Genomic DNA, 72,089 nt, shown 5'->3' with positions numbered 1-72,089 from the left:
CTCGGGTTCAGATTCATCCTAACAGATTCGCATCCAAGACCCCGAGGGACACATACCGGGAATCAAGATTTAACAAGGAATGGTATCAACCATATGCCGATCGAAGAAACAGCAGCCCGAGCCATAACACTCCTCGAAGTGATCAGAGAAACGATCGAGGACAAAGTTCCTGGGGACTCATGAGCAAGAGCGGGTTCGATAAACATACCGACCCCATAGAGGCTCCTCGATTATCAAAGTATAACTTCAGCATAGATGCATCGGGGATTGTCTCAGCTATTGGGAGAATCAAGTACACCAAGTGGCCCAGACCTATACAGATCGATCCTTCTCAAAGAAACTCGAACTTGATGTGCAAGTATCATGGCACACATGGTCATCGAACAGAAGATTGCAGACAGTTAAGGGAAGAAGTGGATCATTTGTTTAACGAGGGCCACCTTCGAGAATTCCTAAGTGATCGGGCTAAGAATCACTTTAGGGAGAGAGATGCAAGGAAAAATGAACAAGAAGAACCACAACATGTAATCCACATGATCATTGGCGGAGTTGATGTCCCTCAACGACCTGTATTCAAATGCACCAAAGTATCAATCACCAGAGAAAAATGGACTCGGACCTATGTGCCCGAGGACGTCTTATCGTTCTTTGATGAGGAAACAGAAGGCATATCTCAGCCTCACAAATACGCACTAGTAATCTCTATCATTTTAAATAAAATCCAAGTTAAATGTGTTTTAGTGGATCCAGGTAGCTCTACAAACATAATCAGATCGAGGGTCGTGGAACAACTCGGCCTACAAGATCAAATTGTACCTGCACCTCGGGTCCTGAATGGCTTCAACATGGCAAGCGAAACAACAAAGGGAGAGATTGTCTTGCCAGTAAACATAGCTGGGACCATACAAGACACTAGATTCCATGTAATTGAAGGTGACATGAGGTATAACGCACTCCTTGGGAGACCATGTATACACAACATGAGGGCAGTGCCTTCAACTCTTCACCAGATAATGAAATTCTCAACAGAAGAAGGAGCGAAAACGGTCTATGGAGAGCAACATGCTGCAAAAGAGATGTTTGCAATCGAGGAAGTGGTGCCGATAGTAGAGCCTTTGACCTCGGAGAAATCGAGCACCAAGGGTAAGCAGACAACCAAATAGCGATCACCACCTCCAGCCTCGATGGAGTCGGAACAACAGGTAATCGAAGACGAAGACGAGGATTGCCTTACTCTTCGAACCTTTGTCGTTCTCGAAGAACCTGATGCAACCAAATCAACTATCAAGGAGCTGGAACATGTCATTTTGATTGAATACATGCCCGAGAGAAAGTTATACCTGGGAACAGGATTGACCCCCGAACTCAGGAAAAAACTCATTTAATTTCTTATTGATAATATAGATTGCTTTGCTTGGTCCCATTTAGATATGACGGGAATTCCGCCGGAAATCACCACGCATCAGCTAAGCACCAATCCCAGGTTCAAACTAATGAAGCAAAAAAGGAGGCCTCAACCCGAGGTAAAGCATGCTTTCATAAAAGACGAGGTAACCAAACTTCTTAAAATAGGATCTATTCGGGAGGTAAAGTACCCCGAGTGGTTAGCCAACGTAGTTATAATTCCTAAAAAGGAAACAAACTTAGAATGTGCCTAGATTATAAGGACTTGAATAAAGCATGTCCAAAATATTCTTTCCCCTTGCCAAACATTGATCGTATGATCGATGCCACGGCTGGCCACGAGACCCTAACTTTTCTCGATGCCTACTCCGGGTACAATCAGATTTAGATGAACCCGGAGGACCAGGAAAAGGCTTCGTTTATTACTAAATTCGGAACTTATTGCTACAACGTAATGCCCTTTAGGCTAAATAATGCATGAGCTACATACCAACGGCCCCAGGTAAAACTGAATTTATTTTGTTTATGGCTGATTATTTTTCAAAGTGGGTGGAAGCGCAAGCCTTTGAGAAGATCCGAGAAAAAGAAGTTATTGACTTTATCTGGGACCACATCATATGCCGATTCAGGATACCTGTCGAGATTGTATGTGATAATGGAAAGTAATTCATTGGCAGCAAGGTAACGGAGTTCCTCGAAGCATATGAACTAAATAGGATTTTATCAACACCGTACCACCCGACTAGAAATGGACAGGCCGAGTCAACAAACAAAACTATCATTCAAAACATGAAGGAAAGGTTAGACGATGCAAAGGGAAAATGGAGAGAAGTTTCACCTAGGGTCCCTTGGACATATCGGACAACATCGAAGTCTAGCATGGGGGCCACCCCGTTTTCTCTAGTATATGGTTCCGAAACCCTCATCCCCGTTGAGGTCGGAGAATCCAGCGCCAGGCTTTGACATGCATTGGAGGAGTCAAATCACGAAACCATGAATGTTAGCCTCAAGTTATTAGATGAAAAGCGAGAAGCATCACTTGTTCGGATGACCGCGCAGAAGTAAAGGATCGAAAGATACTACAATATAAGGGCCAACCTTCGACAGTTTGGAATCGGGGACTTAGTTCTACGAAAGGTCACCCTCAATACTCGAGACCCTAATGAAGGGAAACTAGGCTGAATTGGGAAGCTCTGTACCGAGTCCTCAGAGTTGTCGGTAAAGGATCTAAAAAACTTAGCACAATGGAAGGTGAAACGATACTACTGCTAAGGTATGACTTTATCCTTTGTCCATTTGAGTTCAAAACTAACTTATTAGAGATTTTCGCTCAAAGCTATCGAAGGTAAGCGATCTCGAAGACACCTTTTTTACACGAAGGCCTTAAGTTTTAAAGCATGTGTTGCACTCTTTTTCCCTTAGATCGGATTTTGTCCCAAATGGATTTTATCGGCAAGGTTTTTAATGAGGCAACAATTATGTGCTATCTAAGGAGAACTCAACAATATCCAAAGATTCTTTTAAATCAACCTCGAATACTGGGGGGAATCACCCTCGGAGGTTATATTTTCAAGAAAAAATACTTCACGCCTAATAGGGCCTCGATAGGAAAACTTTGTAATGGGCCAAACGATCAGATGAGCTGTGTCCACACAAAATAGTCGAGTCCTGACGGAAAAACATGTACACATGTATCAATTATTTGAAGAATCATTCTATTTATATCAAAAACACTTTGTGTCTCAAAGAAGTCTACTATTATACGAGCTCTACACTTAAAATCCTACGGGAAACTGCTCAAGAGCCAAAGCATAAAAGCACCCCCGAATACTCGGGGACTGTCATCGACAGTCAATGCATCCGAGTCACCAAAAACTCGGACTCATAAAACTTCAAAGAGGCATCCCCCAAAACAAAGGCCAAGGCTAATATACTCGGGGACTAACTTTTCAAATAAGTTTGAAAAGTTATCGGGAAACAAGTCCAAGTGACATACCCGAAGGCTACGGTCATATTAAAGACTATGGTCGTGTAAAAGGCTACGACCAAAATAATGCATCTCGGAGACGTCTGACTTTCGCCATAAATTAAAGGCCTTCAAACACTTTAAATTAATCGGTTAAATTAGGCTACCCTTAGCAAAAGCAAAATATAAAGGGCTTTCGATAAATTCAGCCCTCGAATAATTTAAAGGCTTTGATAAATATCAGCCTTCCAAAAAACCTCAAGAGGTATTCGATTATGTTTACACAAACTAATTACTAATAAGGTTTTGATACGTCAAACTTTCGACAAACCCAAATGGATACAGAAAACCACATGCTAAGACATGCAAAAAATTTACTAAGTCTTTTAGCTGAAAAGAGGAAAAAATTATATAGCCATTCTAGAGGCCGAATTGGCCCAACTTAAAGAGCCTAAGGGCCGAACTAAAAGAGCTTAAGGGCCAAACTACAAGAGCCTGAGGGCCAATACATATAGATTTCGAGACCCTGTTCTCACTCAACTCGGACTCAAGAGTCACGATATCCCGAGCTTACATCAAATCGATTTAAACTTAGCTCGAGGATTATTATATCTATCGATAAAGACCTAAGGGTCCAGTATGTTCTAAGTTCAAACCAATACTCAAACCAATTATTTGGGTTGTACAATTGAATTATCCATAAATAAAGACAAAATGGGATTCATCACAAGCCAAGGTTGAAACAAAGAGTTCCTTTGTATTTCCAAAAGATATTTATATACACCCACGAGGGGTCCTTACACAAAAACATGAAAACAAAATAAGGAAACCTAAAACTACTTCGAGGTCACATCTTTAGCAGATGCATCTTCAGGAGCCGCATCTTCGAGAGCCTAACCATCAGGGACTTCGTCTTCGTCCCCTCCACTCTCAGAGCCACTGGCTGAATCATCCTCATCAAAAAGCAGAGTGGCAGCCTTTTCTTCCAAAATCTTCACTCTTTCAATATCGGTTGAGAGATCGAAGTCGTGAGCATGTACCTCCCCGAGGGTTACCCTCCGGGACTGTCGCTTAGCGTGGTCGAGTGCACTTGATAACTTAACTTCAGCCACAAAAGAGATCTCCTTTGCACGAGCATTAGCTGCTTCAGTGTCGGCTCGATACAAAGATATAATTGCCTCAACATCAGATTTGGCCTTGGCCAGCTCAACAACGGACTCAACTTTAAGCTCTTTAATTTTGCGGCCTTGAGCCAGGTTCTCCTCCTTAACACTTTGAAGCTGTCGTTCGAGTGAAGCCAGCTACTCCCGAAGAGTTTCTTTCTCGGAGGCAAGAATGTCCATGCCTTGCCTCCACCCTAGGGTGTCGGCCTCCTTCATCTTGAGCTCTTCACGAAGTTGCTCCACCAGCTCCCTCTTTTGTTGAAACTGCAAAGTGGAAGTGTTAGAAGCCTGATCGGGCAGGCCCATAACAAAGCTTCAGAGGGAATATTACCTTTTCAGTAAGCTTGTTTCGTTGCTGGCAAGCCTTTGCCAATTCGGCTCGAAGACCGCTGATTTCCTCCTCTTTCTTGACATAAATAGTTTTAAGACTGTCCATCTTTTTCGAGATTTTCTTAAGCTCAGCCTCACATCGAGCAAGATTAGATCGAGACTTGGAAAATGCCCTGTTATGGAGCACCACAACCTTCATAAAAAGGGGGAAAGTTAGACTAAAAATAGCAAAAACAAAGCGTAGGTGTAATCCAAAAAGACAAAAAACTCACTTGTTTGAAGAGCCGATGAGCCTCATAAAAGATAAAAGAATCATCTGGGTCGGGGCCATATTCAATCCCTGCGAGGCATTCTCGAAAAATGTCATGCCCTTCGTGGCTCGCCCCCACTTCAGAAGATCTCATGTTCTGAGCATCTCGAATTTTCCCCTTGGAGAACTCGGGACCAGGCGGAGAGTCATCCACAATGATTACCCCAAGTGATCCACTCGGGGCATTCTCTTCTATTTGAAAGGGATCGGGATCGGGCCCCTCACCCTCGCCCTCGCCCTCCAAATGGCCTCCAAGGTGAGGTGCATTTTTACTGCCCGATGGCTCGGGGACTTTGCTTGAAATCCCCTCGGAGATCTCTTCGGCTCTAGAATGAACCGCATTAGCCACCACTGGTTCGACAGACTTTGAAGCACTAGTATTTCCTCTTTTACGAGCTACCAACAGGCAGTTGTCATCTTCTTCTTCCTCTTGATCCCGAAGGTGTTGGACCATTTCCGGAGATAGGGCCACTGTATCGGCCTTGGACTTTCGAACCGCACTTTTCTTGGGTTTCGAGGGATTTGCAAGCGACCCCCTTTTTCTTTTCTTTTCTTTAGGAGGCTTTAGGATCTCTTCTTCACCAGCCGTGGCCGGCCGCATAATAACGGCGTCTCCAAGACCTGCACAAAAACGAAGTAAGTATTCCACCAAAGAAATACAAGTGAACAAACAAGAAAACTCAACATGATTTTTAGCCTCTCATCGGCCCTTGGCCAAATCTCGCCATCAACGCTCCGAATACGAGGAAGCGGAAGCTAGTTTTCGGACCCAACCTTTAAGGTCCGGGATCGCACCAGGAAACCAAGCAGTAGCTGCGCCATCGGAAAGGTGTTAGATCAAGGGAAAAGTTAAAGCCGAGAAAAGGACGAGAAAGCAATGTATAAACTTACTATGTACTTACGTTTCATTTTCCACTATTTGGGGAATGACATCTAATCAACAGGAATCAGGTCGGAGGTCCTGACTCGGACAAACCGGCTCATCCACCCTCAGTCTTTATCCTCATCAATACTAGAGAAGAGAGATTTCAAGGATCGGTATTGCAGTTTTATCAAGCCACTGCAATAAAGTAGAGGACTATACAGTCAGATTAAATGGTTGAGGGTATAACACATCCCCTCGACCTGACTCGAAAAGAACCTGATCAAATGAACGATTCGCCAAAATGAAGGGTAGATTTGAACTAGCGTTACTTGATATACACGCTTAAGTACCCCACTTTATATGTAGTGATATCCTCCTCGGGGGAAGGGATCACTACTTCTTTATTCTCCCACTTGTCGTCCTTCTTTACTTGTACGAGCTCGTCCTTAGTTATCAAACAGACATATTGAGACATGGCTCGCATCAGCCTGGTGTCGATACAGGTTTCTCGATCTTAAAATCGGATATTATTTCACATGGTGGGGGAATGCACTCCTCAATACAAGGGGGCACTACCGCTTTACTCTTGGTCGGTCGAGAAGATGAAGAAGCTTTTTCTTGGGGAACCGATTTAGAGGTCTTAGCCATTATAATGCATAAATCAAAGAAAATAGAGAATGTTGGTAATAAAGTAAGAGCTAATAGAAGAAAGGGGAGAATTCAGGGAACTTGAAAGAGCTAATAGGACTTTGAGAACAATATGAGAATAAAGTTTGCATGATTGTGAAGTTGATCTATTTATAGAGGCCATTTAAGCGTACTGAGGAAACCAAAAAGCCAACCAACAGTCACCTCCAATTATTGACTTTAGGAATCGCACGAAAAACAACCTTTCAGTCACTTCAGCCACTGACATCACGAGATTGGCATCAGGATCAAGGCATCGAAGATTAACTCGCTTCTTATCGACCTATTTCGAGTTTGAGCAAGCGCTCAGTTGACTACTAAGCCCAAGGGCTACCCGAGTTTGAGAAAATTCTCACTCGGGGACTATAAAAAAGTCTAATGGACAGCTTTATTTCGAGTTCGAGCAAGTGCTCACTCGACTATTAAGCCCAAGGGCTACCCGATTTTGAGAAAATTCTCACTCGGGTATTGTTTACGAAGTCTAAGGGCTAACTTTATTTCAAATTCGAAACCTTGCTCTCACTCAACTCGGACTCAGGAATCCCGATGTCCCGAGCTCGCATCAAATCAATTTAAGCTTAGCTCGAGGATTAACAAAAACCTTAAGGGGTATTATATTGATCGATTAAAAACCTAAGGGTTCATTATGTTCTAAGTCTGGTACTCGGACTAATCACTAAAGTTATGCAATCAAATTTTTCACAAATAAAGACGGAATGGAATTCAACACGAGCCAAAAATGAGACAAAGAGATCCTTTTATATTTCTAAGAGATGGTTACAAAATATATTTACAACATCCTTACACAAGAACAAAAAAGCAAAAAAACAAAAGCCAAAAACCTAATCTAATTTTAGAGCCACGTCCTCGAGAGCGGCATCTTCGGGAACCTCCTTCCCGGGAACCCCATTTTGATCCTTGGAAATGTTTGTATGTTTGAAGAAGTTTAGGGCAGAAAACCCTCGATAAATGTAACTATATTCCAGCAGTGGGTGTTGAGCATTCTGTTAAAATTTTAGGCCATAGTCCGTTAAAAAAGAGCGGCAAAAGAATAAGACCAAAAGGGAAGACAAGAAGATGTAGCTTCACCTTCTATCACAAGAAAAACCAAAAAAGGGTTGCAAGATGCATGAGCAACGATCCAAGAATATTCATTCTTGGGACGTTGTACCGGTGTAGGATGCAAAAGTTAGTAGATGATAGTGTCACCTCACTCCATGGAATGCAAAAGGAATGAAGTGCCACACCAGGTTGAAGTTAAAAAAGATGAGCAACAGGGTGAAGTTCATATATTTTCTGATGTGGGAAGGATTCTGCGCCCTTCTCTCGTTGTTTCGAATCGAAGCTTTTAAAAGGGGAGCCTTGGCGTAACTGGTAAAGTTGTTGCCATGGTCGCAGGTTCGAACCATGGAAATAGATGATTAGAGAAAGAAATAAAGAAGGGAATGAATCGAAGTAAATGAAGATGAAATGAGTACAACTCTTTGTTCAACAGAGTAGCCTCATATTTATAGAAAGGCGACGACGGTTCGGCGGTGCTAGTGGTCGACCAGTGCTGGCGCGCATTTGATGTTTTGGGAAAGCGTGCTGACATAATATTTCCGATCACTTCAAGCACTTACGTCACGGGCATGACGTCATCATAAGAGGCTCGGGAAAATTGAGGTTCAAATTGTTTCTTATCACCTTATTCTAAGAAATGCGGGGACTATCTGTATACGGTCAAAATCATATGCCCCCGATTTATAGGCTCGAGGTTTCGTCCTAGGCCCGAGTCCAGGCGAGGTCGAGTTCGAAACTGGTGGACGAGACTCGAGCTCGAAGACAGAGTGCAATGCCTGGAGATAGGAATTCGAGGAATACCGAGGCCGAGTGTGCTCGACCCCGAAATAGTACCTTTATGGGTTTGTAACAGAATGAACTAGATTCCTGCCACGTCCCCAAGTTCATGGCGCAAATCTCGGAATAAGATTGTATGATTCTGTACTAGGCGGTTAGACAGCTGTACCAAGAATATTCCTTACTGTAAATAGAAATATACCTTACTTAGGGATTCCCCTATTATACAAAGGGGACCCCAATCATTTGTAACATCATCTTATCATTGAGCAAAGAATATACTCTCTACCTTTTCGCCTACTGTTCATCAGCATTGTCGTTTAGCTCTACTGTTCTTACTTTGCTTTTATTACTTAATTATTCTTATTATCCTAAGCCTACCTCGAAGTCACTGCAGCTGAGTAACATTGGTTTGATTCACTTGTCTATTTCATTTCTACTTCTTATTTCTTGATTATTAATTGGTATTGAACTAAATCACATATTTTTAAAACCACAAATCAAATTTAATTGTTACTCGTACTTTCGAGGTAAACACTCACTAATTCCGAATACCAGTTAGTTATTAAAAAGAAAGAAAAAAACATTTTAAGGAATCTACAAATAAACAAAATTTAAATCTTTCTCTTCATGATGGAAATTTGGTATATGCTTTGTTGGCCGTTTCTTGGCCTCCAACTTGGACCAAGAAAATAAATACGACTAGTGTAGTACGTTGGTTGACAGATTGACGAGTTTAATTTGATGACAGTAGAAAACACGTTAAAGAAAAAGGATCATGATTTTAGAAAGAACCACAAAGTATATTAATACCAAAGTTGACTTGGAAAAAAGCCAAACACGATTCGGTCTTCCTAACCCACTAATCAAAGGAAAAAGCCAAAACACTAACTAATATGCTTTCAAATCATAAACAGTATAACATAGTGCCTAGGGTACTATACCTTTTTATTTTTATATTATAATCGTAGTGTTAATTTTACGAAATATTTATTATTTTTTATCAATCATCAATATAAATATCAGATAAATCTGTCTATCATGACTTAGACAAATAAAAAGTGTTATACATTTTCTTTGGGCTAGCATCTTAAAAAGTTATAAAAATTATTTTAAATTCAGGTTAGAACAATATTTGGTTGAAGTTTGGAAAATAAGTATCAGTAGTTAAAGTTGAAAACTAGTATTTGTTAATTGAGTTGTACTTGCATATGTATTTCATTGAGAGAAAAAGGTGAAAAATCTAAGAGCAAAATTCATTATATTTCTTGAAATACTCTTCAAACAAGTTTTTAAAATTTTTACTTGTGTTTTAACTTCAAAGATGTCTAATAAGAGAACGTGTACAGGTTACAATAACAAATTATTTGTGCAGTTTATGATATACTGCAACATTTGTCTTCAAATAATTTCTTAAAATATATCTCTAAATTATTTTTCCTTATTTTTTACATAAAAAGGGGGAACAGACAGGTGGCTATAATTCTTTGTCTCTTTAGAGATAATTGACATAAGAAAAGCTAATGATTGGTCCTTCTTGGTAGCACATTAGCAAACTTTGTTTTTACTATCACCAATTATAATCTTACTCATTTCTTCTACTGACATTATAATGATCCTTCCCTCTTAAATCCATATAATTTTATTAGATAAATTAGAAAATATATTGTGTATAAATCATACTCTAGTTTGTTTAAATAAATGTCACCTAGATTAAATCAACTTTTTGGTTAATTTGAGATTTGAATAATATAATTAGACAAATGTAACTTTTGCAATAATAGCAAATATGAATAAAAAGTAAATTTCTATTTAACATTATGGAACAGCAAAAAAATTATAAACTACTCTTTCTGTCTTATTATTTTCTAACTTATGTCAACCTCATTTAAAAAATTTGAGAAATTCAATTTCTGAGTTATGTTTGAATCTTTGTAATCTTCTTTAGACAGTCAAAGTAACATAGTTTTACTGTAATTAGAATGAAAAGAGTTCAGATGGAACCAAATAAATATTGAAAATATATTTAAAGTCGACTCGCTCCAAATTGAGTCTTGATTATTTTTATTTTTTGCATTTAAGTATTTTGCACTCGAAATTCACTTGTTCAGTTAATTAAAATTCGCATCGAGAAAATATTAAGGTGATAAAGCATTTCATTTCTAAAATTCCTTATGCTCAAAAAGTAAACTCGAGATTTTAATTTAAGGAACGACATTCACCTGTTATTAAAATAATATTTCAAAACATCATCAAAAAAGATGGGGATGAATAGGATCCGTTTATTCCTACTCAAAGTTCTCAGACTCGAACACTAAAAATGGAGAATCTTTTTGGTTTTGGGGGTTGTGGGGTGGGGGTGGGGGGATATAAGTTAGAGTTTTTTTTCCTTTTCCAAATGTATAGTTTTAGCTGACAATTGCACATAATTTTTATGAGAATCTCAAAACTATGCAAAATATATATTTGAAATGGGCTCTATATGCATCTCGACGTTAGATGAAATCGAATTTCAAAATATATTTTAAATTGCATTTTTGAAATACAACAGAAATGGTCCCAAAATAAAATTTGCAAAAAGAAAAGCACAGAAATAATTTGTATTTCTATCATATTAACTATTCCCCGTTTCAATTTATTTGAACTTGTATGAGTGATATTTGTGTGGTTATAAAAAATTTTCATTAAAAATAGAATTAAAAATTCAAGTTAAATTATTTTCAAATTTAAAAAGGGGAGTGACAAAAAAAATAGGTTCGACTTATGAATCGCATCGATTGCGAAGTTATAAATTGGATTTGACAAATTGTTTTATGTGTGACTATTTTGCAATTTATAAACGCAAAGAAAGCTAAGTGGAGAGAAGAAAAGATTCCCTACCGCACCCGCCCCACCCCCGCTCCACCCACCCACCCAGCTTTTCCCCCTTTCGCTGTCATTCCCAAAACCGATCTTTTACTCCCCTCTCTCCTCATTTCTTCCAGTCTTCCTTTCCCTTTTTCTTCTTCATCTGGGTCTACTCCCTACAAATTATCTCACCTCAAAATCTAATATTTCAGCTTTTGTGTAGAAAGAACCATGGCAACTGTTATTGAAACCCAGAGTTTGGGCTTTTTGGTAATTGTACTTGCTCTAGCTGTTAGTGTTAGGGGAAATTCAGAAGGGGATGCTTTGTACGCCCTCCGTCGGAGCTTATCCGACCCGGATAACGTGCTCCAGAGCTGGGATCCGAATCTTGTAAACCCTTGTACTTGGTTTCATGTTACTTGCAACGGCGATAACCACGTCACTCGTGTGTATGTCTCAAAATTTCTTCTTTTTTTTTTTTTTTTTTAATTACTGCTTTTGTGTGTGCTATTATTTAATTAGTCGATTTGTATGTTTGTGTTTGCCGAGGGACTGATCTAAGCGTCACTGGGTTCAGAAAGGATGCAGCCTAATATATAATTTACAATACATATTTGTGTGTGTATGTATATATTGGAACACACAATTTTTTTCTTTTGAGAAAGACACAAATTTTGAAAAAAGATTTTTTTGGCATATATGTAGACATAGTCTAAATTTGGTTTAATTTGCTCATAGAGGCTGGATTTGCTACTTACTATTTTACTCTGGTTAGAGATTTGTATGACCTTTTAGTTTAGTGATAAGCCTGGGATTTAAAGTACGATAATCATTAATTATTTTGTTAGATAAATTATTATTCGAGTGAAATAGGTCCAATTGGAGTGGAATTTATATAGAGGGTTCATATAGCCATCTCAATTAGTTTTGAGATTGAGGTGGTGGTGGTTGTTGGTTAGTTTCTTTGTAGGTTTGAAGTTTGTTAAAAATTTAAGCTTTCACTTGACTTAATAGCTAACAAGTCTTTGTTTTGAAATTAGTAGCAAAGTGATTCCTTTTCCACGGTGAAAAGGGTATCGGTATTTACACTAGTTTCACTTACGCGAAGTTCTTATCTTGATGTGTATCTATGATCTATATGCTAAAGATGGAGAAGTGTGATTTGTTAATGATCTTTGTCCTTCTTGTGTTTCTTATCTTTTGTGGATGTAAACCTTTGGTAGAGTTTAGGAGATTTTTTTGTTTTGAAGTGTGTAAAATCCTTCTTCTTTATTTTGTAATCTATGCATCTTCTGGATGCTTTTGTTATTAATACCTCTTCATTAAAAAAATGTGTAAAATCCTTGTGCTTTAAAGGTAGTTGATTGGTGGCAGTGGTTCTATAAAGGTGCCTTACTAAAGTTTTGAGAAATCTTGGATCAAGCAGGGCCATTTTCTGACATAACTTTTTTTTTGTCAAATGATCATTTTATTGGCTAAACTTTGGAATGTTTATGATATATTATACTTATAAAATGTTTATGATAGGTTGTATGTCTTAGAGCCGTGGAAACAGCCTCATGTAGAAATGCAAGATAAGGCTGCGTACAATAGACCCTTGTGGTTTGGCCCTTCCCCGGACCCTGCGCATAGCGGGAGCTTAGTGCACCGGGCTGCCCTTTTGTATGTCTTAGAGTTGCATTTCCGGTTTATTAGTTGATTATGGAACACCTATATGTTACTGGATGGATTTGTATGTTGATAGGACTCCTTATCTATAACAGAAGACTTATAAATACGAATAAGACAAAAACCTAGTTTATTGAGATGCAAGAGGAAAACTTTCTTATATCTTCTTAAACATGATGGCTTGGTCGAGAGAGAAATTAGTTTCAGATTCATACATGGGAAAACTTGAGATGCTCAGCCTGACGTTCCTTGTGTACAAAGATTCATGTCAATTTGCAAACCTGAAGTAGTTATATTTATACCGAGTAACTGTAGTGTCAAAGAAAAAATTCCTTTCTAATTAGGTATGACTTGTGAGATGCTAAATTTTCGTGCAATCAACTGGTCTTTCCTTAAGGTTAAATTACACGTCTCCTAGTTATCCTCCGCAGGTTAATGGGAGAAACTTCCCTTTATTCCTCACTCCCTTTTCTCTTAAATGTTTGCCTGAAAAAAGTGGAGAAATTCAAAAGAGGAGTGGTTTGCTTTATTTTTGCCCCGTAGTCATTACAAATCTGAAGTATCTCAGGGTGGTAACATTTCTGCAGGGACCTTGGCAACTCAAAGCTATCTGGTCATTTGGTACCTGAACTTGGAAAGCTCGAACATCTACAGTATTTGTGAGTAACTATTTTAAATCTTGAATTGACTTGCCATTTCCGTCAGTGACTCTATTGGTTTTCAAGGAATCATATACATGATGTAATTGTTTTGCTGCTTCAGGGAGCTTTACAAAAATAATATTCAGGGAACCATCCCTAAAGAGCTTGGTAACTTGAAGAGCCTTATCAGTCTGGATCTGTACAACAATAATATTTCAGGGACAATCCCTCCTTCACTGGGAAAGTTGAAAAATCTTGTTTTCCTGTAAGTTCTCCTTTGTGATGTTTCCTTATTGTGTTCCAGTCATATGTACTTTTTACATATGTGTGTGTGTGTGTGTGGATGGGTGGGGGGGGGGGTAACTACCAGTTACTTGGGCTACTCGCAGAGTTCCGTTTTCTTTTATGACCAATATTCAGTTTCAGTTTGACCTTAAATGAGTTTGTAAAGTCTTGAGTGAAAGCTCCCCTATCCCCTTGTTGCATATAACCAAGCACTTATGCTTGTACTGAATCTGTTGTTGGACAATCCTTTTCTGTTGACTGAAAAGTTTCTTATCTAACTTATCAGGCGTCTGAATGATAACCAGCTAACTGGACCAATCCCAAGAGAACTTTCTAGTGTTTCTAGCCTGAAAGTTGTGTAAGTGCATACTTCTTTGCTTGTGTTATTATCGTTATTCTTATTCGAAATTGTTTTTAAACTATTTGCACTTCTTCTTCCAGGGATGTCTCAAATAACAATTTGTGTGGAACAATTCCTACTTCTGGTCCATTTGAGCATATTCCACTGAACAAGTAAGATTTCTTTGTATATTCTACGAGTATTGTTACAATACTGAACTGTAGGAACAAATATGGTGCAAATAGTAATCATGTCTCTGTATACTTTATGCCATCAAGTATACCTTTCGAAAAGACTATTTTCTTGATTTCTCTTCATCTTAAGTTGAATTTGGGCTTCAGGTTAGGGACTTATTGAAGCATTAGGTGAATGACTTTGGAAAGAATAACTTCAGATCTATTCTTTTTGTCAAATAAGAAAACTTACTTTGGGAAGGATTTGGATATGCGACCTTCTATCGTAGAACAGTTCATTGATTTCTCGAAAGGCCTTAAAATAACACCTAATTATAGGATGTAATGCCATAGCTCTTTGCTGGCATACATAAGTAATTAATCATCATTACTTATCAAAAAAATTGAAGAGTATGATATATTAACCAAAGGAGTTCCAATTGTTTCAATTAGCATTAAGGTTGGCATCAATTCAAGTTATACACAAAGATACCTATGACTCCATTTCCTTCAAGCCCAATTGTACTTCTATTTTGTTTTTTAGACATGCATATTAGACTGCAGCTCAAACCAATTGAGGTGCTTCATGGTTCTTTTTTGCTTTTTGTTTATTCCGTTAGTTCTTTAATTGTCTGATTTTCTCTGTAAACCACTGATTCAAGGCCTAGTTGAATTATGAATGTTCTCACTAATATTTACATGATTCAGAATTTTAAAGTTTGAAATGTAAGGACTACTGTATTGTCCTTTTGGATGCATAAAACTGGATTTTGTTGCCTTGTTCTGTTACAATTCTGCAAGATTTGATGGATTTCCATTCACTACAACAAATTTTGAGTAATTGCGTTTTTCACTATGGCCATGCACTATTTTCATGCAGTTTCTAAGGATGTTAGGTTTGAGATCTTCTTGTGTGAGTTACGGACAACTTTTGCGATGCCCAAAGAACTTGTCCACTTATCACATAATCTCCTAAACCTATATCCAGAAAATGCAATTAACAGCATAATAATTTTTCGTTGACCTTGTGAACTATAGAAATTAGAATTTTTTTTATAGGTAATCTTATTAATAAGCAGTACCGAGCTATAGAAATTAGAATTCCAAATCCTTTCAACATTTCTTTTTGAATAAAAAATTGCAGCATTTTGCAATCTACAGTTCCAAAAGCCAGCGTAAATGATATGGAACACTGTCTGCTCATTGACTAATAGAATATTGCTTATTGGAGTATCGCCCTAATTGTAGCTACCAGTCCTTTACATATGAACTGTTTTTGGTGGACTGAGAGCTCTTACTTAGTAGATGCTTGCAGATTAAATGCAAAATGAATTACGGTTATCTGTATCTGAAACCTAGGACACTGAGTCTGAACCCTAGGCATGTTGTTAGCTGTCGTTTGACCAATAAAGTCTTGTCATGGTATAACAATATAATGCTGCAGACGGAATAATCTTTTCAGAAAGCAATTGTCCTTCCAATTTAGTAAAAGAGACTACTTGTTTACTGGTTGTACCCATGTGTTGTATTTGGGGCCTTACCCATGTAGCTTTTGCGTTATAGTTTTATACCATGTTATTCTTCTTGATGTCTTAATTTAGGGGTCATCTCCTACTGCTTCCTCTATAAGATAGTTTACTAGTTGATTGTCTCTAATGAGTTTCCTGAACTCCTAATTTGCAGCTTTGAGCACAATCCTCGACTTGAAGGTCCGGAGTTGTTGGGACTCGCTAGCTATGACACCAATTGCTCTTAGGAAAGTTGATGAATAGGCTGAGAAGAACAGCCGCTTTTTGTGGAAGTTCACATAAATCCCTTCCCTGAATGTTGGTTATGATTGTACTTACTATGTGTCCAAGTTGTAATTGTAAGGAAAGATATGATGTATGTAGGATATTAGTAAGTTAATGAATGTGTGTAAAACGGTCAATATACTGCTACCAAGTGCTAATGTATTTTATATTTCAATGTTCAGTGGGTTTAGAAAGATCTTTTCCTTACTATACACTTCTGGGAGTTGTTTGGTTTCCGAAGTCATGCATGGATCATTGTATAAAGGTTATATACAAAGATTAAATGATCACAAGATTTAGTGCGTTATTTTTTTGTCGGATGTTTAGTCCATCGTATTCGGATTCGATATACGTGTTTAATATAGAAGTAAGAGATAAAAAAACTCAGGGAAAGGCTTTAGCATTTGAAAAGAAGAGAGATAACGGTTTGAACTTAGTGGAGTGCTACAGTTTTATCTTTTTATTATTTGAAGCTAGACTATGAAATGCTGAATCCAACAAGTTCTAACCTTTTTTTTATGACCGAGAAATTCATCTGGGGCCGATCCTTTGGACCAACCGCAGCCTTTGAAACTTGGTGGATAATGGGCCCGTCCCTCTACCTTTCTCCACTTAAATACCAAGCTTCCACCATTTGCCACTTGAGCTGGGCTTGGGGGCTCCAACAAGTTCTAACCTTAATCCTTCAATATATTCAATTTGCAAATCCATCAATCGAAATCTCTGCTATTGTTCCATTTGATCCTATCCTGTATATTTTAAACAAGAAGGCTTAGAGCTCGTTTGGATTAGCTGATTGTAAATAGCTGATAAGCTTAGTGTTGAAAAGCATCTCTGCTAAAATTAATTTTTTAAATAAACATTTAAGTGTTTGAATAGACGTGCTGAAACTGATGATGATAATAATAATAATAATAATAATAATAATAATAATAATAATAATAATAATAATTAGTTGATGTGTTTGGTAGAAAAGTGCTAATAAGTTGTTCTTTTGTTAAAATGATTAAAATATCCTTAAAAAATTTATAAAAGATTATAAATTAAAAAATTTCTTGGTAAAGAAAAGGATGAACAACGAATATGGAATGAAAATAAAGTTAAAAAATTTATTTAGGGAAAAGTATTTTGTGAATTAAAAATATTATTAAGGATAAATTAGTAAAACCCTTGGTCAAATTAAAAGTGCTTATAAACTGAAAAGCCATAAGTTGGGGGTGACCAACTTGTGACTTATGGCTGATTTTAGCATATAAGCACTTGGGTTATAACTTATAAGCACTTTGGATATTTACCATACGCGTAGACAAGCCAAAATGTGCTTATAAGCCAGTTTGACCAACTTATAAGCTTCACCAAACATCTATCTTAAAAGAACTAAAGCGAGGAAAACAGCAAAACGAAGCAACAAAGAAAAGAAATGAATCTTGCCATTACTTTCACCAAAACATACAAACAGAAACTGTTTCATTACGGAATCCATATACAAGTTAACAAAACCTTTTCTCCCACCAATCTCCAAAACTGCTGAAAAGATTCAAAAAAGAAAAGAATGCTTCAAGAAATCAAACCAAAACTCATTCTTGAAGGAGTCCATCATTTTCACTAGGCACTCAAAACCATGCATAAGCCAAACTACTAAAACAATAAACACAAAGTAAACCAACTTGAACTACTCGTGATCAATTTCATTGACACGATAGATCCAAAAACAAAATCCAAAAGGTTCCCCTACCTTCTTCCACCAATTCTTTCGATCATCTTCATTCTCTTTCAGAGTCGCTTGAACTTGAATCAGAACTTGAGCTTGAACTTGATGAGCCTGCCTTTTGGGGTTTGTCTTTCTTGCTTTTAACATCAGCTGTAGTAGGCATATCAACAACATGATCTGGGTTTTCAGCTGTTAATGCCTTTGCTTCTTTTACTACAACTTCATGATCTCCTTTTCCAGTTTCACCTTCTCCAAATTCAAGATACATCAGATCCTCTAACACTTGATTCCATATCATTGGATGAGCCTGCTCCACTTGGCTTAACTTCTGCTAACTCACCTTCAGAAGTGGATTTCAGGGGTTTCTCCAGATTTCCTTCCAAGACTTGTTTCGAAGCCAAGTCTGTCTCGACGTTTTGTGAATCTGAAGAAGCTCCTATGTCTCTGGATTTCTCCTTATGCTCATCACCATCACTCTCTGAAAGATTTTCATGATCCAAATCAAAATATTCAGTTGGTCTTGTTTCAAGAATTGGTAATTGCATTGCGCGTGTCACACTTGACACTTTGAGCACTGCTGCATTGTCAGAATTCCCAGATATGTCAGTTGCTAGCTCAGCATTAGGTTGCTCAAGAACATTTGATTTTTCTATTTCTTTCTCAGATATTCGTCTAAATACTGTGTCGATATCTTCAACTGTTTCTGCTTCGAGCACTGGCATTCCAGAATCTTCCAGAGCTGAACTTAACACTTCAACCGCTGCTGCATTGTTTCCAGATTCTTCAGTTACTAGCTCAGCATTAGGCAGCTCAAGCACATTCGAGTTCTCTGTCTCTGTTTCATTCTCAGAAATTTGCCTAAATGCTAGCTCAATATCTTCAATTGTTTGTGCTTCCAGTACTGGCATTCCAGAATCTTCCAGTACTGAACTCGACAGTTCAACCGCTGCCACATTGTTTCCAGATTCTTCAGTTTCTAGCTCAGAATTAGGTAGCTCAAGCACATTCGAGTTCTCTGTTTCATCCTCAGAAATTTGCCTAAATGCTAGCTCAATATCTTCAATTGTTTGTGCTTCGAGCACTGGCATTCCAGAATCTTCCTTTACTGAACTTGACACTTCAAACACCGCTGAATTGTCAGAACTCCCAGATTCTTCAGTTAATGGTTTAGCATTAGGAAGCTCAAGCACATCCGAGTTCTCTATTTCTTTCTCCCAAATATTTCTAAATGCTAACTCAATATCTTCAACTGTTTGTGCTTCCAGCACTGGCATTCCTGAATCTTCAAGAGCTGAACTTAACACTTCAACTGCTGCTGTATTGTTTCCAGATTCTTCAGTTACTAGCTCAAGCACATTCGAGTTCTCTATTTCTTTATCAGAAGTACTTCTAAATGCTAACTCAATATCTTCAACTCTTTGTGCTTCCAGAACTGGCATTCCAGAATCTTCCTGTACTGAACTTGACACTTCAACTGCTGCCGCATTGTTTGAACTCCCAGATTGTTCAGTTACTAGCTCAGCATTAGGTAGCTCAAGCACATTCGGGTGCTCTATTTCTTTTTCAGAAGTACTTCTAAATGCTAACTCAATATCTTCAACTGTTTGTGCTTCCAGAACTGGCATTCCAGAATCTTCCTGTACTGAACTTGACACTTCAACTGCTGCCGCATTGTTTGAACTCCCAGATTGTTCAGTTACTAGCTCAGAATTAGGTAGCTCAAGCACATTCGGGTGCTCTATTTCTTTCTCAGAAGTACTTCTAAATGCTAACTCAATATCTTCAACTGTTTGTGCTTCCAGAACTGGCATTCCAGAATCTTCCTGTACTGAACTTGACATTTCAACCGATGCGTCATTGTTTGAACACCCAGATTGTTCAGTTACTAGCTCAGAATTAGGTAGCTCAAGCACATCCGAGTGCTCTATTTCTTTCTCAGAAGTACTTCTAAATGCTAACTCAAAATCTTCAATTGTTTGTGCTTCCAGAACTGGCATTCCAGAATCTTCCTGTACTGAACTTGACATTTCAACCGATGCGTCATTGTTTGAACACCCAGATTGTTCAGTTACTAGCTCAGAATTAGGTAGCTCAAGCACATCCGAGTGCTCTATTTCTTTCTCAGAAGTACTTCTAAATGCTAACTCAATATCTTCAATTGTTTCTGCTTCCAGCACTGGCATTCCAGAATCTTCAGCATTAGATTGCTCAAGAACATTAGATTTCTCTATTTCTTTCTCATAAACTTGCCAAAATGCTGACTCAATATCTTGAATTGTTTGTGCTTCCAGTACTGGCATACCAGAATCAGTTTCCTCTTCAGTCACTCCAGTTTGAGTAGATTGTAAGTTTTCTATCTCAAAGACAGAGTTTTGAGCTTCAACTATTGGCATTTCTGGAACTATATCTTGAGCATCCACATTGTGCTTTACACTGGGATCTGAAGGTCCGGTGTCACTATCCTCTGGCAATCCTCCTTCAATTGATCTAGGATAAACAACATCAATATGATCGATACTTCTCAATCCATAGTTTTGAATATCTGAAGCACACTCCTTTTCTTCATGCTCATCAATCTCTTCAAATGTGGATGCATTTAAGATCTCAGGGTGCAACGGGAGCTTTCTTTCATGAACTTCAGCACAGGCCCCTTCGTAAACTTCTGTAGTTACAGAATCAACAGCATGGAATGGAGACAAATCCTCTGCACTAGAGCTGATTTGTCTCTCAAACTCATTCTGGCTTGACCCCTTGATGCTAAAGTCACCAACTGTATCTAATTCAGAGAGAAATACCACATCAATGTCGCTGATACCATCGGTTTCTTCAACTATATATTGCTCATCATGATGAAAATCAGCTGCTTCTAGTGGCAATACATAGTTTTCCAAGACCTTGATCTGGTTATCATTTTCCAACTCATCGAGGATGTTGTTCCTTAGACCTGATAGACCAGCACCTCTTGGGGCTTCATCAACCTCATGCAGATTGGAGAAAGAGTCAGGAGTACGTGGGGAGTTGATAATGGGGATTCCGTCACCAATGTCGTGGATTTCTGGCACATTCAAGTTCTCCGTGGTACTTGCTTCCTCAATTGACTCAACCAGGATAACTGGTGGCTCCTGCTTATCAGAAAAAGATAGCACTTAGATTACCAGGATTTGTTCCTACTAGAAACATTTAAAGGAAAACGAAAGAATGAAATGGATCTAGAGGTCGGTGTTAGGGATATAGTAGATATGCCCTAGATCCAATATCATATTTGATGATTTGAACGTATTTTTGTGAACGTTATTTGATATAAAATATATATGGCATTTGATATTCTTTTATAATTATTATTAATTGTTTGATTAATTTGATAAGGTCCTTGATTAAATTTTGAGATTTGTCATCGTGATAGAGATCATGATAATGAGAGCAAAGTCTCTTACAATTTAATCTAAATTTGTTCTTGATCGTAGGATTATTAATTTGGACATTAGTAATCCGGTTAGATCAATATTTATGTGATCGTCTTTATGGGATAAAGATTAGTTGATCTCATTAACTAAATCACATAGATAGATGATGCATATAGAGATATGATCATTTCGAGAAAATGCATAAAGACCCCATTAACCTTGTTTGGAAAAATCATTTACACACCTTAACTTTACGGGTGTCCTAACACCCCACTATTCTTATCTAAACTAAATTTTATACCTCCCTCAAAATACCAAACCGTCTTGTAGTGGGCTGTGTTAACACGTGCCATGTATCAAATACTGCATTGTTTCCTTTTTTATTTTTACTTTTTCTTTCCTTTTATCACTCTTGTTTTCATTTCATCTTCTCCAGCTTCCTTCATCGTTATTTTCGCACCCAGCCACCATGGAAGGCAATCACAAACATAACCTTCCTTAAACCCATAAACTCTATCTCTGAAAAATCAGAACCACCTCCCCTGCCAGTCCACTTTAGCACCTCTAATTTGACCATTTTTCCTTCACATCAATCTCACAAAAGAATACCCACACACCCAGATCTAGGAGAAAACAAGAGAAAATTTCTTGTACGAAAAATGGTATTTCAAGCTCTCCAATCAAGTATTAAAATTATTCCAACTTAAATCCATGACTCAATTTCTAAATCTACATCCCAAATATTATATAGTAAAAGAAAAAACAGGAGAAAAAGAAAAATGTGTTGAGAATAGATAATCAAAAAAGAAAAATGGATCATCACTCACCGGTAATTACAATTAATCAAATCACCAGTATAAATATCAGGATTTTTTTACTCTAATCTTCTTCCCTATTCTTCATTTCTAAAAATCACCACCGGGGTCTTCAGTGTATGGCGATCCCAGAAAATTTTTCCGTTATCTCCTTCTATCTCTGTATCTATATAAAATTAACCGTAATATACAACATTCTTCTTTATCTTCTTCAAATACTATTTAAAAAATGAAGAAAATGAAGTAACGAAGAAAGAGAAAATGGTTCTGTTAAATGAAGAAAGAGAAATGGGTACTGTTAAAATGAAGAAAGAGAAAAAGAAACGAAAAAGAAAAGAAAAATGAATAAGGAAAGAGAAAAAATTAGTATTAAGTTTAATTAGTTAGAGTATCCAATAGGAAAGTGACACCTAGACAAGTAAATTAGTTTTAAGCTATTTTTTTGCCTCACGCACATCTAGGAAATGAATTACACTTTTCATGACAGATCATCACTCAATGGGGTATTAAATTTAGTTTAGATAAGAATAGTGGGGTGTTAGGACACCCGTAAAGTTTAGGTGTGTAAATAATTTTTCCTGACAAGTTTAATGGGTACTGTATGTATTTTCTCTTGAACCGGCTCATTGGATAATTCCTAATGGTTAGAATTACCATAAACTATCAATAGGATATTCTCTTGAAGAATGTGATGTAACTGTTTCCTTTGACCTGAGATCGTCATAGTAATTGACAAGTTATATATTGTGCTTTGATATCAGACACCTATGGCCCTAGGGCGATAGTTGAAAGGATATTGGGTACGATTAAATACTTGTAGAATTAGTGATTGATCAAGATGGAATCTGTCAACTCTTGGTAATGAGTTTAAGCTCCATGTTGTCATGAATTATAAACGACCAAATTAAGACCTTGGCCAGGGCAATTGAATGAAAGAAGAAAGGAGTTTCTTAGGTCATTCAATGGTCGATTATATTTGACATGAACACATAGTTGGTCACCTATGAGGATTTGACAGTTGAACCATATCCTAGGGTGATCCAGAGCTATAAGGACAGAAGGAATTACTACATTATTCTTCTACTGGTTCTTGAGAGTAAATTGTATACTTCATCCTATCCGATCGTTAAGGAGTGTTGCTAGACGCCACCCTTGATTAGTATATTGATGTGGTCAATTTACTACCGGATTAGTATTGAATCTATGGGGTCGCACACTAACGAGTGTTCTGATCTTTGCTAAAGGAGTAATTACTTTATTATTTGTTAATTAAATTAAAGAATTTAATTAGTCAAATAAATTTAGTTAGTTAGTCCAAATGAAATATTAATTATATTTTTTGCTAGCACAGAAGATATAATTAATATTGTGAACAAGTTGAAGTTTTCTATTTGGAATAGAAAATTAAAATTGTCTCTTGGTTGAAATATATATATGATATATATAATTAATATTTATTTATATAAGGTATGTATATAAAATATTAATGAATGACTTATGAATCAAATCCAATTAAGAACTGGATTTTCACGTCAAAGTCCATAATTGGACGAGTCGCTACCTAAACCCATAAAAATGGGATTTGTATTTTTCTATAGTAAAATACTAATAAGGATATTATAATCCAATTTGGTATTGGAATTTATGGAAAGTCCATAAATCATAAAGTCCAATAAGAACGGCAGTAACGAAATCTCCCTGCGAAATTCCATAAAGTTAATTTGTGGAATTAAAATTATTACCCTAAGTAAATCATTACCTCAACCAAATAGGAATAGGGTTTATATGTGATATTATATAAAGGGTGATGGAGAAAATTTGCCACATTAATTCTTGAGAAGAAAAATACTTTGTGAAAGTGAGAGTGCAATACAAAGCCAAGAGAGAAAATACAATTACAAGAAAAGTGTTTCTTGTTCTTCTATCTTTGAGTTGAGATTTTTGAGAAAAATTTCAGCACAAGTTTTCCGTTCAATTTGTTCGCGGGTTTCGTTGATCAAAGAGTTGATAGCAAGGATCAGTCTCGGTGTGGATACACATAGAGTCTTCGCACTATCGAAGAAATTTTGAAACGAGACTCTCTTCACCAGGTACGTTTTAGATCTGATATTTGACATGTAAATAAATTTTAAACACGAAAAGATCTGCCTAGGATTGTTATTGTCTTCCGCTGCGTGTTACAAACACCTATATGCAATCCTGCAGTGGTATCAGAGCCATGATTTCTCGTGTCTAAAATTTATTTACAAAATATTTTAAGATTATATTTGAAGAGTTCAAACCATAACATATATGTCTTATGCAATAGTCAAATTGTTTGAATGCATATGGATTGATATAATTTTATTGTGAATAAAATATATATACATATGAGCTAAACTATTGAGATAGTTCGTAACTTGAATTTGATATTTATATATTAGATACGACGGGAATCTATAATAGGTTACATGATTCTATTGTTATTTTTAATTGTTATTAGTTCATGAGATGTTAATTAATAATGATATTCTGGCATGAATTACTTTTTTGTGATATATGTGACATATAGATTAAACATGTTAGAAGAATATTGAATTTTGTTTTTATGTCACGTGCTCGTGCGTTACATAATTTTGAATTATTTATTACATGTGATGTAAATTAATTTAGAACTAAGCATGTAGACAACTTGAACTAAATTCACATGCTATAAAAGATTTGATCTTCATGTTATTAAAAACTGTTTTAGTAACAATTCCCTCTTACTAAAATTTGAGTTCTTAAATAATAAAATATAAGATATTTTATTATAGAGCTATCCATCAAGGTAAATAATTTTACTTATTTCTTGTTTATAAGGAGCGGCCTGACTACCAGGAGACTTATAGTTCGAAAATATGTTAAAATTATTTATTGCATTAGATGTATGAATTGAAAGAATTATTCAATTTTATACTAGACGCCTGGACCACCCGGGGGAGTATAAAATTTAATAAGTTCTTTGCTATCATGATGGTTGAACTCAACTATGCCAATAGGATCGACCTGACTACTAGGGAACTATTTGACATAGAGCTATTTAAGGAAATTGTATGGGGATACAATTGGTAAGAGTACCTACCTTTAAAATATATGTGAGAAACGACTTGACTTCCAAGGGGCTCATACATATTGTTAAAGGATTCCTTTACTCCACTAACAGAAATAAAGATTTCGTAAACTATAATGAGGGTAAATAGTTTAAAATAGTTAGTGGAAATATCATTTAAATAAAAGTCCATGTCTTTATGATATATGCAAATATGTCCTTATATTATTGCCTTTTCTTTTCTATATTTTAGATTTCTCAATATGTCTGTTATATCACTGCGTGAAATACTTGAGACCAACAAGTTGGTAGGACCAAACTTTGATGACTGGTATAGAAATTTGAGAATTGTTTTCATGCATGAAAAGCTCATGGATGTGATCGATAAGCCTGTAAAGATAGTCCCACTAGAGAATGATGTTCAAGGCACCAAGGTTTATCAGAAACACATCATTCTCGCTTCTATGAGTTCTGAACTCCAGAGGAAATATCAGAATATGGATCCAACTGCAATCATTGAATATCTTAAGAAGATGGTTGATACACAGTTGGACATTGAAAACTCTCCAGTTGGACCCCTTGTCAATCATATGATTGTTCTTACCGAAGAACATGAGAAGTTGGGGTACAAGCTTGGTAAAGAGCTTTCTGAAGATTTGATCTTGCAGTCAGTATATGATGCTGAAAAGATGTTGAATGTTTTCACTGTAAGAAGAAAGGGCATTGGAAGAGAAACTGCAAGGAGTATCTTGCAACTCTAAAGGACAAGAAACAAGGTGAGACATTAACGAAAAATGTTTTCAAGGTTTCTTTAGCTACTACTAATTCTTCACTGTGGGTATTAGATACTGGCAGTGGTTATAACATCTGTAATATGTTGCAAGGGTTCAAGATAAGTAGGAGGCTAAAGAAAGGAGAAACTAATCTACAAGTTGGAAATGGTGCAAAAGTTGCGGTCATAGCTGTAGGATCAATTTTTTTAATAATGCCTACGGGCAAAGTACTTATGTTGGATGATTGTTATTACGTTCCTAAATTTGTTTCGAACATAATTTCAGCTTCTATGTTAGACAAACGTGGTTTTCGCATTAATATAGGCAATGGTATTTGCTCTATTTATTATAGCGATAACTTATATGTGAATGGCTATCTCCAACATGACGTTTATGTCTTACCTAATGTGAATGCTAATTCGATTATGCATGTTTCAAGTCTTAAGAGGAAAAGAGATGATCAAGTAAATCATGCATACCTTTGGCATTGTAGGCTTGGTCATATTGGAGAGAAAAGAATTAACAAGTTGTACAAGGAAGGGTACCTTGACAAATATGATTTTGAATCATATCCAACTTGTGAATCTTGTCTCAAAGGAAAAATGACCAAATCTCCATTTACTGGAAGTGGAGAAAGAGCTTCTGAATTATTGGGACTAATTCATACAGATGTTTGTGGGCCCATGAAAATTCAAGCTAGAGGTGGATATTCTTACTTCATCACCTTCACTGATGATATGTCAAGATATGGATTTGTGTATCTTATGAAACACAAGTCTGAATCTTTCCGTAGTGAAGTTGAGAAGCAGACTGGTAAAAGTATCAAAGTACTAAGGTCTGATAGAGGTGGAGGATATCTTAGTAAAGATTTTACTAGATATCTCAAAGAGAATGAGATTCTCTCACAGTGGACACCTCCAGGAACACCACAACACAATGGTGTGTCTGAAAGGAGAAATCGAACCTTATTAGATATGGTGAGATATATGAAGGGGTTCACTGATCTTCCAATAAATTTATGGGGATATGCTTTGGAAGCAGCAACATACTTACTTAATAAAGTTCCCACTAAGTCAGTCTCTACAACACCATATGAGATATGGAAAGGATGTAAGCCTAACCTTAAACATATTAAAGTTTGGGGTTGTCCAGTTTATGTTAAGAGACTACAGTCTGATAAACTTGACTCAAGATCTGATAAGTGTAGGTTCATTGGGTATCCCAAGGAGACAATGGGATATTATTTCTATCACTCTTCTGACTATAAAGTGTTTGTGGCCAGAAGAGCAACCTTTTTGGAAAGAGAATTTCTTTTAGAAGGAAATTATAATGGAGAAATAGAACTTGATGAAGTTCAAGAAACTAATGAATCAACACAATGTAAAGATCATGAGACCCAAGTTGAAGAACCTTTATTGGATGTTTTGAAATTGCCAAGGAAGTTGCCATCTTCAACGGTTGAAGTTCAAGAACTAAATGAAGTTCAAGAACAGGTTAATGAACCAGTTCCAAACCAAATTGAACAACAACCAAATCCAGCACAAGGTGAACAGGTTGTACAAGTACCTCTTAGAAGGTCTACACGAGAACGTCATGTACCAACTAGATTTAATCTAGTTGGTACAAGATGATGTATCAAATGAGGTTGATCATAATGATGATGACCCTAAGACCTATGAAGAGGCTATACAAAGTTCTGATTATGAGAAGTGGCAAAAGGTCATGGAATCCGAAATGGAATCCATGAAGGAAAATAAAGTATGGACTTTAGTTGAACCTTCAAAGGATATAAAACTTATAGGTTGTAAATGGGTTTTTAAGAAAAAGATTGGAGCAGACGGAAAGGTGGAGACCTACAAAACCCGTCTTGTTGCCAAGGGATATCGTCAGGAAGAAAGAGTCGACTACGACGAGACGTTCTCTCCCGTGGCAATGCTCAAATCTATTCGGATTTTGCTTGATATAGCAGCATACTATGATTATGAAATATGGCAAATGGATGTGAAAACAACTTTCCTTAATGGTGAGCTAGAAGAGGATGTGTACATGACACAACCTGAAGGTTTCACATCTTTGTCTGATCATAATAAAATTTGCAAGCTACAAAGATTCATTTATGGACTAAATCAAGCTTCTCGAAGTTGGAATATTTGTTTTAACAAGATAATTGTAAAGTTCAATTTTGTTAGATGCGAAGAAGAACCTTGTGTGTACAAAAAGGTTAGTGGGAGCACAATTATATTCTTAGTGTTGTATGTTGATGATATATTGCTCATAGGGAATGTCATACCTGCATTGCAAAGTATCAAGATTTGGCTATCTGAACAGTTCTCGATGAAAGACCTGGGAGAAGCAGCTTATATATTAGGAATAAAGATCTATATAGATAGATCTAGGAAGCTGCTTGGACTTTCCCAATCTTTGTACATTGATACCATCTTAAAGAGGTATAATATGGATAATTCCAAAAGAGGCTATCTACCGATAGGCACTGGAATTACTCTCAGTAGGGAGGATTGTCCTAAAACACCTGAAGAGAAAACGCATGAGTAGGATCCCATACGCTAGTGCAGTGGGAGCTATTATGTATACCATGACATGTACACGTCCTGATGTGGCTTATGCACTTGGAGTGACTAGCCGATATCAGGCAAATCCTGGTGAGGAACATTGGAAGGTGGTGAAGACCATTCTTAAGTACTTAAGAAGGACTAAAGACCAATTCCTCATCTATGGAGATTCTGAGTTGAAACTTGAAGGTTATACTGATGCAAGTTTCTCTTCAGATAGAGATGATAGCAAATCTATTTCTGGTTATGTATTCACCTTAAATGGTGGTGCAGTGAGTTGGAAAAGTTCCAAACAAGCTACAGTAGCTGATTCAGTGACTGAAGCAGAATATATAGCAGCTAGTGAAGCTGCTAAGGAAGCTGTATGGATGAAAAAGTTCTTAACTGAACTTGGTGTGGTTCCTTCAATAGAAGGTGCGATTTCATTGTTGTGTGACGACACTAGAGCCATTGCTCAAGCAAAAGGACCAAGATCACACCAAAAATCCAAACACGTTCTGCGAAGGTATCACTTAATAAGAGAGATCATTAGACGTGGAGACGTCTAGATTCAAAAGGTTGATGGAAAGGAAAATACTCCATATTCACTAAAGCTCTTGGTGCAAAGGAGTTTGACAAGCACAAGTAAAAATTGGGAATGAAGTACAAGAGCGATTGGCTCTAATGCAAGTGGGAGATTGTTAGGGATATAGTAGATATGCCTTAGATCCAATATCATATTTGATGATTTGAACATATTTTTGTGAACGTTATTTGATATAAAATATATATGGCATTTGATATTCTTTTATAATTATTATTAATTGTTTGATTAATTTGATAAGGTCCTTGATTAAATTGTGAGATTTGTCATCTTGATAGAGATCATGATAATGAGAGCAAAGTCTCTTACAATTTAATCTAAATTTGTTCTTGATCGTAGGATTATTAATTTGGACATTAGTAATCCGGTTAGATCAATATTTATGTGATCGTCTTTATGGGATAAAGATTAGTTGATCTTCATTAACTAAATCACATAGATAGATGATGCATATAGAGATATGATCATTGAACCGACTCATTGGATAATTCCTAATGGTTAGAATTACCATAAACTGTCAATAGGATATTCTCTTGAAGAATGTGATGTAACTGTTTCCTTTGACCTGAGATCGTCATAGTAATTGACAAGTTATTTATTGTGTTTTGATACCAGACACCTATGGCCCTAGGGCGATAGTTGAAAGGATATTGGGTACGATTAAATGCTTGTAGAATTAGTGATTGATCAAGATGGAATCTGTCAACTCTTGGTAATGAGTTTAAGCTCCATGTTGTCATGAATTATAAACGACCAAATTAAGACCTTGGTCAGGGCAATTGAATGAAAGAAGAAAGGAGTTTCTTAGGTCATTCAATGGTCGATTATATTTGACATGAACACATAGTTGGTCGCCTATTAGGATTTGACTGTTGAACCATATCCTAGGGTGATCCAGAGCTATAAGGACAGAAGGAATTACTACATTATTCTTCTACTGGTTCTTGAGAGTAAATTGTATACTTCATGCTATCCGGTCGTTAAGGAGTGTTGCTAGACGCCACCCTTGATTAGTATATTGATGTGGTCAATTTACTACCGGTTTAGTATTGAACCTATGGGGTCGCACACTAACGAGTGTTCTGATCTTTGCTAAAGGAGTAATTACTTTATTATTTGTTAATTAAATTAAAGAATTTAATTAGTCAAATAAATTTAGTTAGTTAGTCCAAATGAAATATTAATTATATTTTTTGCTAGCATAGAAGATATAATTAATATTGTGAACAAGTTGAAGTTTTCTATTTGGAATAGAAAATTAAAATTGTCTCTTGGTTGAAATATATATATGATATATATAATTAATATTTATTTATATAAGGTATGTATATAAAATATTAATGAATGACTTATGAATCAAATCCAATTAAGAACTGGATTTTCACGTCAAAGTCCATAATTGGACGAGTCGCTACCTAAACCCATAAAAATGGGATTTGTATTTTTCTATAGTAAAATACTAATAAGGATATTATAATCCAATTTGGTATTGGAATTTATGGAAAGTCCATAAATCATAAAGTCCAATAAGAATGGCAGTAACGAAATCTCCCTGCGAAATTCCATAAAGTTAATTTGTGGAATTAAAATTATTACCCTAAGTAAATCATTACCTCAACCAAATAGGAATAGGATTTATAGGTGATATTATATAAAGGGTGATGGAGAAAATTTGCCACATTAATTCTTGAGAAGAAAAATACTTTGTGAAAGTGAGAGTGCAATACAAAGCCAAGAGAGAAAATACAATTACAAGAAAAGTGTTTCTTGTTCTTCTATCTTTGAGTTGAGATTTTTGAGAAAAATTTCAGCACAAGTTTTCCGTTCAATTTGTTCGCGGGTTTCGTTGATCAAAGAGTTGATAGCAAGGATCAGTCTCGGTGTGGATACACATAGAGTCTTTGCACTATCGAAGAAATTTTGAAACGAGACTCTCTTCACCAGGTATGTTTTAGATCCGATCTTTGACATGTAAATAAATTTTAAACACGAAAAGATCTGCCTAGGATTGTTATTGTCTTCCGCTGCGTGTTACAAACACCTATATGCAATCCTGCAGTCGGATCCTTCGAGATGTAAATTCTAAGATTCGGGGATACGGATCCTTGTACGGATACGGGTGTGGGGATCTGGCTAAAAATAATTTTAAAAAATACAAATATAAAAATCTCTAAATGATGAGAAATTATGTGGAATACTTACGTATAGCTTGTAAAGTGTGGATTTCTTTTTTATTCTCAATTTGTAGATAAGTAAAAGATTGATTTCCTAGAAAAGGTATGTTATCTTCTTCAAATTTACCCTAGTTTTGGTTCTAATTTCGGGAATCAAATCGTATCTCGTCTAGAATTTTTCCGTCCGTCGTGCTCAAGGTGCCCAAAATTGTTTGACCAGATCCGATATGGATCTCATACCTACACCCATACTAGTGTCGTGTCGACACGGGTACAACACCTAAATCGCCGTGTCAGAGAAACTTAGGATAAAAGTAGTATGTATCATATATCCAAATTACAAGTAACCAGCAGTAATTCACTCGTCCAGATGATGCAGGACATCCATTGTACGTGTAATACCATCAAATTACAAATAACCAGCAGCAATTCGCTCGTCCAGATTGTGAATGATAGTTTTCTCAAATACGCGAATTATTCTTATCCAATTGGTGCTTCTATCACTGACTTCTGCCAGATCCATAATTTGAACATTTATCTTGAACTTAATCTAGACTGAAAATTGCATGACTTTGAAAATCTGTGCTTTGAGGTTTTTCCCTTTACCTGGTTTTACATTCTTCTCTTCACTAAAGGTTGGGATGCATACATAAGGCCCTGAGACTTCTAAATTGCCAGGTTTCATAGATCTGCCTTGGTTTGATGCATTATGCCTAGCAACTATATAGGCTTATAGTTTATTCTCCAACAGGCAACATATATATCATGAAAGATATGTTAACGTGGAAACCAGACTATTATTCTTCCTACTACAGAAGTCTTAAAGTTGTGGTTGTCTACTGCTATCAGTTCAGGTAAAGTAGATTATAAGTCTCTATGTTGTTATTTTGTAAATCAAATGGATAGTTCTTTTTACCTTAGCATCAGTCACACAGTTTAATATAATAAGTAAACCAGGCAGATTTCAACTTTCTAAGATCAACTCTAGTAAAAATGTGATAGGACATATGACATGAGAATTAATGAAGAAACAAAAGTTGCAGAAAAGGAAATGCATAAAAGAAAGAAATTTGGAAAAGAACTTGTTTACCATTACGTTGTGATCCTCTGAAGATTCTTCATCCATGGATTTGTCTGAGCATGTGGCGTCTTCTTCACATAGAGACGAGGACTTTTCTACAGAAGCAAATTGATGTTCAGAAGAGATCAGCTTTTCATCCAATTCACTGTGAGCATCAGTAACCAAATTTACAACATTGTTTGATGAGGGAAGATCATTTAGTTCTGAGATGATAGCTTCTTCCTTCTGAGCTGCATCGTCCACAGAATCCTTCTCCAAAGAACGCATATCTGGTTGAACGAGTGGAACCTCTTCTGCGATTAGAGAATGCTGTTCATCATCCAACTGATGGATGTTTTCATGTTCTGAGGACTTTGAAAGGAATTCCACTGTCTGGTCTACAGCATGTTGAGGCACAATACAGGTATCCGCATTAAATCCTGAAGAATAAATTTGCTGTAGCGCATGCTCAATAGTTCCTTCCTCATACCCAATATCTTCATTTGCTGATAATTTTGAGTCAGTAGATGCCTGACCAACGACAAACTCAGGCATCAGAGGAGCACTTGCACTGCCAAAGAATTCATCATGTTGAGAGATCTCCACCTTTGCAACATCAAGCTCGCGTTTGCATACCTCGTCCCTTGACAGAGATTCTTGGTCATCTACTGGTGCCGAAATCTCTTCATTAGTAGAAATGGACCTTTCAATGTCCTGACTAGTTTCCTCAGATTCCCTCTCGAAGAAAGAAACACTTCTTTTAACCAATATAGGGGAAAACCCTGTTTCAGATTCCTCAAGCTGATCTGAACTTAAGGAGGCTGAAAAAATGTTTTCCATAATAGCAGAAGAACTGGTATCATAAATAGGTTCCCAGTGTGAAGTCTGCTCCGCTGAAGTGCTCGTGATGTGGAAATCTGATCCATTAAATGAAGCTTGCCTGGAGATCCCATTTTGTTGAACATCACCCATTGTCTCCTCTAAGCTTGACACCGTCTCTTCTTCTTCTTCTTCTTCTTTATATGCAAAGACACTTTCGCTTACTTCTAACGACGAGGAGCTAGATTGATTGCTGTATATCTGATCAGAAGTTTTTGACTTCGATTGAATTTCGGTTGGATTAAGTTCCAAAGCATCGGACACTCTTCCTTCTTGGAGCAAAGTTTCTTCTACTTCATGATGAATTTCCACAGCTCCCAGCTGCTCCAGTGACTCGACTTCTTCAGAGGATTCACTTCCATTCCTGACATGCTCAAAAGTATGCTCCATTTTAGATATCAGCTCTGGTTCCTCGGAGATATGTTCATCTATGAGCTCTTTGTGTTCCAGTTCTTCTTCATCGAGGCTTTTGTGTCTTACATTGATCTCTTCAATGAGGTCTTCAACTGAACCTAATGAATCTGTTTCAGGAACAGAACTTACCTTGGAATCACTAAGTTCGCTAGATCGTCGTTGAAATGGTGAGTAGCTCGTTCCTTCCGAAGCCATCCTTTCTGGGACAAAATAAGGTCTGAAATGGCTATCTTGCCTATTCATCCCAAATAGTGAGGGCCTTGCACTAAAAGTTTCGTTCCTCCGCAAGACTGGCTCCTTTGGTCGAAATACCATAAACTCTTCTTCGAAACTGTCTTCCATAAGATCAGGCTTCTCTTCACTTGAGTCGTAGGGAAGATCGAATGGGTTCCGCCTTGGTACTAAAATGGATGGAGCAGACCCAGGAATTGGAGGCAGTCCAAGTTCGTAGTTATCCTTAGGAACATCAAAAGGATTGTTTCTTGCTGTTGAAATGGGCGGGATGTTGAACGGAAGATCAGCGGTATCCAAGTCAATCAAATTCTTTTCGGTCATCATCAGCCTCATTTTCTTCAGTGATCTTCTCCTCGCCATAAGACTCTCCAACCGTTGATTCCTTTCCACCTCCGAGCTTCCCAAGTCAATTAGATTCTTCTGATCCTCCTCTGTCCATGTAATAGCTGACTTACTTTTATCTTCCTTGTCTTGTGTTTCTTCTTCATTCTCGTCATGTGCAACTTCTACCTCTTCCTGGTTTTCACAACCATCATCAGATTCATTATCGCTTGCACTGAACTTACCCGAACTGTCTGAAGCAGCATCAAAACCATCATCATGCGACAAACTAACATGTTGAGGAGTGTCTTCATCTAAAAGCGGATGGAGCTCATCAAGCATCGGGATAATGTCAGCCATTGAAGCATCTGGAGAAGAGCTCTCCGCTCGATCAGACTCCGAATCAAAAGACTCGTCATCCTCCTCCTCCTGTTCTTCCTCTTTGTCGGACTCCTCCTTTTTCCAAGGGGAACCAGGAAGAGAATTAAGATTCACCCTTTTAGAATCAAAGGAATCTGATCTATCAAAATCAAAATCCATGCTCTCATTATCAACCTTTGGAATGGGAGAGTATTGACTCTCGATAAGTTCCCCATCATCATGTTTCTCTTCATTCTTTTCATCATTCTGCTCATAAAATTCCCTCTCTGCTTCCTCAAAACCCTCATCAACCATAGGAATGGGAGAGTATTGACTCTCCATAAGTTCCTCATCATCATGTTTCTCTTCATTCTTGTCATCGTTCTGTTCATAAAATTCCCTCTCTGCTTCCTCAAAATCCCCATCAACTGTTGGAATTGGAGAGTATAGATCCTCCGTATGTTCTCCATCGTCGTGTTTCTCTTCGCTCTTTTCATTGTTCTGCTCATAAAACTCCCTTGCTGCTTCATCAAAAAACCCATTCCCAAATTGAAATTCTCGAGACCTTTCCTCCAGTAAAGGGGAAAGATAACTGACCTTATCAATGGACTGCTCTAGGACGTCCCTCTCATTATCAGTATATCTCTCCACATAGTAGCTATCTTCACTCTCAATATGAGTAGTATCACATAATAGTCCAGTTTTCAAAGGCACTATATCATGAGTTGTTTTTTCTTCCCTTTCAATTTCAGGTATATTTGGTTGGCCAAAACTTAGTAAAGTTCCGAGCAAAACAGCAGTACAAACAAGAACTGGGGATGTAGCTACTAATATGGAAAACAGAAATGGGAAAGATCTGTACAAAAATGCTATGAAACACAGCATACTCACAAGGAAAGGATGATTCAACACTGTTTTATAACATCCTTTAATTGAAAACATCACTACTCTCCTCATCTGAACTCCAATCTCTAACAACTCAAAACCCATATTTTTTGTAAACAATACTTAATATTCTCAAACTCTGAATACAAATATCAATTACATGAAATAACTCAATCCCCTTATATCAACTGGCAACAGCAGAAACTTCAAAACTGCATCAAAAGTGAAAATCCACATAAAATAAATCAATTGAGGAAAATATAAAAACCAATAAGCTTTTCTTGAACTGAAATAACAGAAAAAAATTCCAAGATAAGTTACATACCAGTTTTTGAGTACAGATCAAAATCAATTTTCCACAAAAGCCCAACAACCAATCCAAGAATTTAACTTTCTTCTTTTTTTCACCTCAGCTAAAAAAAGCTACTTATATTTTCTGGATTAAAGGGTCCTTGTATTAAGTGTTTAAAGCTAAAACTAAAGAAAAATGGAAGGTATGAAAAGAAGAAAAAAGAGAAAGTGAAAAAGAAAAAGTTTGCACCTTTCTCTTTCAATCCTCTTTTCTTTCTCTTACTTTCGGTTCTGTTTCTAAAGATCCCACTAATGGGACCTTCAACTAAGTATAACTTGTCTAAAATTCAGATAAAAATTGAATCTTTTTTAATAGCATAGACTGTGAATAGAAATATCAAGAACTCATATAACCAACTTCAATTAAACTAAGGTCAAGTTGATTCAAATAAGTAGTTGTCATGATGTCCATTTCAGTGTAATTAGAAATATCAAGAATTCATGTAACCAACATCAATTAATTTTAAACTAAGGTATAGTAGATTAAAATAAGTACTAATTTGATTAGTATTCCATTTAGAGATTGAAAGGGACAGAAATGCCACTAAAAGAATAATTTATGAGACAGCTAAGTGGGGTGGATGTACAGTGCAAAATGGAATGATGGAGAACTTAGTGTCTTTGCAGTATTTTGTATTAGTTTAATGTAACTTTTGATGTGGGAAGGAATAAGGGTGATCATTACTTTTTCTTGCTTTTTGATTAAGTTAATGTTGGTTAATGGCTGTCAACTGGACAGGAACACAACTTTGATATATTATTTAAGGGTATCTTGTCTTTTGGGCCTTAGCCCACAGGGCTTTGTGTTTTTTCACTAGTCATCATTGTATGGGATATGTAATGGTAAAAATAGCACGGGTTGGACAGTTTTCGGACTGGTCATTCAAAAATAGCCAGCATTTGTCAAGTCATTGAAAAATAACCACTATTTTGCTGCAACAGAGACCGGTTCAGCATAATATACTGGAGTTCGGTGCACCTGTGTATGAACTTCCAGCATATTATGCTAGAACTCCAACACACGGAAAGTTCCAGCATAATATAGTGGAGATTCGAGCACTTGTGTATGAACTTCTAGCATATTATATTGGATCGGTATACTTTGCTGGAACTTCACTATATTATGCTGGAGTTTTAGTGTACTTATGCTGGAACTCCATTATATTATGCTGGAGTTCCAGTATACTTATCCTGGAACTCCAGTATAATATGTTGGAGTTCAAGTATACTTTTGTTGGAACTCCAGCATAATATACTGGCGTATTTTCCGGGTTTTGAGTAGTATTTTCGCTCAGATTTATCTTTACATAAAAAATGGCTACATTTCGATTACTTTTGAAAGCGTGACTATTTTTAAATGACCACTTGTAAATCTGGCTAGTTTTGAATTTCTCCCTATGTAATGCAATACTCCTGGTTCTACCTCAATAAAAGTGTGTAAAAACTTACCTAACACCTATTATATATTTACACTAATAGCCTGTTTGGCTAAATTGGAAAAATTAACTTATTTTGAGAAGCAGTTTATGTTTGGCTAATTAATATAAAAAGTACTTCTAAGCTGCAATTAGTATTTGGTCAAACTTTTACAAAGTGCTTCTGGAAAGAATCTAGTACTTTTTTCTGCTTCTTCAAAACTGCTTCTGCTTCTACTCAAAAGCATTTTTTTCCTTCTAAAAGCTTGGCCAAACACTTCAACTTTGAAAGAAAAGAAAAAAGTGCTTTTCAGCTTGGTAAGCTTGGCCAAACATGCTATAAACTGATGAAGATCAAATATGTTTACTCGTAAAACGATACAGTTGAATTTGTAACGTGATTTATAAACATGTATAGTAATTTGATCCAAAAATATAAAATAAATAAGAATAAAGTTAAGAATATAAAAATAACTTAAAAGAAATACAGTCTAGTTGTATGATGAGCTTATCCGGGAACAATAATATGAATAATATTAAGAACAAAAGCAAGCGAGAAATTTTATAGTATGAGAGCAAATTATAGCCTTTGAGTCCAAATCATTTTTTGTCATTTATAATGGATACTAATTCTCCTATTTATAGCTCTATTTAGAGAGACAAGATCCCCTGAATCAAGCTCATCTTGAATGAGAATAAAATCTCTATTGATAGCCATATAACGGTTGACTATTAAAACAATGATTATTTGTAACGGCTGCTCATTGAATGATGTCTTTTCAGACCGTCGTCTTCCTTTCAAATTTTTGTTTTCGGTTTCAATGCCTTCGAAACTCGCTCAATACCGGTCACGTGCTTGTATCTGGTGCCAACTATTTGCGTACTCACATCTTACATGTCTTCAGTTTTACGTGTCATCCATCATTCGTCCAACTGTCGCTAACCAATTTTCCCTATACAGAATATGTATTTTTTATATACTTATTTATTATTTAATCATGATTGTATGTTATATATATTTATTTATGTTAATTTTTAACTGATAACATTAAATAATTTTGTTTGGCATAATCACCGAATAATGATACACTTTTTTGCTAAGAATATAATGGAATGGTTGAGCATTCATCCTTAATCGAAGATTTCAGAACAAGCCTTAAAAATTGAAATTGGAAAATATTTATCTATGGAGAGCTTAATAGATCTATCCGGCATGAAATGTAATTAATAATGCCTCTTTTTCTGTTTATTTTTGGTTGGTGCTGCTATTGGATATCTTTACAATTTATTGTTTTTTTTCAATCATGATGTCCATATTTTTTTTTTTGTCCCCAAAGGTCAACACGCTATTTTTTTCTTCTTTCCATTCAAGGTCCACAACACTAATAACACTAATTTGTGTATTTTTAGTGGAATACGTATTCAAAGGATGTTAATAGCCTTAATAAGTTTATCATCTATTTTGCAATTACTCCATGATCTGTTTCTTTTAGTAATTAATCTATCATGGTAGTTGAGTTGCAGGCCTCCACTTTAATTTGCTGGCGGCAACACCATATATAGTCACCCAAAAACTAGATGACATTCACATTTTGAGTTAGTTTTACGAAATTCCATCATAGTAAACAATAAAAAATAATTTTATAAAATTAAAGCGATTGAATTTTACATTTTCTTTTTTATGACCATTGGGGAGGGGGAGAGATAAAGGGAGGGCAACACGAGGCATATCTAGTATTTTAAGAGATTGATGCACTATTATGAAAAGGTGAATTAAATTTATACTTGACGGGTTCAACTTTAGGGATTCTTTTACGTAACTCAATACACTTTTAAAATTATAGGTTCAAATTTATTTCTTTTTAGAATTTTAATTATTTTTATATGTATATCTATATTTTATATCAAAATACCCATTGACTCTACGCTACATCCTTCACTGTTGCTAAATTTAATGCAAACATGTGTTTAAAAAAGGTATAAAAGTTAATAATGATCACATAAGAAGAATGGGGATTTCAAAATGTGTCACGCTTGAAGAATACGAAAGAATATACTTGACAAAGAAAAAAAAAGAAAAAAAAAAGTACTTACTTAAAAAGCAAGATAGGGACCCAACACATGCCCATCCCCTATGGGCGATAGAAAAAGAAAGGAAAAACAATACGGCATGGCATACATGAGGTTTGAATGTTTGAGCTCAATTTTAAAAAACGAAAGAAAAAAACAACAGGATAAATGTGGAATTTGAAATCCCGACTTTACTTATAAAGGTGCACCAATAATTATTGTATTGTGGGGCTTTTTGAGCTTGGGTATATAAATATATATATTATACTGACTGGGTGAGGCAAAATTCAAAGTTTTAGGTTTATTTAGATATGTCTTGAGCTAATTTCTTCTTCTTCTTCTTCTGCCATGACTTTAGAGTTAAAATAGAGTGCCTGAGCGAGGCAAAATTTGGGTTCATTTGGACACATATCTTGAGTTGATTGAATCGTCGTCGTCATCTTTTTCTTCTTCTTCTTCTTCATCGTCTCCTCCTCTTTCTCTTTTTCTTTTGTGAGCTATTACGGTTTTGTTAGTTAGTCGACATATGAGTTAGTTAGTCGGTTATAGTTGTGGGGCCCAATAGTTAAGTAATTATTTAAGTTAGTACAAAATTGAGTTGTATATATAAAGTTGTAATCTTCATTCATTACAATACAGAGAATTTCATTTTGCTATGCAATTCCTCTTTTCTCTCTAAAGCTCATCTCCTCTATTTTCAAACCTAGCAACAAATTGCTTGGATGAATCTCGAAATTGAGCTCAGATTCACCAAGCTCAAATGGTATCAGAGCTGTAATTTCGCAAATTTTGTTCAATTTGGCTGAAAATTCATCATCGTCTTCCTCGCGAAGATGTGACTGACGATCGTCAATGGCGGCCGAAAAAATCGATCGTACGCATCCGTTGTTTGCTCATCCTTCAGACACTCGTAGTTCGATTCTAATTCCTGTAAAGCTCACAGGTTTAGAAAATTATGGATTGTGGCACCGTTCAATACGAATTGCTTTGCAAGCTAAGAGGAAGCTAGGGTTTGTGCTTGGGACGTGCACAAAGGAGTCGTTCAAATCTGAATTGCATGAGGACTGTAAACATGTAATGTAATCGTGCTTCCCTAGATTATGAACATTGTGTCTCCGGATCTACTTAGCAGCATTGTCTACGCATCTAATGCACATTTGGTATGGGAAGATCTGAGAGAGAGATTCGACAAAGTGAATCGTGTGAGGATTTTTCAGTTGCATAGGGAAATTGCTACTATTTCGCAGGGAACAGATTCAGTATCTGCATATTTCACTAGGCTAAAGGAATTGTGGGCTGAATATGATGCAATGGTGCCTATTCCTAATTCGAATGAGTATGTTGAACACCTTCAGCAGCAAAGGCTAATGTAGATTTTAAGTGGTCTCAATGAGACATATGATCAAGCAAGGCGTCAAATCCTAATGGAGACCGTGGAGCCAACATTGATCCAAGCTTATGCATTGATTATAGAGGACGGGAGTTTGAATTCTAGTGCACATCCAGTCTTTCCAAACGGAGGAGATCCAGTTGCTATGCAAACAAGTATATGGCAGATGACTGTGCAAAATTACAGGGGACAGTACAAATAAAAGAAGTCGTTTGTGAAATGTGATTACTGCAACAAACCTGGGCACTCTAAGGAAAATTGCTACAAACTAGTTGCTTATCCAACTAATTTTAAAAATAAGAAATTGTATGCAACTAACATGACAACTGGTGGCTTAGAGAATGATAAATTAGCACATTAGGATGAGGGAAGAAGTAGTTGTGAAGGATTAAAGGTAGGACCATACTTCACTGAGGATCAATATAGACAGATTTTGAGCATGCTGAACAGGGAGACTCCAGAACATCAAGTTAACATGGCAGGTATTGCAACCTCCTTAATGGCAAGCTTTACTTGTAAAGAATGGATAATTGATTCTGGAGCTACACATCACATAGCTGGTGAGCTAGATATGTTAAATACTAAGAATAAAGCAAATGTGACAATGATCAAGTATATATACTTGTAGGAGAGAAGCCTAATATAACACATACTGGAGATGTTGTTATATGTGATAAGTTGAAGCTAGAAGGTGTTTTGTTTAAGTTCAACCTAATCTTAGTGTCCAGACTAACTAGGCAGATATGTTGTTGAGTGAATTTCTTTCCTAACTTATGTTTATTTTAGAATCTCTACAGTTGCAATGTGAGGGGGAATGGTAGAGAAAGAGGTGGTATGTACATATTGAAGAAGAACTTCAAAGGAGGCTTGGAAAAATTCATCAAAGGGATAAGGAAATTTACATCAACTACAACTACACAGAGTAGTAAAGAAGATGGAGTCTTATGGTACAAAAGGCTAGGCCATGTATCAGTTAGTACTATAACGAACTTGGGTCTATTTCATAACAAATCTGTAGACGTAGTAGTGAATAATGATTGCTCTGTATGCCCACTAGCAAAGCAAAGCAGGATAGTATTTCCTAGAAGTATGAGTACAAGTGAGAATCCTTTATCTCTATTGCATATGGATGTTTGGGGACCATATATGTTTCCCACATATGATAGAAAATATTTTTTTCTAACTATTATGGATGATAATACAAGGTATATTTGGGTGAATTTACTTCAATTGAAAAGTGATGTCGAAGGAATTTCTTGCCATGTTACACACCCAATTTCAGTCCAAAGTTAAGGTCGTTAGAACATATAATGGCACAAAGTTCTTTAACAAACACATGAATGAATTGTTTGATGCTTATGGGATAGTTCATCAAAGCAATTGTGTATACACTCGACAGTAGATGGAGTAGTGAAGAGAAAACACAGGCACATTCTAGATACAACTAGGGCATTGAAGTTTCAAGCAAGTGTCCCTACAAAGTTCCAGGGTGAATGTATCAAAACAGTTGTGTATATGATAAACAGAATGCCTACTGAATTTTTGAATTGGAAAACTCAATATGAGCTACTTCATAACAAGCCGCCCTCATTGTCTCACCTTAGAGTGTTTGGGTGTCTTTGCTATGCCACTAATTTGGTTAAGAAAGACAAATTTTCACCAAGAGAAAAAATAGTTGTATTCATTGGGTATGCAGAAACACAAAAGGGCTACAGGCTAATAGATTTGAATACTAATTGTTTCCTTGTTTGTAGAGATGTTATTTTCAAGGAGAATATCTTTCCATTTGCCAAACTTTGTTCCACATCTCACAATGCAGAAGGACATACATCAACCGTAGATCCCATCTCAGGTCTGGAACAATTTGAACCTTTGCAGAACTCCTATGGTAATATGCATCTGCAGTCAGAAGAAAGTGCAAGCAGTGATTTAGAGACGACTATTGAGGGGAGTAGTGTTGATAACAATGTAGGTACTAACATTGCAGATCATGAAGGAAATGGTGATATGCAAGAATCACCAGCAACAAATGTAGATGATGATGCAAATATAGATTACAACAATGCAACAACAGAAAATGATAATGTTGATGTACCAACAAGTAGTATTGTAGTTCCAGAACAACACTTAATGCGGGAAGATGAAGTGAATCCCCCAGCAGCTCTTGAACAAGAGTCAACTGAGGTCAGAAAATAAAAAAGAACTGCAAAGGAACCTATATGGTAGCAGGACTATGTGACCACTACAAAAAAGAATTCTTCATATCCCCTATCCAACTATCTATCCTATAGCAGGTTGACTAGTAAATGTAGAAGCATCTTGCCTGGAATCTCAGCACTAACAGAACCAAAAACCTTCAATGAAGCATCTAAGGATGAGAGGTATATTGAAGCTAAGAAAACTGAAATCAAGGCTTTAGAGAACAACAAAACTTGGGGTATTATTGATCTTCCAAAAGTCATGAAGGTTATTGGTTCAAAATGGGTATCCAAGATAAAATATAAAGCAAGTGGTGAGGTAGAAAGGTTCAAGACCATGTTGGTAGCCAAGGGCTATAGCCAAAGAGAAGGCATGGACTATAATAAAACTTTTTCATCAGTTGCTAAGATGGTAACTATGAGATCTGTGATTGCTCTTGCTGCTTCTAAAGGTTGGAGTGTATCACAAATGGGCGTATGCAAGGGGATTTATATGAGAAAGTGTATATGCAACTTTCTCAAGGTTTTATGAGACATGGGAAGACAAAGGTCTGCAAACTATTGGAATCATTATATGGGCTTAAACAAGCCTCACGACAGTGGAACATTAAGCTCAGTGAGGCCTTAATAGTTGCAAGATATGTTCAGAGTCTATATGACTATTCACTATTCACTAAAAAGAAAGGAGATGACTTTGTAGCGGTGTTGATATATGTGGATGACTTACTAATCAGTGGGAATAGTGAGGAGTTTGTCAAAGAGACTAAAGTTGTTCTTCATCAGAAGTTCAAGGTGAAGGATCTTGGAGATCTCAAATACTTTATGAGAATATAAGTCATGAGATCCAAAGAATGGATTCTATTGAATAAGAGGAAATATTGTCTTTAACTCATCTCTGATTTGGGATTTAGTGGTGCTAAGCAAGTCTCAGCTCCCATAGATCTCAACCAGAAATGCACTTCTGCTGAGTTTTACAGACACAACGGCACTACAGGTGATGAAATCCTGACAGATTTGAGTGAATACCAAAGGTTAATTGGTAGGTTGATTTATTTGACTATCATACGACCGGACATTGTGCTTGTAGTCCAAACTCTCAGTCAGTTCATGCAAGAGCCTAAGAAATCTCATTGGGATGTTGCTACGAGAGTAGTCAAATACTAAAGCATGAACCAGACATGGGGATATTTCTGAGTAGTGCAGGAGCAGATAGTTTGACATGTTTTGTGATGCAGATTGGGCAAGTTTTCCAAACACCCGAAGGTCAGTAACTTGGTACTTAGTCAAGTTTGAAAACTCACTCATCTCATTGAAGTCCAATAAGCAGCATACAGTGTCGAGAAGCTCTACAAAAGCAGAGTATAAAAGCCTAACAACCGTGACAATAGAAGTAGTCTGGTTATTAGGACTGTTTGCTGAGCTTGGAGTGCCTATCAAGCGACCTATGGAAGTATATAATGATAGCAAGGCTGCCCTCCAGATTGCAGGCGATCCTATCTTCCACGAACGTACCAAACATATTAAGATCGATTACCATTTTGTGTGGGACAAGATCAAACAAGGTGTACTTAGCACACAGTTTGTGGGAACTTCTCACTAAAGGTGTTGGGCAGTCTCAACATGCATTTCTACTATGCAAGCTTTGAATGCTTAACATCTTGCACCCTCCAGCTTGAAGGGAAGTGTGAGCTATTACAGTTTTGTTAGTTAGGAGATGAGTTAGTTAGTCGGTTGTAGTTGTGGGGCCCATTAGTTAAATAATTCGTTAAGTTAGTATAGAATTGAGTTGTATATATAAAGTTGTAATCTTCATTCATTACAATACAGAGAATTTTATTTTGCTCTGCAATTCGTCTCTTCTCTCTAAAGCTCATCTCCTTTATTCTCAAACCTAGCCACAAGTTGCTTTGATGAATCTGGAAATTGAGCTCAGATTCATCAAGCTCACATCTTTCTCATCTTCTTTAGTGACTTTAGAGTTAAAATGGAGATTCAGTGATGGACAAAAGGTGTTTTCTAATTTAAATATTGTATAAATAGTATTTATATATACTTATATAATACTATATAATTATACATAAATATGTATACATGCTTATATTTGTGTATAATAATGTATAATTAAATACATTTATTAGTGTATAAGGGTGTATGTACATTGTCAATGTATTATAGGCCTCCATGAAAGTTTGGCATTTTCTTCTCTTATTTTCCTGGTATATATTATTAAAGATTTCATATACAAGTTCAGAAAAAGTTATACATCATTGTGCACGTACTGTACATGTACAGTTAAAATGAAATCAATTTTTGTGTGTTTTTTCTTACTTGTTCTCGAACAGTTTGGGTATAAAGTCAATTTTTTTGCTACTTTTTTGTCAAATGACAAACTTGCAGTAATTTTTTATTCTACTATTTGAAACTTGGGGAAGAAGAATCTTAAGGATTTTTTATTTGCATTGTAGCTGGTATGCATTTGTATCAAACACTTATTTGTTAATAATTTTGTTGGATTTACAAACAGAAGAAGCCGTTTATATTTTAAAGAGGAAATAATAACAGTTGTTGATTGTGCTAAAAAATTCATATTCAGACGTTGGCCTACTATTTTTTGGCAGAAATTCAAAAATAGCTAGATTAATATGTGGTCTTTGACAAATAGTCACAATTTCAAAAGTAATCAAAATTTAGCCACTTTTCGTATAAAGATAAATTTGGACGAAAACACTATTCAAAATCCGAAAAATATTCTAGCATAATATACTATAATTCCAATATAATATATTGGAACTCCAGTATATTATACTGGAGTAGCAATATATTATACTGGAACTCCAATATATTATATTGGAGCTCCAGTATAATATACCAGTCAGGCATAATATGCTGGAAGTTCATACACAAATGCTCTAATCCCCAGTATATTATGCTGGAACTTTATGCATGTTGGAGTTCCAACATAATATGCTGGAAGTTCATACACAGGTGCACCAATCTCCAGTATATTATGCTGGAACTTTTCGTGTTGCAGCAAAATATTGGCTATTTTTCAATGAATTTGCAAACGCTAACTATTTTTCATTTACTAATTCGAAAACTGGCTAGCCCGTGCTATTTTTACCTATTTTTTGGGGAACATATTTTCAAAGTTGTAACTGGGCCACTTGGTTGTAACGTATGTGTATGAGCTCTACATATATGTAACTAGCCTTAGAGTACGCGCATTGCGCGTGTATCTTTTCTCAACAAGTATGTTTAAAAATTACATAAATATCATATTAAAAGTTTTGTTTTAATTATAAAATAAAAATAAAAATTCTGATGATGGTGAGTATTAATCCATACAACTAACTCTCCAAAAAAAAAAGGAAGAAAGGGCAAAATAGAACTTCTCAAGCATTAATTATTATCCAATTTTATTTATTTTTTTAAAATTTATAATTTCATCACTTCAATTTCAAAAATTAAAGTATCATACTTCCTTTTTAGTTACCAAGTTCATGCATTCATCAATACCAATAATACATTTTCTAAATTCTATAAACTTTATTATGGAGATATCTGTTAAATTAAAAATTATTTATGTTGCATAAGATCTATTTATAATCGTAGGCATTATAGAAATGATTTTCAAAATTATGACGCCACGAAAAATATTTAAATAAGTAGAACATTACTCAATTTAATTTTTTTTAAATATTAAACATTTTTGCATAATTCAAATGGCGAGAGAGATTTGATAGCTAAAATTTTGATTAATGTCAAGATGTAAATTATTAAAATAATAATTAAATAACAAATATAGCCAATAATACATTCTAAACATATTATTAGATCTTTTGTGAAATAAGACTTTGTTGGACAAACAATTTTGTGGTAACACTTGATTATAATCTTTGTGATCCTTTGCTATGTTAGTCATTAAAGCTAATGATAAATTATACTTCCAGCCATCTCATAAGAATCTCAAAATGTATGCCTAATAGTTGCACTCACTCAAAATTTGTGCATAATTGTCTGACTCCCACCAAGATGATGCCTAACTGGCTAAATATAATATATTTATCAAAACTTTTAAATGCAATATAATGACAATACTATTGCAAACTTCAAAACAAATTAAAATATAGAAACTAAAAGCTCGAAGAATCATGTGTCGCAAGTACATTGATAGGGAATATATCTCTTTGTGAGTTTAATTAGGAAGAATAATGGATGCGCTTCATTAATGGAATCATCACTTGCTTTAAATTAATTCTGTGTTTCCGAGGCCTTGAAAACCTCATCTAGAATTACCTCGATTTGCGTGTGCAATTCGGGCGCGTAGCCGGAAAGTTTAAATATAAAAATCTGTGAAAAATAATAACAATTTGGTTATAAAATAAGTTAGTTTGACTTCGGTCAACGTTTTGGGTAAACGGATCCAGACCCGTAATTTAACGGTCCCGGAGGGTCCGCAGAAAAATATGGGACTTGGGCGTATGCCCGGAATCGAATTCCGAGGTCCCAAGCCCGAGAAATGAATTTTTAAAGGAAATTATTTTCTGAATTTGTTTAAGGAAAATTAAAATAAAATTTGCTTAGAACATGATGGTATCGGTCCCGTATTTTGGTTCCGGCCCCGGTACAGGTCTTATACATAATTTTGTTTCTGTGAAATTTGGTGAAAATGGATGTCATTTGACGTGATTCAGACTTAAATTGCAAAAATTGATGTTTAAAGAAGTTTTGAGAAAATTTCATTGATCTTGAGATTTAATTTGATGTTCATGATATTATTTGATGATTTGATTACACGAATAAATCCGTAGGATGTTTTTGAAGTTTTGTGTACACTTGGTTTGGAGTTTCGATGGCTCGGGTAAGTTTCGGATAGGTTCCGAGACGTCTTAGGCTTAAAAACAGAGTTGTTACAGGCTTAGAGAGGTGGGAGACCTCTGAACAGGCCAATGCGGTCCGCACGATATGGACTGCTGCCGCAGAGGGGCTTGTGCGGCCGCACTAGTTTTGGTGCGGTCCGCGGTAAAGAACACTTCACTGGTCCGACTTCGGAAGCCTATATAATTTGATACATAAGGAATTTTGAGATGATTCAAAAAAAAAGGTTGTAGCCCTTCGTGTCTAGTTTCCAGAAAGGTAAAGAAATCACAATTTGGACATTTGTAGAGAAAGTTATGGCCAAAATACTAAGACCTGTCGCTGCAGAACACAAGTAGTGATGTGCGGCCACAGTTGATTTTGTGCGGTCCGCACAGGGCATCTGAGGGCAGTATATTTAGATGGAATTTTCAGTTATGTTTCATTTTTCAAAACCTCAAAAACATAAGAGGCGATTTTTCAAACAACATTTCTTCTCCAAATCAATTGTAAGTCGTTTTTAACTAATTTTCTTCAATTATTAACATCTTTTAACATGATTTCAACTTCAAATCAATAATTTTCATAGGGGAAATTGGGTATTTTGGGTAGAACCTAGGTTTTTCAAAAATTGGGGATTTGGACCTCGATTTGAGGTCCAATTTCAAACAAATTATATATTTAAGTTCGTGGGGGAATGGGTAATCGGGTTTTGGTTCGAACCTCGGGTTTTGACCATGTGGACCTGGGGCGATTTTGACTTTTTGGGTAAAACTTTGAAAAACTCATTTTCATGCATTCAAATTGATTCATTTAGCGTTTATTGATGTAATTAAGTAACTTGTGGCTAGATACAAGCGAATTGGCGATGGAATTAAGGGGTAAAGCAATAATTGAAACTTGAGTTGTGTTCGAGGCATCGAGATAAGCGTTCGGTCTAACCTTAGCTTGAGGGATTAGGAGTTGAGTCCTATTTGCTAATTGCTTCTTGTTGAGTACGACGTATAGGCATGGTGACAAGTATCTATACGTTGGTGTCGAGCATAACCGTGAGTCCTAAATTGATACTTGTTGTATTCTTAAATGATACTACGAATGCTATAGTGGGTGAATTCTTGATAATGAGTAAAGACTTAAGTTTATTTTCGTGGAAGATACTTATGATTGAGAAATGGTGATAATTGAGATGAGTAGGAGTTGAGTTAAGATTGGTTATAGCTGATTCTCCCTTGCCGGGAAGTATATACTTGTACTGTTGAATTCCCTTGTCGGGATAGTGTAGTTTATTGTTGACCCTTTGCTGGGACTGTTATTATGATCACTGTTGACTGTATATTTGGGACGGGTTGCGCGCCGCAACACTTTTATTAAATATGGATCGTGTTGCGCGCCGCAACAATATTATATATATTTATGGATCGGGTTGCACGCCGCAACAGATATTATATTAGATCGGGTTGCACACCGCAACAGTTATATATGTGGATTGGGTTGCACGTCGCAACAATATTAAATGATAAGGGATCGGGTTGCACGCCGCAATAGTATTGTTATTGTATTGTTGTAGATATTGAATTGTCCTTTCATATCTTATTAAGTTGTTATTGGATTTGATATGTTCCCCGAAACATGTACCCCCTCCCATTTAAACTGTTTATTCCTGTTTATTTTCCGCCATATGTTATCTAACTGCACAGGTTTATCTGGAGTCCGGTCCTAGCCTCGTCACTACCTCGTCGGGGTTAGGCCAGATACTTACAGCACATGGGGTCGGTTATGCTGATGCTACACTCTGCACTCTGTGCAGATACCGGAGCAGCACTTGGTCAGCAACAGTAGGGGAGCCAGCCTTCAGTCCACTGATACTCTGAGGTAGCCCTGCAGGCGTCCGCAGGCCCGACGTCTCATCTATCTTTTATTATGTTCTGTTATCGTTTGTATCTGAGACAGGCAGTGATCTTTCTTTCAGACATTTGTATGTAGTAATCATAGTTAGTCCGTGAATGTTGTGACACCAGTTTCTGGATATAGGCATATGTTGATTTCTGTATTATTTTGGTTTATTTTGTCTAAGTCTTCCGCTTAATCTCATATTCCGATGTTATTTAAATGTTTATCACTTGTTAATATAAGTTGTGAAAAGGATTAAAACAAAAGAGTTAAAGATTCCTAATTTCGTGGCTTGCTTAGCTTCTATGAGTAGGCGCCATCACGACTCCCGAGGGTGGGAAAAATTCGGATCATGACAAGTTGGTATTAGAGCTCTAGGTTACATAGGTTTCACAATTCACGGACAAGCTCAGTAGAGTTTGAGGGATTGGTACGGAGACGTCTGTATTTATCCCCAGAGGCTACAGAGTTAGGAAAACTTCATATTTGTTCTTTCATGTCGTGCGGTTTTGTTTCTCAATGCTAATTGAATTTCTTCTCTGTTCTTTCGCAGATGGAGAGACAACACGCTTCCTTATCTATCGCTCAGCAGCCCGAACCCCCAGCAGCAGCTCCTACGAGGGGCAGAGGGCGAGGCCGAGGCCGTGCTAGAGGCCGAGGTAGGGGCAGAGCTTAGCCCCGCGCAGCAGCACCAGTGATGGAGCCTCAAGTTGATTTTGATGAGGAGGTTCCGATCCCAGCAGTTCCAGTGGGCCCAGCTCAGGTCCCATAGGGGTTTATTACTACCCCAATTCTTCAGTATGCTCTGGTCCGATTAGTGGGTCTCATGGAGAGTGTCACTCGAGCAGGCTTGCTTCCTGTAGCACCAACCGTCTGTCAGGATGGATGAGGGACCCAAACTCCTGCTACCCACACTCCGGAGCAGGTAGCTCCCCAAATTCAGACTCTAGCGATTCATCCAGTTTGAGTAGTTCAGCCGGGTGTGGTAGCTCAGACCGGCGATGGTTTGTGGAGGCTGGATAAGTTCACCAAGATCTTCACTTCTACTTTCAGCGGTGCATCTACTGAGGATCCCCAAGATTATCTAGACAGTTGCCACGAGGTTCTCAGGAACATGGTTATTGTTGAGACCAATGGGGTCGATTTTGCTACATTTCGCTTGTCTGGATCCGCCAAGACTTGATGGAGAGATTATTGCTTGGCTAGGCCAACCGGATTGCCATTTTTAACTTGGGAACAGTTTACAGTGTTGTTTCTGGAGAAGTTTCTCCCCATTACTCAGAGAGAGGCCTACCGGAGGCAGTTTGAGCATCTCTAGTAGGGTTCCATGACGGTTACCCAGTATGAGACCAGATTCATCGACTTGGCTCGCCATGTCCTTGTCATCCTTCCTACCGAGAGAGAGGGTGAGGAGGTTTATTGATGGTCTTATTCAGCCGATTCGTCTTCAGATGGCTAGGGAGGCTGAGAGTGAGATTACTTTTCAGGAGGAGGCCAATGTGGCCAGGAGAGTGGAGATGGTTATGTCATAGGGAGGTGGTCATGGGTCGGATAAGAGGCCCCGTCATTCGGGTAGATTCAGTGGTGCCTCGTCTGGAGGCAGAGATTCATATGGTAGAGGCCATCCTCCTAGGCCCTTTCAGTCAGCTCTTCAGGTTTCTCATGGTGCTTCAGGTAGCCGTGGTCCACAAATGCAGTATTCTGATCAGTAGTCCTACAGTGCACCACCAGCTCCTATAAGTGCACCGCCGCTCCAGAGTTTTTGGAGTGGTCATTTGGATCGCCAGGGTCAGTCTCAATTTCCTCAGCCACAACACTCAGGTGGATGTTTTGAATGTGGTGAGTATGGTCATATCAGGAGGACTTGTCCGAGGTTAGTGGGTACTCAGTCGCAGCAGCAGGGTTCCCGCGCTATGGCTCAGGCACCAGGTATTCCACAGACCGTCCAACCAGCTAGAGGTGGGGGTAGAAGTGCTAGAGGTGGAGGTAGAAGATTTAGAGATGGAGCTTAGGCCACTAGGGGTGGAGGCCAGCCAGCTGCAGGTCGTCCCAGGGATGTAGTCCAGGGTGATGGGGCCCAGCCCCGATGTTATGCTCTTCCATCCAGGCACGAGGCTGAGGCTTTAGATGCGGTTATCACAGGTACTATTCTAGTTTGTGATAGAGATGCTTCAGTGTTATTTGATCCAGGGTCTACCTACTCGTATGTATCAGCTTATTTTGCATCGTATCTGGTTATGCCTAGTGATTAATTGAGTGTTCCCGTTTATGTGTCTACACCGGTGGGTGATTCTATTATGGTAGATTGAGTTCATCGTTCTTGTATGGTGTTAATTGGGGGTCTTGAGACTCGTGTGGATTTGTTGCTTCTAGACATGGTCAATTTCGATGTTATATTAGGGATGGACTGGTTATCACCTTACCATGCTATCTTGGACTGTTATGCCAAGACTATGACCTTAGCTTTACTGGGTACGCCTCGTTTAAAGTGGAGAGGGACTCCTGGTCATTCTACCCGTAGTGTTATCTCTTATGTGAAGGCTCGGTGTATGGTCGAGAAGGGGTGTTTGGCCTATCTAGCATATGTTCGTGATTCTAGTACTGAGGTTCCCTCTATTGATTCTGTGCTCGTCGTTCATGAGTTTCTTGAGGTATTCCCTTCAGACCTGCTGGGTATGCCACCCGACAGGGATATTGACTTTTGCATTGATTTGGCTCCGGGCACTCAGCCCATTTCTATCCCGCTGTATCGTATGGCCCCGCCTGAGTTGAAAGAGTTGAAGGAACAGTTGCAAGACTTGCTTGAGAAGGGTTTCACTAGACCCAACGTTTCACCGTGGGGTGCGCCGATGTTGTTTGTCAAGAAAAAAGATGGATCGATGAGGATGTGTATTGATTACCGGCAGTTGAACAAGGTTACAATCAATAATAAGTATCCATTGCCGAGGATTGATGATCTGTTTGATCAGCTTCAGGGTGCCAAGGTATTTTCAAAGATTAATTTGAAATCTGGCTACCATCAGCTGAGGATTAGGGCATTCGATGTCCCTAAGATGGCCTTCCGCACTCGGTACGGGCATTACGAGTTCTTAGTGATGTCATTTGGGTTGACAAATGCCCCAATAACTTTTATGGATTTTATGAACCGAGTGTTCAGGCCTTATTTGGACTCGTTCGTGATAGTCTTCATTGATGATATTTTGATATATTCCCACATCCAGGAGGAGCACGAGCAGCATCTCAGAGTGGTTCTTCAAACTTTGAGGGATAGTCAGTTATATGCTAAGTTCTCGAAGTGTGAGTTCTGGTTGAGTTCAGTTGCATTTCTGGGTCATGTTATATCAACAAAGGGTATTCAGGTTGATCCGAAGAAGATTGAGGCAGTCAAGAACTGGCCCAGACCAGCATCAGCTACAGAGATTCAGAGTTTCTTGGGGTTGGCAGGCTACTATCGTCGGTTCGTAGAAGGGTTTTCATCCATTGTAGCTCCGATGACCAGGTTGACCCAGAAGGGTGCCCAGTTCAGATGGTCGGATGAGTGTGAAGCGAGCTTTAAAAAGCTCAAGACAGCTCTGACTACGGCACCGGTGTTGGTTTTGCCCACAGGTTTAGGGCCTTATATAGTCTATTGTGATGCATCTCGTATTGGACTTGGTGCAGTGTTGACACAGGATGGCAAGGTCATTGCTTTTGCTTCGCGGCAGTTGAAGATTCATGAGAAGAACTACCCGGTTCATGATTTAGAGTTGGCAGCCATTGTTCACACATTGAAAATTTGGAGACATTATCTGTATGGCGTGGCATGTGAGGTGTTCACGGATCACAAGAGTCTTCAGTATTTGTTCAAGCAAAAGGAGTTGCATTTGAGATATAGGAGGTGGTTGGAGTTGTTAAAAGATTATGATATCACTATCTTATATCATCCGGGAAAGGCTAATGTAGTGGCCGATGTGTTAAGTAGGAAGTCAGCCAGTATGGGCAGTCTTGCTTATATTTTGGTCAGTGAGAGACCGCTTGCTTTGAATGTTCAGGCTTTGGCCAATCAGTTCGTGAGGTTGGATGTCTCTGAGCCCAGTCGTGTGCTAGCTTGTACAGTCGCTCGTTCTTCGTTATTGGAGCGTATTCGTGATCGGCAGTATGATGAACCCCATTTGTGTGTCCTTAGAGACACGGTGCAGTGCAGAGGTGCTAAGCAGGTTACCTTAGATGATGATGGAGTTTTGAGATTGCAGGGTCGAGTTTGTGTGCCTAATGTGGATGGACTCCGAGAGTTGATCTTAGAGGAGGCCCATAGTTTCCGGTACTCTATTCATACGGGCGCTGCAAAGATGTATCAGGATTTGCGGCAGCATTATTGGTGGTGTAGAATGAAAAAGGACATCGTTGCATATGTGGCTCGATGTTTGAATTATCAGCAGGTTAAGTATGAACATCAAAGGCCTGATGGTTTATTTTAGAGGATTGAGCTTCCCGAGTGGAAGTGGAAGTGGGTTACTATGGATTTCATTGTTGGACTCCCGCGGGCTCGGAAAAAGTTCGACGCGGTATGGGTCATTGTTGATAGGCTGACCATGTCAGCGTATTTCATTCCTGTGGCAGTCTCTTATTCATCCGAGAGGTTAGCTGAGATCTATATCCGGGAGATTGTTCGTCTTCATGGTGTGCCTGTGTCTATCATTTCGGATCGAGGTACGCAATTTACCTCACGTTTCTGGAGAGCAGTTCAGCGAGAGTTGGGCACTCAGGTTGAGTTGAGTACAACATTTCATCCTTAGACGGACGGGCAGTTCGAGCGGACTATTCAGATTTTGAAGGATATGCTCCGAGTCTGTGTCATCGACTTTGGAGGCTCGTGGGATCAGTTGTTGCCTTTAGCAGAGTTTGCCTCCAACAACAGCTACCAGTCGAGTATTTCGATGGCTCCTTATGAGGCTTTATATGGTAGGCGGTGTCGGTCTCCGGTTGGATGGTTTGAGTCGGGAGAGGCTCGGTTGTTGGGTACGGATTTGGTTCTGGAGGCCTTGGACAAGGTTAGGATTGTTTAGGATAGGCTTCGTACGGCTCAGTCCCGACAAAAGAGTTATGCAGACCGCAAGGTTCGAGATGTGGCTTTTATGGTCGGTGAGCGGGTATTGCTCCGAGTGTCGCCTATGAAGGGCGTGATGAGATTTGGGAAGAAGGGCAAGCTTAGCCCTATGTTCATTGGTCCGTTTGAGATTCTTGATCGAGTGGGAGATGTGGCTTATAGACTTGCATTGCCGCCGAGCTTATCAGCCGTGCATCCAGTATTTCATGTGTCCATGCTTCGGAAGTATCACGGCGATCCATCCCACGTGTTAGATTTCAGCAATGTTCAGTTGGACAAGGACTTGTCTTATGAGGAAGAGCCGATAGCTATTCTAGACAGGCATGATCGTCAGTTGAGGTAGAAGAGTTTTCCTTCTGTTCATGTTCAGTGGAGAGGTCAGCCTCCTGAGGCATCGACCTGGGAGTCCGATATGCGGAGCCGGTATCTCCATCTTTTTCCCGATTCAGGTACTTCCTTCTTCTGTCCGTTCGAGGGCGAACGGTTGTTTGGGTCATCACTTGCTTTAAATTAATTTTGTATTTCTGAGGCCTTAAAAACCGCATCTAGAGTCACCTCGATTTGCGTGTGCAGTCCGTACGCGTAACCGGAAAGCTTAAATATGAAAATCTGTGAAAAATAATAACAATTTGGTTATAAAATGAGTTAATTTGACTGTGGTCAACGTTCTGGATAAACGGACCCGCACCCGTGATTTGATGGTCCCATAGAGTCCGTAGGAAAATATGGAACTTGGGTGTATGACCGGAATCGAATTCCGAGGTCCCAAGCCCGAGAAATGAATTTTTAAAGAAAATTGTTTAAGGAAAATTGAAATAAAATTTGCTTAGAACATGATGGTATCGGGCCTGTATTTTGGTTCCGGTGTCCGATACAGGTCTTATATATGATTTAAGACGTTTCTGTGGAATTTGGTGAAAAATGGATGTCATTTGATGTGATTCGGACTTAAATTGCAAAAATTGAAGTTTAAAGAAGTTTTAAGAAAATTTCATTGATCTTGAGATTTAATTTGATGTTCATGATGTTATTTTGATGATTTGATTACACGAATAAATCCGTAGGATGTTTTTGAAGTTTTGTGTACACTTGGTTTGGAGTTTCAAGAGCTCGGGCGAGTTTCGGGTAAGTTCCGGGACGTCTTAGGCTTAAAAATAGAGTTGTTGCAGGCTCAGAGAGGTGGGAGGCCTCTGAACAGGCCAGTGCGGTCCGCACGATATGGACTGCTGCCGCAGAGGAGCTAGTGCGGCCGCACTAGTTTTGGTGCGGTCCGCGGTGAAGAACACTTCACTAGTCCGACTTCGGAAGCCTATATCTTTTGATCCATAAAGAATTTTGAGATGAATCAAAAATGAAAGTTGTAGCTATTCGTGTCTAGTTTCCAGAAAGGTAAAGAAATCACAATTTGGACATTTTTAGAGAAAGTTATAACCAAAATACTAAGACCTATCACTGTAGAACACAAGTAGTGTTGTGCGGCCGCAGTTGATTTTGTGCGGTCCGCACAGGGCATCTGAGGGCAGTATATTTAGACGGAATTTTCAGTTATTTTTCATTTTTCAAAACCCCAAAAGCATAAGAGGCGATTTTTTAAACAGCCTTTCTTCTCCAAATTAATTGTAAGTCGTTTTTAACTAGTTTTCTTCAATCATTAACATCTTTTAACATGATTTCAACTTCAAATCAATGATTTTCATGGGGGAAATTGGGTGTTTTGGGAAGAACCTATGTTTTTCAAAAATTGGGGATTTGGACCTCGATTTGAGGTCCGATTTCGAAACAAATTATATATTTGAGTTCGTGGGGGAATGGGTAATCGTGTTTTGGTTCAAACCTCGGGTTTTGACCGCGTGGGCCCGGGGGCAATTTTGACTTTTTGGGTAAAACTTTGGAAAACTCATTTCATGCATTCAAATTGATTAATTTAGCGTTTATTGATTAAGTAACTTATGGATAGATACGAGCGAATTGGCGGTGAAATCAAGGGGTAAAGCTATAATTGAAACTTGAGTTTTGTTCGAGGCATTGGAGTAAGTGTTCGCTCTAACCTTAGCTTGAGGGATTAGGAGTTGCGTCCTATTTGCTAATTGCTTCTTGTTGAGTACGACATATAGGCATGGTGACGAGTATCTATATATTGGTGTCGAGCATGACCGTGAGTCCTAAATTGATACTTGTTGTATTCTTAAATGATACTACGAATGCTATAGTGGGTGAATTATTGATAATGGGTAAAGACTTAAGTTTATTTTCGTGGAAGATACTTATGATTGAGAAATTGTGATAATTGAGATGAGTAGGAGTTGAGTTAAGATTGGTTATAGCTGATTCTCCCTTGCCGGGACGTATATACTCGTACTGTTGAATTCCTTTGTCGGGATAGTGTAGTTTATTGTTGACCCCTTGCCGGGACTATTATTATGATCACTATTGACTGTATATTTGGGACGGGTTGCACGTCGCAACACTTTTATTATATATGGATCGGGTTGCGCACCACAACATTATTATATATATTTATAGATCGGGTTGCACGCCGCAACAGATATTATATTGGATCGGGTTGCACGCCGCAACAGTTATATATCGGATTGCACGCCGCAACAATATTAAATGATAAGGGATCGGGTTGCACGCCGCAACAGTATTGTTATTGTATTGTTGTAGATATTGAATTGTCCTTTCATATCTTATTAAGTTGTTGTTGGATTTGATATGTTCCCTGAAGCATGTACCCCCTCCCATTTAAACTGCTTATTCCTGTTTAATTTCCGCCATATGTTATATAACTGCACAGCTTTATCTGGAGTCCGGTCCTAGCCTCGTCACTTCCTCGCCGGGGTTAGGCGAGACACTTACCAGCACATGGGGTCGGTTGTGCTGATGCTACACTCTACACTCTGTGCAGATACCGGAGCAACACTTGGTCAGCAGCAGTAGGGGAGCCAGCCTTCAGTCCACTAAGACTCCGAGGTAGCCCTGCAGGCGTCCGCATGCCCGACGTCTCCTCTATATTTTATTATGTTCTGTTATCATTTGTATCTGAGACAGACAACGATCTTTCTTTCAGACATCTGTATGTAGTAATCATAGTTAGTCCGTGAATGTTGTGATACCAGTTTCTGGGTAGAGGCATATGTTGATTTCCGTATTATTTTGATTTATTTTGTCTAAGTCTTCCGCTTAATCTCATATTCCGATGTTATTTAAATGTTTATCACTTATTAATATAAGTTGTAAAAAGGATTAAAACAAAAGAGTTAAAGTTTCCTAATTTTGTGGCTTGCTTAGCTTCTACGAGTAGGCACCATCACGACTCCCGAGGGTAGGAAAAATCCGGATCGTGACATTATTTTTCCAATTTGACTATTTTGAATTATGGATAACCTTCATATGTATTCATACCGCTTAATACATGGGATTTTATTTATACAATTTCAAGTATTAGACTATTTACAAGCCATCAAAATTCACAGCATGTTCTAACTTCAAATAATCTGTGAATTTTTGTTACTCAACTAATCATGCAAGAAATAGATATACAATAATTTAATAAATAAATAAATTTTAAAAAGGATCACTTTTTTGGACAAATATTTACAATATTTGACACTAACTATACCTACAATGCACCTACAACGAGACAACATAAACAATATATTCAAATTTGAACATTTCAGAAAAATAAAAATCAATCAAAAAATAAATAGAAAAAGTGCACCGGCATGAGAATTTGTATTGAGTTTAACATATCATGCAACATAAAAGAAAAGTAGGAAGCATACCTCGAAAAGTTGCTTGATATATGTGGTTGGAGCCTGGAGGGGAGCATCTTTATATAAAGTAATAAATAATGGTACTTAAATATAATTCAAAACTGATAACTCTTTTTTTTTAACCTAAAGTCTTAAGTGGTATAATCTTTTATCCCTAAAAAACGAATTGTATGGCAATGCAAAAAATAAAAAATAATAATTGTGTTACCTAATTTAAATAATAAAAGAATAATCATTTTACAGTTAACACAAAACGTATGTGGAATACATTAAAAAGGGAATAATATATGTATTGCCCTTAAGATTAGGGCTCCTGAGTGAATTTAGTCTAGCATTGCTTCAAACTCTTTTTTTTTCTTTTTCTATAGCAATAATACATTAATTAATTATAGAAGAGAAGAGAAAAACGATTTTATAAGGTAAATCTTAATTGATTTTAAAGTTCTAACTTTCTACATATCTCAAATAAGGAAAGACCTGACAAGTAAATTTTTAATTGATTTTAAAATTCTAAATATTAGGAACTAATTAAATGACTATTTTATCCAGTGTGAACTCTATTTTAAAAGGGCAAAAAAGACGAACGACATTTCACTAAGGGTCTTTGTACTTTTAATATAAATATAGATATAGATAGATATAGATATACATTATCTCTAAAATAAATACTTCCTCCGTCTTAATTTATGTGAAGGTATTCAAATTTTGAGAGTCAAACGTGTGTGTTTTTACCTAATTTTTTACCTTTGATGTATTAATTATTATGATTTATATTTTAACGTAATTATTTTATTTTTTAAATAAAAGTTTTATATTCAAATATCCTACCAAAATTTAGAAATTGTTATAAATATATTATATTATGGATGTTCATTTAGTACTCCGTTGTAAATAAGCTTCCTGAAGAAGCTTATCCATATGGGACTCCACCGTAAATATGTTATCTATTTAGTACTATATTGGAAATAAGCTTCCTGAAGAAGCTTATCACTTCGGTACCCGATTATGGATAAACATTACCCCCAGTAGAAGTTTATCCATATCGGGTATAATAAGTTTATCTTTTCAGTACCCAGTTATGGATAAACATTACCCCCGGTAGAAGATTATCCATATCTGGTACAGTAGCAGCTTACACAGCAGCTTGTAGCAGCTTACACAACAGCTTGTAGCAGCTTACACAGCAGCTTGTAGCAGCTTACACTGCAGCTTGTAGTAGCAGCTTACACAACAGCTTGTAATAGCAGCTTCCTTTCTTCTATAAATAGAAGAGATTTCAGTTCATTATGTACATCAGTTTGAGTTCGAATAATATATCAGTTTCTCTATATACTTGTCTTTACTTTACAGTCTTTGTTTTATAACACGTTATCAGCACGAAGCTCTACCATCTCGAGCAAATATTTTAAAAGTATCTGAGGTAAGAACTTTCTTTTCCTAAATAATGTCAAATTTTTCTAAACTTGAATTTGTAGCCCTGGATATATCGGGCAAAAGCTACATGTCTTGGGTGCTTGATGCTGAAATTCATCTTGATGCGATGGGTCTGGCAGACACCATCAAGGATAAAAATCAGGCATCAAACCAAGACCGTGCCAAAGCAATGATATTCCTACGCCATCACCTTGATGAGGGCCTGAAAATGGAATATCTCACTATTAAAGATCCAGTCATACTGTGGAATAATTTGAAAGATAGATATGACCACCTGAAGATGGTCGTTCTTCCACAGGCACGTTATGATTGGACTCATCTAAGGCTACAAGATTTTAAATCTATCAGTGAGTATAATTCTGCTATGTTCAGAATTATTTCCCAATTAAAATTATGTGGTGATAATATTACTGATCATGATATGTTGGAGAAAACTTTCACCACTTTTCATGCCTCGAATATGCTCCTGCAGCAGCAATATCGAGAGATGGGATTTAAAAAGTATTCTGAACTTATCTCACATCTTCTTATAGCAGAGCAACATAATGGGCTATTAATGAAAAATCATGAAAGTCGACCTATTGGTTCTTGTCCATTCCCTGAAGTGAATGAGACGAACTTCCACCAAGCTAAACGTGGAAGAGGTCGTGGCCCCAGTCATGGTCGGGGAAGAAACCCCAATCATGGTAATAATAATGCACCAAAGAAGCCTCCTCACCACCAGCAGTGGAAAAGGAAGGAACAAAAGCATGAAGCGGTGCAAGCGCCAAATGTAGAAAATGCATGCTATAGATGTGGAGGAAAAGGGCACTGGTCACGTACTTGTCGTACGCCAAAGCACCTGGTTGAGCTTTATCAAGTCTCCCTGAAGAAGACAGAGAAAAATGCTGAAGCAAATTTTATTTCTGAAGATAATTTAGACTTCATGCATTTGGATGTAGCTGATTACTTTGCACTCCCAGAAGGAGAAACAAGTCATGTAATCGGTGGTGAATCTGTAGAAATGTAAATATTTTAATTTTTGTTATTTGTAATAGATAGTATGGTTATGTAATTGTTGTACATAAAGAAAAATTATGATTTGATAATGATGTTTACTATAATATATCTTATTTATGTCATTTTAAAGAATATGGATAATATTATTAGATCAACTTAAACTCTAGCAGAGTTTGCAAGAAATATACAACCACCAGGAAGTAGTTATATTTCATATATCTCATTGTAATTATATTTTGTTAACCACCAGAAGTGGTATATGTCTATGATCACCAGAAGTGATAATTTAGGCTTTCTATAGTTACAATTGAAGATAAGCTACATAAATATTCTCTATATTAAATGCACGCCTCGATTTGCTCCTGAAGTAGTAAATATTTTAAAAGAGGTTGAGGCATCACAATTTGATGTGATTAATGCGCATTCAGATAATTATGTTCGATTTCCTGAAGGATGAGAACTTTTGATAACATTAATCCATTCCCTGAAGTGAATGTGACAATACTAATAAGTCGGGTAAATATGAACGCGCTCTTGATGTGAATACATTACAATTCACCTCCAGAAGAGTTAATATAATTGAGAGAATATATACTCAATATTTCGTATTTTAAATTTGCTCCTGAAGAAGTAACACAGTTGAAATTGCCTCCTGAAGTGGAAAAATATTATGAAGAAGAGTTTTCGTGTGCTTAAACAATTGTTTTACATTGTTTATTTGATTGTGATTTTCTCTCATGACACCAGCAGTGTCTGAGCAATATTTGATAGTACAAAATGTATCAATAACTCCTGAAGAGCTAAATGTTTGCCTAAAGAATACATGACACCAGTAGTGCCAGATAAATATTAGATTGTGGATAATAAATTAAGGCTCTCGAAGAGCTTATATACAAATATGTCATTCATATTATATGATTATGGTCAAAACATATGTTGTAGTAAACCTGAAGTTTACTAATACAAATGGCTATCATATTGAGACTACAAATGATTGGAAGATTGATAATCTTCATGTTTCCACAATCATAGGGGGTAAAATAATATGTATGTGAGAAGTTACCCACCTTATTCTTTAATTTGTACTATATCATGTATCACAGTAAACCAGAAGTTTACTAAAGCAAAAGTTTATGCCATAGTAAACCAGAAGTTTACTAAGAGATAGCACATGACATGATAAACTTGAAGTTTTCATTTGCCATTTTTAAATGAGCTATTTGAGAATTCAGATAAGCATATACTAAAGAACTAGAAGATTCTTCAGGAATTCTCATGTGTTGCTTGTTCTCATAATGAATTGATTATACCAGCTAAAGTTGGGACTAAGACCCCTGATTCTGAAATATATAAAAGGTGAATATGGGCCCGTTCACCTATCATGTGAACCACTTATAGGTGCATATATGAGATGGTTACATGTGTAATTATTGTCAACCTGCAGTTTGGCATTTGGAATTGCTTTTCTCGATTAAGAGCATAATTTTCAGATTATGAAATCAAGACAGTTCATCTTGATAATGCTGGTTTATATCCAAGCTGGTTTAGCATTGAATACCTCCTATTAATGTCTAAACCATTGCTTATGAGAACAAAGCTTCATGTGTTGGTCTAAGATTTTCTAAATTGCATATAGCAGCACTTGTATGCATCAGATCAACAATATATGATAAGTCCTCCCTTCACAATTGGTTTAGGATCAGAAACCAAATATTTTTACTATCTTTTGTTGCGTGGTATATGATTAATTTCTCTACCATAATACACAAAGATATGTTTCCCAAAGATGATTGGGGATATATGTTAGTTTTTCTAACATTTGGGGGATGGAATAAACAGTTGAAAAATATGCTATATGAATCGAATTATCATGATCCTCACTTAGAAGATAATTCAAGTCGAATGCCAGAAGCATTTGCTGATCCAAAATTAAATATCATATTTCAGCTGCAAATGCTCCTATTAAAATTAAAGTCCCTGAAGGATAGAGTTTACTGTACGCATGAAGCGTGGTAGACCAATCGGTTCCAAAGGTAACAATCCTTGAAAAATAGTAGGAGCTAATGATCAAAATGATCATAATGAGGAGGAAATATGCTCTAGAAGAGCCCACGACATAACATTTCATGAAACTCCCGGAAAAGTTCAGGTACCTGAAAATAAAGAAAGTGATGAGATCTCCACAAGTTATGTCACTTCGGAACTGACACAAAATGATCGTCGACGATACATTTAATACAATATAGTGCACAATATTGTAAACGATTGTGAGGATCGGACTAGCAGTCCAGACACTTGAAGATGTCGTACCATTTAGATACAAGTCTTAACCTATATGACTTATTTGGCTAAATCTATATGAAGATCCTTGAAGGATTGAAAATGCCCGAAGCATATAATTCAAAGTCTTGAGAAATGTACTCGATCAAATTATAAAGATCTTTGTACGGTTTAAAGCAATCTGGGCGCATGTAGTATAATCGCCTTAGTGAATATTTGCTGAAAGAATGTTACATAAATGATGTTATTTGTCCATGTATTTTTATAAAGAAAATGGCATCAGAATTTGTTATACTTGTTGTTTATGTTGATGACATAAATCTTGTTGGAACTCCAGAAGAGCTCCAAAAGGCAATTGAATATCTTAAGAAAGAATTTGAGATGAAAGATCTTGGAAAGACAAAACTTTGTCTTGGTCTGCAAATTGAACATTTAGCAGACGAGATCTTTATCCATCAATCTGCCTATACAGAAAGGGTCTTAAAACGCTTTTACATGGACAAAGCGCACCCATTGAGTACACCAATGGTTGTTCGATCACTTGAAGTGAATAAGGATTTGTTCCGACCTCCAGAAGAGGACGAGGAACTCCTTGGTCCCGAAGTACCCTATCTCAGTGCAATTGGTGCACTAATGTATCTTGCTAATGCTACAAGGCCTGACATAGCATTTTCTGTTAATTTACTAGCAAGATATAGTTCTTCTCCTACACGGAGACATTGGAACGGGATTAAGCATATATTGCGATATTTAAAGGGAACTCTTGATATGGGTTTGTTTTATGCTAACAAAGATAGTGCAGACCTTGTTGGTTATGCAGATGCAGGTTATTTATCTGATCCCCATAAAGCTCGATCTCAAACCGGCTACGTATTTACATATGGAGGTACTATCATATCATGGCGCTCCACAAAGCAATCTATTGTTGCTACTTCTTCAAATCACGCTGAGATAATAGCTATTCATGAAGCAAGTAGGGAATGCGTATGGTTGAGATCAATAATTCATTTTATTCGAGAAAAATGTGGTTTGGAATGTGAGAAAAGACCCACAATTTTATACGAAGACAATGCTGCATGCATAGCCCAATTGAAGGGAGGATTTATAAAAGGAGATAGAACGAAGCACATTTCACCAAAATTATTCTACACACACGATCTTCAGAAAAGTGGTGACATTGATGTGCAACAAATCCGTTCAAGTGATAATCCAGCAGATTTATTCACTAAATCTTTGCCAACTTCAACTTTTGAGAAGATGGTATACAAGATTGGAATGCGGAGACTCAAATATTTGAAACAAGGTTTTCATCAGGGGGAGTAAAATACGCGATGCACTCTTTTTCCCTTACTAAGGTTTTTTCCCATGGGGTTTTCCTTATAAGGTTTTTAATGAGGCACCTAACAATGCGTATTACTAAATATGTGTACTCTTTTTCCTTCACTAGAATTTTTTTTCCCACGTGGTTTTTCCTAGTGAGGTTTTAATGAGACACATTATCTTTTAATGAACATCCAAGGGGGAGTGTTATAAATATATTATATTATGAATGTTCATTTAGTACTCCGTTGTAAATAAGCTTCCTGAAGAAGTTTATCCATATGGGACTCCACTGTAAATATGTTATCTATTTAGTACTATATTGGAAATAAGCTTCCTGAAGAAGCTTATCACTTCGGTACCCGATTATGGATAAACATTACCCCCAGTAGAAGTTTATCCATATCGGGTATAATAAGCTTATCTTTTCAGTACCCAGTTATGGATAAACATTACCCCCGGTAGAAGATTATCCATATCTGATACAGTAGCAGCTTACACAGCAGCTTGTAGCAGCTTACACAACAGCTTGTAGCAGCTTACACAGCAGCTTGTAGTAGCAGCTTACACAACAGCTTGTAGCAGCTTACACTGCAGCTTGTAGTAGCAGCTTACACAGCATCTTGTAATAGCAGCTTACAGAGCAGCTTCCTTTCTTCTATAAATAGAAGAGATTTCAGTTTATTATGTACATCAGTTTGAATTCGAATAATATATCAATTTCTCTATATACTTGTCTTTACTTTACGGTAAAGACACCAAAATTTGAATCTTGAAAAGAAAAAGTATCCTATATATAGGGATACAGGAGTACTAAAAACACCAAAATTTAAGGCCGCGCTATTTCCCGCGAGAAAAATCTCGCATATTATTTCAACTACTAGGGTTTCAAGGCAAAGAATTTTCATTTTCCCCTGACTTTAACACTTCTAGACTCTTCATATCACAATTCACAAGGCGGAAACTCATCAGCTTCGAAACCTAACCGGTAAGTGGCTCTTGTTTCTACTTTATATCTATTCCTTTTGTGATTTCGGCATACGACTTTTTTTCTTCTTGCATCATACGAGTTTTCCTCTACGAACTATCTTAAGTTGCTAATATCGTCGACTAATCTTCAGTTTTCAGTTCTGCGATTGAATATACCTCTATCTGTGAGTTGAATTTCGGAGTAGTGTTGTTCAGTGAATGTAGTTTCGATCTGTTTTTTCCTTTCTATTTTGCTGCTTTTGAGGAAATTAGGATTTGGGATGATTAACTATGAAATGTGTTTTATAGCTCGATTGGCTTTTTAGTTAGTGGGAAAACTGTTGAAAATTGTTAAAAGAAGCAAAGAAAAATTTATTTACTTTAGCTCTTTATTGCTCACCGAAAGATAAGAAGAATTGAGCAAGTTCTGTTAAAGGCAGTGGCGGAGTCAGGATCTCCACGAAGGGGGTTAATTTTTTTTTTTTTGTAGCTAGTGGGAATTGAACCTACGACCTTATGAAGATTTTGAGTCCCCTTGACTACTAAACTATATTTTTGGGTTGTGTTAAGGGGGTTCAAAACTTAGTATATAGGGATAAAAAACAGATTTTGCTTTATATATACAGTGTAATTTTTCGGCGAAGGAGGTTCGGGTGAACCCCTTCCGCCCCCCTAAATCTGCCCTTGGTTAAAGGTTGTTATAATTTGTAATCTGACAGGGACATCTTGTCTTATTTGTTAAAATAATATTTACCATAAAGCCGAAGAAGGACTCGTCGTGAGGGGGGCGGGGGAGTGGGCTCTTGGGTGTTGCTTGCCTGGTAGTTGGGTGGTCAGGTCTATCACCGTCTATGAGTTATCTTATGGAGTTGGGAACTTCTGGCTGGTGCTCTAGAAGATGGTAGTGATAGTACAGAGGCTAGCCCCTGGAGAAAAAAAGTGATTAACATGGACAATGAAGGAAATATAAAGGTCACGAACTCGTCTTAGGAAAGAACTAAATTAGAAATTTAAATTTTGTATAATTTCCTTTCACATTAGCATCATGGAAATTAAGTAGATAATTTTAATTTTTCTTGGCTTTGAGTGCAGTAGTAAACACGGGACAAAGTGCTGAAAGGACAGCTCATGTGCTATGTATTGTTAAAGTGCTTACCTGAGCATGAAAGAAAAAAACAAGTTGCACAGTAAAATAAGACAAAACTTATGTTGTTTGCATAATTAATAGCCTAAGTACTTGAATCGGAGTAATATTGAAGCATGAGAATCAAGATCAGATGTGTTGATAATTTTTGTCAACATTAGGTTTGTTTTTTTAAATGATTTTCAAAAACATTTCTGTGTTTTTGTCTTTTTATAAGCAAAATGAATACATGAAGTTCATGACCTAAAACTGTCTTGAAAAGAGATCTTCAGAAAGGGAGAAGGTAAATAAGGTTAAAGGTTCTGGTTCTCCTCCGCCTTCCTATTGTTTTAGTTAGTTTATTTTATTTGCCCTTCTTTTTGTTTTGATCTCCTTCATGTTTTATCCATCTTGAATATGGCTTTCCTTTTCTTTTGTCTCTTCATCTTATATACCCATCTTCCCTCTTAATTCTGGGCTTTTTTCACTTATCTTTATCTTGATTCATCTTTCCTTAACTGTTCTTTCTTTATTGAATTTTGTATTACTTTTTGGGTTGAATCTTCTTGTAGGACACTTTGGGTTTGCAAAACTTCAACTATTTTTCTCTTATCTGAACTGGTGCTTTTATATTTGCTATGCTTTCACGACCCCCGCCCCACTCCAACAAAAAAAGAACTTGGGTATTTGCATTGTTGCGTAGCAATAGTTCTACTAATTGAAGTATTGATAGCTTAGACTGAATAGTACAGTCAAATGCAATTGTTGTTTCTAAGCTGAATGAATGAATGAACATGCTACTGTGTGTAATTATGAATAGAAATGGTTGAAAACATAGTTTTAATCTGCCAAAACTTAACCTTATTCTTTCAACTCGTTTCCAATTTTCCTTGTGCCTTTTAGAGGTACGGATACATCAAATCCTGCTGTCTTTGTCAATGCTGAGCTCCTCCGCTCGTATGTGGGAAGGAAGGTTCGAGCTGTGATTCAGGTTATGCGCTCTGATGGTGGTACAGTGATTGGGAGATCTACAGATGAGCAGCAGATAGTTGTGAAAGGCAATCCCCCTGGTCCTCTTACGACATTTGTTGAGGTCATAGGTATCGCTGACAGTAACCAATCTATCCGTGCTGAAATATGGTCCAACTTTGGGGACACTCTAGGTATCACTTCAAATCATTCCATTAATAATTTTGATAATTGTTTTATCTCACAATGTCTTTAGGTGGTGGAATCTTTATGATTGCTTTCTTTGTTTGCTTTGTGTTGGTTCTGCACTTGCTTTAAAGTCATTAACTACAAATGTTCTCTAGCTTTTTACCTGCAAAAATATGCTGAAAGAAATGCCACTTAAAGTTACTTTCTTCTAGATTTTCTTTCCTAGCTAAGATTACATCCAAAATGTTCCTGTGAATTATTAGGAGTATTTTAAATCATATCTTGGTTGGAATTATTGTCAGCTCTCCTTGTATATTTAAGCGCTATTGGATTGTGCCACAGGGATCTATAAACATAACAACAATATACCCAGTAAAATCCCACTAGTGGGGTCTGGGGAGAGTAGAGTGTACGCAGACCTTACTCCTACCCCAAAAAGGGCAGAGAGGCTGTTTTCAGGAGACTCTCGGCTCGACAGGAGAGGCAATAATATCAGAAAAGAAACAAGAGAAAAGACATGTAACAACAAAAGATACCACAAAGAAAATAACTACAAAAATAAGTGAAAGGACAATAACACAAAACTATGCAAAACAACAATGTGAATACAACAAAGACCGCTAACAAACCTAAACGAAACTCTATCAGACTACCCGGTACAAGAGGGAAGAACTCTCGACTACCCCCTAGCCTATCACCCTAATGCTCGACCTCCACATGTTCCTATCAAGAGTCATGTCCTCGGAAATCTGAAGCCGCACCATGTTCTGCCTGATCACTTCGCCCCAATACTTCTTAGGCCGCCCTCTGCCTCTTCTCGTACCTTCCAAATTCTATCACAGGGATCTATAAACAAATTACTAATATATCTGGTTGTTGAGTATACACTTGTCCGTGAGCTTGGTCATCTTTAAATCCTTACGAGTGTGCGAAGGGATCTTTGCTTGGGTACCTAAGCTCTTCATCTCCTCCTTGAAGAACTATTAGACAACGCTTTTAGGAATAACTTTGTCCTTTTCCTTTTTGTCAAAAATGGAAATCAAGTCACTGATGGTTTAATTTGATTAAATTGGAAGTGCAAATGAGTAAATTTGATACAAGTCTTACCTCTTCATGGAATTCATATTGCTAAATCATGTTTGCTTGCTATAACTCGGAAATTTCAAAGGAATAAATTCTGACATGCCTCTTTTCCGTATTTGCAGATACATATAGCTATAACCGTGTTTGCTTGCTGGCAAATGGTGATTATAAACACTTGTTCATATGAGGAATCGAAATCGACATGATATAGTGGATCCTAATAAGTGATCCAACTCTACTCTTATACATGATGTCTGTGAATACTTGTTTGGAAGTATGTTGTTTAGTTTGGGATGCTTCGCTATGTTCTGGTTTATGTTTCTCCGAGTGAACTTGCTGAAATCCACAACTTCTTTTACTTGCACTACATTTTGGCTGTTGCTAGGCAATGTTTAGTTTTTTGCTGATTTGCAACTCCATGTATTGATAGTTGAGTGTTGACAATCGAGTATTCCTTTAAGAATGCTTTTTGGGGTAGGGGTGGGTTGTGGGGGGGGGGGGGTCTCAGTAAATGGCAAGTATTTTCCAAAATTATATTCTTATCTAGTAGTTGACTCTTAAGCGCTCTGTTTGCAACTTGAAGATTATAGTAGAAAAGAAATAGTTCAAAGGAAGTTGGATTCTTTATTATGTTTGGATAGTGTATTCTGGTAAAAAATCATTTCCTATTTCTTGGATTGTAATTTGGACAGAAAAAATGGAAAATAAATACTTGGGAGATATCTACGAATTCCTTTAAGGTCCCTTTGGATGTGGAATTTTATGTTATTATATCTATTCTATATACTATATTAAAAGCACGGAGACTTTTAGCAAAATGTCATTCGCCTTTTTAAACATTTACATTTACATTTCACATTTCACATTGGACAAAATTGGAATTTTAGTTTTATTCTGAATATTTAGAAGTTTTAAATCAACTACAATATTATGTATTAAATTTTTCCTTATTTGAACTATTTCTAATAATTGGGAGTTTAAAATCAATTAGGATTTACCTTATATAAATTATTCCTTACTTGAACCACAAAATTACTAATCTATGTGTATATATAAAGGAATAGTCGGATAGAATTTCTGTGATGATTCAAAAGGTCATCACTTGTTTTAGAAACAAATCCTCTGTTCCGAGGCTTTAAAATTTCCTTTTTACCTTACCTTGATTTGCGTGCGTAGTTCGGGCACGTATCCGGAAAGCCATTATGTAAAATTTTGTGAAAAATAATAAATTTTGCCTTTAAAATAAATTTAGGTTGACTTTGGTCAACATTTTTGGGTAAACGAGCCCGGACTCGTGATTTGACGATCCCGGAGGGTCCGTAGGAAAATATGGGACTTGGGCGTATGCCTGGAATCGAATTCTGAGGTCCCAAACCCGAGAAATGAATTTTTAAAGAAAATTAATTTCTGGAATATTTATGAGTTTTTGGAAATGAACTGTGTTTGAAATCTGATGGTATCGGGCCCGTATCCTGGTTCCGGAGCCCGGTATAGGTCTTATATGTGATTTAAGTTGAGTCTGTGAAATTTGGTTAGAAACAGACTTGAAATGACGTGAATCAGACCTTATTTGAGAAAATTGGAAAATTGAATGTTCTTAAGTGATTTCATGATTTTGATGCTAAATTCATAGTTGTTGATGTTATTTTGGTGATTTGAATGCACGAGCAAGTCCGTATGATGTTTTTAGGTTGGTGTGCATGTTTGTTTTAGAGCCCCGAGGGCTCGGGTGAGTTTTAGATAGGTCACGGAGTGAAATTTGGACTTAGAAAATTGCAAGTTTTTAACTGGTATATTGCAGGTGCGAAGCCTAGCTCGCAAATGCGAGAGTTATGTCGCAAATGCGAAAAGCCCAAGGCCAGCATTACCTCGCAAATGCGAGGTACACATCGCAAATGCGATGCCTTCAGTAGTAGCCAGTAGTCGCAAATACGACACCACCTTCACAAATGCGAGTTCGCAATTGCGAACATATGATCGCAAATGCGAAGATAGCAGGTTCTTAAGGGTTCGCAATTGCGATATCTGCGACCTGCAAATTTATAACTTAGCCGGAAATCTCCCATTTTTCAAACCCTTTCAAAACCAAAACACTCTTAGGCGATTTTTCAAAGACTACTTCTCTTCCAAATCGATTGTAAGTCATTTCTAACTCGTTTTCTTTAATCTTTAACATCTTTTCACATGATTTCAACTCAAAAAATGATTTCCATGGGGAAAATTGGGTATTTTGGGTAGAACCTAGGTTTTTCAAATTTTGGGGTTTTGGACCTCGATTTGAGGTCCGATTTCAAAACAAATTATATATTTGAGTTCGTGGGAGAATGGGTAATCGGGTTTTGGTTCGAACCTCGAGTTTTGACCATGTGGGCCTAGGGGCGATTTTTGACTTTTTGTGAAAAAAACTTTAGAAACCTATTTTCATGCATTAGAATTGATTCATTTAGCATTTATTGATATAGTTAAGTAACTTGTGGCTAGATATGAGCAGATTGGTGGTGGAATCAAAAGGTAAAACGATAGTTGAGGCTTGAATTGTGTTCGTGGCATCGAGATAAGTGTTTGGTCAAACCTTAACTTGAGGGATTAGGAGTTGTGTCCTATTTGCTATGTGTTATTTGTTGAGTACGACGTATAGGCATGGTGACGAGTATCTATACGTTGGTGTCAAACATGCCCGTGAGTCTTAAATTGAAATCGTTGTGTTCTTAATAAGTACTATAAATGCCTAAGTTGTTGATTCTCTGTGTTGGGAAAGAATTTTGATTATTCTCGTGGAAATTGCCTATGGTGGAGTATTCGTACTAGTTGAGGTTTCTTTGTGAAGATAAATGTTGGAACAAGTTTGGTTATAGCTGATTCCCTTGCCGGGACGTATTTACTTATATTGTCGATTCTCTTGCCGGGATGTTGTTGTTCCATTATTGTTCCCTTGTTGGGATTCTTTTGTGATTGGTTTTGAATTGTATATTAGGACCGGGTTGCACGCCGCAACAATATTATATTTGGATCGGGTTGCACACTGCAACAATATTATATTCGGATCGGGTTGCACGCCGCAACAATACTATATTTGGATCGAGTTGCACGCCGCAACAATATTATATTTGGATCGGGTTGCACGCT

The 72,089-nt window shown here is 37.1% G+C and overlaps 3 protein-coding genes and 1 long non-coding RNA gene across 4 annotated transcripts; 2 read left to right on the top strand and 2 right to left on the bottom strand.

Moving 5' to 3' along the window:
- The first annotated feature begins 179 nt into the window (after window positions 1-179).
- Window positions 180-1,163, top strand: LOC138883564 (uncharacterized). Its single transcript, XM_070164259.1, has one exon. It carries the CDS (start codon window positions 180-182, stop codon window positions 1,161-1,163), a length of 984 nt encoding a protein of 327 aa, XP_070020360.1.
- A 10,218-nt stretch (window positions 1,164-11,381) lies between these two features.
- Window positions 11,382-16,505, top strand: LOC104227281 (leucine-rich repeat protein 1-like). The gene is made up of 6 exons (XM_009779533.2): window positions 11,382-11,860; window positions 13,667-13,738; window positions 13,842-13,985; window positions 14,292-14,363; window positions 14,447-14,518; window positions 16,202-16,505. Exons 1-6 carry the CDS (start codon window positions 11,643-11,645, stop codon window positions 16,272-16,274), a joined length of 651 nt encoding a protein of 216 aa, XP_009777835.1. The 5' UTR covers window positions 11,382-11,642; the 3' UTR covers window positions 16,275-16,505.
- Window positions 16,506-17,723: 1,218 nt separating this feature from the next.
- On the bottom strand, window positions 17,724-36,261 carry LOC104217401 (uncharacterized). Its single transcript, XM_070164857.1, has 3 exons — window positions 35,890-36,261; window positions 32,502-35,776; window positions 17,724-21,144 (listed from the first exon to the last, which is right to left on the bottom strand). The coding sequence occupies exons 2-3, from the start codon at window positions 35,667-35,669 to the stop codon at window positions 18,280-18,282; spliced, it is 6,033 nt and encodes a 2,010-aa protein (XP_070020958.1). The 5' UTR covers window positions 35,670-35,776; window positions 35,890-36,261; the 3' UTR covers window positions 17,724-18,279.
- Window positions 36,262-68,413: 32,152 nt separating this feature from the next.
- Window positions 68,414-69,073, bottom strand: LOC138884152 (uncharacterized). Its single transcript, XR_011404311.1, has 2 exons — window positions 68,988-69,073; window positions 68,414-68,899 (listed from the first exon to the last, which is right to left on the bottom strand). It is a non-coding gene; the product is annotated as an uncharacterized lncRNA (long non-coding RNA).
- Window positions 69,074-72,089: the final 3,016 nt, after the last annotated feature.

Source organism: Nicotiana sylvestris, chromosome 12, assembly GCF_000393655.2.
Source record: "Nicotiana sylvestris chromosome 12, ASM39365v2, whole genome shotgun sequence".
NCBI classification, from domain to species: domain Eukaryota; kingdom Viridiplantae; phylum Streptophyta; class Magnoliopsida; order Solanales; family Solanaceae; genus Nicotiana; species Nicotiana sylvestris.
Note: the sequence above shows the minus strand (reverse complement) of the source record. Positions and strands in the feature narration are given on the sequence as shown.

What these genes read in the sequence shown, in the direction of transcription:
- LOC138883564 (XM_070164259.1), top strand. Translation starts at nt 180, where the DNA reads ATGAGCAAGAGCGGGTTCGATAAACATACCGACCCCATAGAGGCTCCT.
- LOC104227281 (XM_009779533.2), top strand. Translation starts at nt 11,643, where the DNA reads ATGGCAACTGTTATTGAAACCCAGAGTTTGGGCTTTTTGGTAATTGTA. An exon ending in TTGAAAAATCTTGTTTTCCT is followed by an intron (nt 13,986 to 14,291) that starts GTAAGTTCTCCT and finishes CTAACTTATCAG; the next exon opens with GCGTCTGAATGATAACCAGC. An exon ending in GTTTCTAGCCTGAAAGTTGT is followed by an intron (nt 14,364 to 14,446) that starts GTAAGTGCATAC and finishes TTCTTCTTCCAG; the next exon opens with GGATGTCTCAAATAACAATT.
- LOC104217401 (XM_070164857.1), bottom strand. Translation starts at nt 35,669, where the DNA reads ATGGGTTTTGAGTTGTTAGAGATTGGAGTTCAGATGAGGAGAGTAGTG. An exon ending in CAGAGGATCACAACGTAATG is followed by an intron (nt 21,145 to 32,501) that starts GTAAACAAGTTC and finishes TCTGATAAGCAG; the next exon opens with GAGCCACCAGTTATCCTGGT.